This window comes from Triticum urartu, chromosome 2 (assembly GCF_003073215.2).
Source record: "Triticum urartu cultivar G1812 chromosome 2, Tu2.1, whole genome shotgun sequence".
Taxonomy (NCBI): domain Eukaryota; kingdom Viridiplantae; phylum Streptophyta; class Magnoliopsida; order Poales; family Poaceae; genus Triticum; species Triticum urartu.
Window position 1 is genome coordinate 73,387,707 of NC_053023.1, and position 72,089 is coordinate 73,459,795.

General features: G+C 47.9%; 1 protein-coding gene across 1 annotated transcript; it reads left to right on the plus strand.

Annotated features, from left to right (window-relative positions):
* The first annotated feature begins 51,177 nt into the window (after positions 1–51,177).
* On the plus strand, positions 51,178–57,279 carry LOC125535883 (ankyrin repeat domain-containing protein 2A). Its single transcript, XM_048698949.1, has 6 exons — positions 51,178–51,422; positions 51,563–51,650; positions 52,149–52,213; positions 56,435–56,503; positions 56,595–56,644; positions 56,774–57,279. The coding sequence occupies exons 1-6, from the start codon at positions 51,357–51,359 to the stop codon at positions 56,883–56,885; spliced, it is 450 nt and encodes a 149-aa protein (XP_048554906.1). The 5' UTR covers positions 51,178–51,356; the 3' UTR covers positions 56,886–57,279.
* Positions 57,280–72,089: the final 14,810 nt, after the last annotated feature.

The window sequence follows — 72,089 nt, forward strand, 5'->3', positions numbered from 1 at the left end:
GCTCCGTGTTTCCATTGACTGTTATGACACCGCGTGGTCCGGGCATCTTGGGCTTGAGATAAGCATAGTGCGACACCGCATTGGATCGGGCAAACGCGGTTCGTCCGAGCAGTGCGTGATAGCCGCTGCGGAAGGGGACGATATCGAAGATTAATTCTTTGCTTCGGAAGTTGTTCGGAGATCCGAAGACGACCTCCAATGTGATTGAGCCCGAGCAGCGTCCCTCTACACCTGGTATAACTCCTTTAAAGGTAGTTTTGGTGGGCTTGATCCTTGATGGATCGATGCCCATTTTGCGCACTGTATCCTGATAGAGCAGGTTAAGGCTGCTGCCACCGTCCATGAGGACTCGTGTGAGGTGGAATTCATCAATTATTGGGTCGAGGACCAGTGCAGCTGAACCGCCATGATGGATACTGGTCGGGTGGTCCCTGCGATCAAAAGTGATCGGGCATGACGACCATGGGTTGAATTTTGGGGCGACTGGCTCTATCGCATAGACGTCCCTGAGCGCGCGCTTGCGCTCCCTCTTGGGGATATGGGTAGCGTATATCATGTTCACCATTTTGATTTGAGGGGGAAACTTCTTCTGTCCCCCTGTGTTCGGTGGACGGGGCTTCTCGTCGTCATTCTCGCTTTGCGACCCCTTCTCCTTGTCTTCGGCATTTAACTCGCCGGCCTGTTTGAAAACCCAACAACTCCGGTGAGTATGATTGGCTGATTTATCAGGGGTGCCATGGATCTGACATGGACGATCGAGTATGCGGTCTAGGCTGGAAGGGCCCTGATTATTTCTTTTATATGGCGTCTTCAGCTGACCGGACTTGGAGCCACTGAATCCGGCGTTGACCGCCGTGTCATTGGTATTGTCACCATTGTTTTGATGCTTGTGCCTCTTGCGTCGGGGCTTGCCGTTGCTATTTCTGGCTTCCAAAGTGTCAGGTTTGCTTGCAGGGGCGGAGCCAGGATTTGAAAATGAGAGGGGCGAAAAGCCAATGCTCATAAAAGTCATGGAACAATACAATATATTTAGTCTCATGATGGCGCTGATGAGAAATCTTAAAATTTATGTTTGAAACTACAAAAGAATGTTACATTTCTATAAACTTAGCTCTACGACAGCCACCAGCGTTGAACCAGTTGATAATGTGAATTGGCTATTTTCCTTATTATCAATATACTCCCTCCGTCTCAAAATAAGTGTCTCAACTTTCCTGGATATAGGGTGTATAGTTTTTGGCACGGAAATTAAAGAACACACGTGGAGGGAAAAATTCATAAGTTTTGGATAAGATTACACCTGACTAATTGGCACGAGAAAATAGAGGAGCTTGCCTAATATAAGAAAATGTAATCAAATCCCTAAAAAGCTATCCAAACAAGTGGTGCAACACAATACACCTTATATTTTGGTTTTTTTTTTCAAAAACCTATACACCTTATATCAAGGAACGGAGGGTAAAGTTGTACTAAGCTTGAAATGGCGAAGTCGATACTCTAATTGAACCCTTTCTTAACTAGAAAAGACTACATGATAATAAAAATCCACCACTGTGCATATGGTAGACACGTTAAACAACTCATATCATGGATCCAATAATGCCCAAAATGTCAAAAGCTCTATTTTAAATACAATGCTAATAAATTAGACTAAGATCATAATTCATGAAAAAATATACTAATAATTAATAGCTACTGGTGCGTCGTGGTACCTGCTGCCAATATATTCAATCTTGGTGACCTCGCTAGCGGCATCAAGCTGTATTTGTATGATCTGATCCACCTCCATCTATATGCGGACAGCGAACTGTAGTGTAGAATGGTGGATGGAATTGTCATCGAGGCGACCAGTGGATGGCCGCCGCGGCAATGATAAACGCCCAAGCAGGACACCCGCGGCGGCGGGTGGCACTAGGGGCGGCCGGCGACAGCGGCAAACGCCCTAGGTCGTCCAGAGAATACGCGTATAAACCAATCGATCAGATCGATCACATTATCCATGCACTAGAGGAAAATAGTAGCCAGCCACGACGGCCGTATGCCTACATATGTATGGGCTATTGGGCTTTGGTCTTATATATTCGGTGTAGCTGGTTTAATGAATATAATTTTTATATGGGCTAATGATGCAATTAGCTGCGGTCATTAGCGATGTACAGTACACAACCTGCTAAAAACCATTGAGGGGGGCGAGCGATTGGCAGGGGTCTAGCCCCTGCTCGCCCCCCTTGTCTCCGCCCCTGTTCGCTTGCATTATTATTGCTACGGGCTAGTCAACTATCTTCGCCCGTGCAAAAGCAGGTCATGAGTGCCGTGAGGGCTGCCATGGACTTCGGCTTTTCTTGGCCGAGGTGTCGGGCGAGCCATTCGTCCCGGATGCTATGTTTAAAGGCCGCTAGGGCTTCGGCATCTGGACAGTCGACGATCTGATTCTTTTTGGTTAAGAACCTAGTCCAGAATTTCCTGGCCGACACTCCGGGCTGTTGAATTATGTGACTTAAGTCGTCGGCATCCGGAGGTCGAACATATGTACCTTGGAAGTTGTCAAGGAAGGCTTCTTCCAAGTCCTCCCAGCTGCCGATGGAGTTTTCAGGCAGGCTATTCAGCCAATGCCGGGCTGGCCCCTTGAGTTTTAGGAGGAGGTATTTGATGGCATGAAGATCATCGCCGCGGGCCATATGAATGTGGAGAATGAAGTCTTCAATCCATACCGCGGGATATGTGGTTCCATCATATGATTCGATATTCACGGGTTTGAACCCTTCTGGAAATTCATATTCAATTACTTCATCAGTGAAGCAGAGAGGGTGTGCGGCGCCTCTATATCGGGCCAGATCATGACGTAGTTCGGATGGAGTCCATCTGCGGCTTTCGGCTCGGACGTGATTGTGCTTGCTATGTTCGGCTTGATAGCCATCGTCGCGCGTCGGGGCACGCCCCTGTGATCCGTAGATCGATATGGCCGGACCTGCTTTATTCTTCAGGTCCTTCCGTAGGTCATACGTGTATCCCTGAGCAGTTTTGTCTTTGCCTTTACGGCGAGGTAGGACGGGCCGGTGTTCGTCTTGAGTTGCCGTTTTGTCCCGGCCACGTGGTGGTCGATCAGCCGCATTACGCGCTGATGGTACGGGCTCAAGTGCCTCGTCATCGAATTGAGGTAGCAGTTTACGCTTCGGGTAACTTTTGGTTGGCGCTCGAGGCCTTATTCTTCTGCTGCCAGGACATCAATCCATTTATCATTGAGCTGATCTTGATCAGCTTGAAGCTGCTGCTGCTTCTTTTTCAGACTCCTTGCAGTGGCTATTAGGTGTTGCTTAAAGCGCTCCTGCTCGAGAGGTTCCTCAAGCACGATAAAGTCTTCATCACCGAGGCTCACCTCATCATCGGAGGGTGGAAGATAACTACTGTTCCCCGAGTCTTCGTTTGCAGCCTATTCATTAGGGCTAACTCGCCCATCCTCCCGATTGTCTTGTTCAGAGTTTTGCTCGATGGGGTTTTCTTGGTCTTCGGCATCATCCGGGGTGTTGTTCTCTCTTGTGCTGGTATTGTTGTCTTTGCTGCGGCGTGATTTAGAGCGGCGGCGTCGGCGCTTTTGTTGTATTTCGGGAGGTTTATCCTCTACTGGATTTTTCTCTTTATCGCTATCACCCTCTTTGGGTGCATCCACCATGTACACGTCATATGAAGAGGTGGTCATCCAGCATCTGGTAAACGGTGGGTTTTCGGCTTGCTCCTCTCCGGCATCGTCGCCCATACTGTCGATGTCTTCGGAGCCGTAATCGAGCATGTCAGTTAAGTCCTCTACTATGGCGATGAAGTGGGTGGTGGCTGGGACGTAAAATTCCCCGCTCTCAGCCCCTAGTCCGGGCTGGGCGTAGTTCGGACGTTGCTCCTCCGTAATCACAAGGGATCGCATCAAGTCCAGGGCCTCACTTAAAGGTGAGGTTTGTTGAGGGAGAAAAGAATTCGTGGAGTATGGCAGGAAGGGAATTCCTTGGCCGAGCTCACACGATGCTGACTCCGAGAATTCGGAGCCGGCGTCCGAGGAAGAGTCCGGCTTGGTGATGGACGTCGATGACACTGCTTCCTCTGGCTCTCCCGTACTGGGCCTAGTGGCCACCGATAGTCCGGTGGGTTTAGAAATCCCGTCTTCGGTACTGGCGAGGCGCTCCGGCTCTAAGGCTAGAGCGGAGGTTGGGGTCGTGAATCCTTTGAAGATCAAGTCTCCTCGGATATCAGCGACATAATCCAGGTTTCCAAAACTAATCTGGTGACTTGGGGCGTAGCTGTCGATCTGTTCTAGACGGCCAAGCGAGTTGGCCCGCAATGTGAAGTCACCGAGTACGAAGATCTGGCCGGGGAGAAAAACCTCCCCTAGGGCAGCATCATTGCATATGATGGATGAAGCCATCGAACCTTCTGACGGTGACACAATGTAAATCTCAATGAAAGCACCAATGTCGGTGTCAAAACCGGCGGATCTTGGGTAGGGAGTCCCAAACTGTGCGTCTGAGGTTGATGGTAACAGGAGACAAGGGACATGAAGTTTTACCCAGGTTCGGGCCCTCTTGATGGAGGTAATACTCTACATCCTACTTGATTAATATTGATAAGTATGGGGGTTACAAGAGTTGATCTACCACGAGATCGTAATGGCTAAAACCCTAGAAGTCTAGCCTCTGATTATGATTGTCTCTACGGACTAAACCCTCCGGTTTATATAGACACCAGAGGAGACTAGGGTTGTACAAAGTCGGTTACAGAGAAAGGAATCTTCATATCCGAACGCCAAGCTTGCCATCCACGCCAAGGAGAGTCCTATCCGGACATGGGTGAGAATCTTCGGTCTTGTATCTTCATAGCCCATCAGTCCGGCCCATGTCCAACAGACCGGACACCCGAGGACCCCTTAGTCCAGGACTCCCTCAGCTGGAGCAGCAGTAAAATTTTAGTTCCGCACTCTTGTGCGGTACTACTGTTGAGTCTGAACCTCCCCTATAGTAACTACCCAATGTTATTTCTACTTGTTTCATTTGGTTTGTTGTGGTCTTTGCATTGAACCTTCTCGCTTTTATTGCGTGTCTTGTGTTGCGTGTCATAGGTGGTGGCTCCGGTTCCAATGTCCGTCGTTCGAACCCCGTTCGCGACACGGGCTCTAAGCATCTGCGCAACCAGGATGAAGCTCCAGAGGGCCCCAATGCCCCCCAACGCAGAACCAAGTCAACCACAACCAAGCATAAGGAGCCAACAATGATCATGGATGAGATGCCACTAGCTGAGTTTGTCAATCGAAGGAAGATCAACCCCTATGTGAATCCCTGTGCAAACTTCAGAGGGAATGAGTTGTTCTGGACCAAGCAGCAGTATCTTATCTATCTGGATGTGATCAAGGCCAGGTAGAACCTCTATGTGGACACGCACTAGATTAACATGCATCATATGAGGGAGGATAAGCACCACGCTTATTTTGGTGAGGCTTTGGACCTGATGGAGCAGTTTGGGATTGAGGACTTGATCACGTTCCACCTGGACTTTGACCCTAAGATTGTGGCTCAGTTCTTTGCCTCGGTCCACTTCCACTCTGATGAGGAACGGACTTTGACATGGATGACAAATGGACAACAGCTAATCGCCAAGTGGAAGGACTTCATGAAGCTGCTACATGTTCGTGATGAGGGGCTCGACAAGCCCGTTGGTGTTCGCCCTCATGACAACTTTGAGTCTGCTAACAAAAACAAGCTCCAGCAACACCCTCTTCCCACGTATTGGTGACAAGGATAAGGTACATGCCTATCTCGTGGATATGATGCTCATTTGTGAGGAGGCGCGTCGTGTTCAGACACAACCACTTGATGTCTCACATATCATGTGGCGTGAGCTTCGGTTTGCGGTGTTCAACCGTTAGGTACCCATCTATGGTCCTTACCTGTTTCACCTGATCTCGAAGACTTGGGAGAAGATCTATCCCAATGTTGAGTTTGAGGCCCCCGAGTGGACCCGTCACGAGGCCATCAAGCTCCGCGTCAAGCCTAAGTGGGCTAACACCACTACCCGTGCTGAGGCATCGGCTGCTCAGATGGTCGTCGATGAGGATGAGATTGAGGAGGAGGAAGCGGATGAGGACAGCTCTGCTGGGTATGCTCCTCCCTCTACTGAGCCCTCATGGGCTAAAAAGCTGAAGGCCAAGATGAAGACCGTGTTCTGCATGCAAGCCAAGGGACAGCATAGGACCCATGTTGCTTCTAAGGAGAGTCGCCGCCGTGACAAGAAGATCTTGAGGACGTTTGGCGAGGAGATATCTAGTGGGTCCGAGAAGCACATCACTCCAGAGGCAGAATGGATGGCAAAGCAGGGCTACCAATGGACTGAGTCTGAGGAGGAGACCATCCCCGCTGCCGAGACCAACGAGGACCGTGACGAGTGATTGCTCCAGCTTGAGCTACCACATGTGTTGTAGGCGTCCTCTCTGCCTTTTTGGTGTCTCGATGCCAAAGGGGAAGAGAGTGTAGGGATTTGCGAGTCTTGTGTTGTGTTTGTTGCTTGTGTCTTGTTTGCTCTCATTCTGTTGGACCTCGTTTGCTTTGGTTTGGTTTGTCTTGAGTCGTGTTCCCTTATCATATGGTGTAAGACATATGCACTTATGCTTATGCTATCTTGTGCTAGCTAATTTATGCTCTTATGTATTATCTTGCCTCTCTGTTAGTATTAGTTACTTCTTTGCAAGATTTGCCTCGTCTATAAAATATAGGGGGAGGTTGATCCTAGTATGTGTGTCATGCAGTCCAAAGCACATCTCCAGAGTGCATACATCTAGGGGGAGCCCGTTTATATTTTATATATGTTGGGTTTGCCTATGCTTTATGTATATTCCTATGTGCAAATCACATATTGTCATCATTCCACCAAAAAGGGGGAGATTGTAAGGGCATATTTATCCCTTAGTAGTTTCGGTGATTGATGACAATGCTTTTGCGGACTAATCGTGTGCATTGAGCATTTCAGATATATCATGTCTAGGCACAAGACGATTTGGTGCCCCTCGAAGACTATTAAAGACGACGTTTCTCTATGTTTCTTTTCGGTGGTTTGAGTCATAGGAAAGCCATACTATTAAGAGGGGGTCCGCGTTGGAAAGGTTTGGGTGGAATCAACATGTACACATCTCTTTCTTGTTGCACCACCTTTCTGTTGGCCCTTTGGGGCATCCTCCGTTTCTCCGTGCCTCTGCAAAATGAAGGATTCCTAGTGTTGCTGAATTGGGCATGCAGTAGTACTGTTCTCTGGAGCGGTAGTACCGCAGGCCCTTGCGGTAGTACCGGCCTCTGGCGCGGTAGTACCGCAGGTGCTCACGGTAGTACCGCTCCTTAGGAGCGGCAGTACCGTGGCCTTAGGACAGGCTCAGTGGCTCGAGCGGCTGTAGGGGCGGATGTAATTTTTTTACATCCGCACCCTACACGGTAGTACCGCGCCATGGGCGCGGTAGTACCGCGAGCTCTGGGCAGGCACAACAACATGAGCGGAAGTAGGAGCGGATATAATTTTTTATATCTACGCCCTACGCGGTAGTACCGCTCTGGGTTTGCAGTAGTACCGTGTCGGATTTTTGCATGGATCGAAACTCGGTGGAAGTAGTCACGAATGTATTTTTATATGTCCGTGCCTTCCCAGTCTAGACCAATCCTGCCTTGTGGTAGTACCGCAAGGGGGAGCAGTAGTACCGCGCCAGCGGTTCTATCGCCCTCGGCTTCCTTGCCTCAGGTCTGGCCAAGCTTGTGCCGCGGCAGCAGTAGTACCGCAGGGCCTTGCGGTAGTACCGTGGGCTCGTGCGGTAGTACCGCTTGTTGAGTGTGGTAGTACCGCTCGTCGCGGGCTGAGTAAGTGGATAACGGTTGGATTTGCTCTTTCACTATAAAAGGGGAGTCTTCTTCTCCGAGTCAACTACCTCTTCCACCCCCAAGCTCCATTGTTGCTCTAAGCTCCATTTTCGCCCGATATCTCTCCCTAGCTAATCAAACTTGTTGATCTCCTAGGGATTGGTTCAGAAGGCCTAGATCTACACATCCACCAAGAGATATTTGATTCCCCCCACTAATCCCTCGCGGATCTTGTTACTCTTGAGTGTTTGAGCACCCTAGACGGTTGAGGTAATCGCGGAGCCATACTCCATTGTGGTGAAGGTTTGTGGTGTTGTTGGGAGCCTCCAATTAAGTTGTGGAGATTGCCCCAACCTTGTTTATAAATGTTCGGTCACCGTCTTCAAGGGCACCAATAGTGGAATCAGGGCATCTCGCATTGTGTGAGGGCATGGGGAGAATACTGTGGCCCTAGTGGCTTCTTGGGGAGCATTGTGCCTCCACGCCGCTCCAACAGAGACGTACTTCCGCTCAAAGGGAAGGAACTTCGGTAACACATCTTCGTCATCACCGACTCCACTCTTGGTTATCTCATCCCTTTACTCGTGCAAGCTTATCTTGTGTTACATTCCTTGCTTGCTTGTTTACTTATCGTTGTTGCATCATATAGGTTCCTCACCTAGTTGCATATCTAGACAACCTACTTTGATGCGAAGTTTAAATTGGCAAAGAATAGCTAAAAACTGTTAGTTGCCTATTCACCCCCCCCCCCTCTAGTCAACTATATCGATCCTTTCACAACTGAAAACCAGCAGTTAGTAAACATTGAACAAACATAACTGATACGTCTCCTTTACTTTTACCCAATTGTGTCAATACTTCAGAGAGGAAGGGCCATTCAAGCCTATCGAGTTTGAAAGCATTAATGAAGTGAGCCTATTACATCAAGTTCTTTTTTGACCTTTTCCGTATGCTCTTTCCCGCTTTTGCTAAACTTCTCCTTCTTACTCCCTCCGTCCAGTGAAGAGTACACTGCTGAAACGAGATCATGTTCCACCTCGGATCCTTCTCCGAAGTGTGAATCCTTGCACTCAACTTCTCGTTGGGAGCGTAACTCAAATGGTGTGATTTCTTGTGATGGAACAACCATCTCACCCGGGTTCAAGTCATAGACTTTGACATGTGCGCTTAGATTTTTCTATATTTATTCCAGCCTTCCAGCGATGTTTGTTCAGTTGGGGACAATATTCTCATCAGCTACGAGATGCACATGGTGATTTTGTCAATAATAAGATTTGTCGGCTCAGTCTTTAGCTAGGTCACTTGCCTCGGATTTGGGTCACTTTTGCTCAAGTTGTATCATGGTGATGTACCTTCTAGTTCTGTACCTAAACCTTCTGGACTTTATATTTCTTTCGGTTTGGAAATAAAAGACCTCCCATCGGTGACGATACCGAAAATACATGGTAAACAAATGGAAAACACTCGACACAAATGCAGTCGTGCAAGAATGATTTCTTTGGTACTGCGATGCCCCTAGTTGAACGATTTAGCTCTATTCGATGCCATATACCTTTTTTTTTGCGGGTGATGCCACATACGGTGTGCAGCCCACACTACCAGCCACGTTGTAATCAGAGAAGTATAGTCCGAAAAAGAATGCCAAGTATCTTCGCTGGTTTACACTTATGTATATGGTCACCACTAAAAAAAAACTTATGTATATGGTCTCGTGGCAGCCTACTAATTAAGATTCCAGAGCACAGATTATCCTTCCAGAGTTCTGTATTCTTGAGCCACTTGTCATCGTTGACCGACTTGTTTATTCTCTTAAGCTCGTCCATCCATACGGGGTATCAACATTTCTCACGAGTTATGCCATTACCTTATCAGTTTCATTCAGGACACATTTTCATTGTTATCTAAATTTGGAAAAATGTACAAAAGGAAAATGTGTCCGGTGTCCAAAAGGAAAATGCGTCCGTGATTTTAAGGACACTGCCTTTTTCTCTCCACCGTCTAGTCTCTATACCCCACATCAACAAATATCCAACGTGACATGACCAAAAGAAGAATGCCTCACACTCTTTATTTTATTTCTCAAAATGGGGGCAAAAGATTTGCCTTATCTACTATTCCCTTTGTAAACTAATATAAAAATATTTAAATCACTACTTTAGTAATCTACACGCTCTTATATTAATTTACAGAGAAAGTAATTAAGAAGAAGAGAATTGTTCGGTTAATTAAGAAAACAGATCACACTCTTTATAATGTTATGTATATGACAATTCACAATTCCATAATCAGGGGTCTTGACAGCATGGAAGCACTGGATTAGTTTTTGTATGCCATCAAGTTTCTTTCCGACGACCACGCGGCAGGCGTGGTTAGCAATCTTTAAATCATTCACAAGAAAAAAAATCTTTCCGGCGAAGTGGAAGACGGGATTTCAGCTTGGTTTCCTTCGTCGCCGATTTACTAATACGATTTCAGACAATAACAGTACACTGTCCAAGAGTCTTTTCCGAATCATGACAAAAGTTCGTTGTCCAGAGAGGCCTGAGATGTCAATCAGTACAAGATAGCACTAACGGCAAGCAGCGTATCTGAATCGACCACCGAACGAAATCACGCGCCTTGAGATTCACGGTTAAATAAAACCAAACTTGTAGGAGTATCTGGAAAAAAAAATTGCTCACCAACCACGGCATCATCATGCTTACGCGGCCACAGCGATGTCAACAGCTTAATATAATCCGGCTATCAAGTTAACGGAAACAATGCACTTGGCTCGGGACAAATCACAGCTCAAGCTTTTCGGCCACTTGTGCCACATAGCGCAAGATGGCGATATTAATAATACAGAGCCAGAAAAAGTGTCCGCGCAGCTCTTCAGATAAAAAACAAGTGTTTTTTTTCTGGTGGTAAGCAACTTGACTTCCCTCTGATAATAACACTTCCAAATATACTAGTCCCGTTTCATAATATAAAAGCATTTTTTTACAGTAGTATATAATAAAAAACACTCTTATGTTATAAGACGGAGAGACTATGAGTTAAAGAAAACAAATACTCTAGTACTTCCTCCGCAAAGAAATATATTTAGATCACTAGTTTAGTAATCTAAATGCTTTTATATTTTTTTACATAGGGAGTACTTTTTATCAGCCTTTTATCAACGTGATTTCTCATTTCTTTCAGGGGTCCCTGTCAGTACAATTCCTAAATACTCCATGAGCTCACCTATCTCTTAAGAGATACGGCGAGTTGTTTATCACGCTATCTTTGTGGAATGGAATTAATTAAAGAGGAGAGGAGAAGGCTGCCTCGCCTTTCCTTGCAAATATTCTGGCCCTGCTCGGCACTTCGGCTGTTCGGCGGGCTCACATGAATTCACGCAAGAATCCGGAGATTCTCGGACGCTTTACAACCAGCAATAAAATACACACGTACGTATACTCCTACGTCACACAGGTACACAACAAAATTTGTTGCCACTTGCAACTTGCAACAAGTTGCCATTACTTCCTCGGCTGTGAAGAGTCTTCCTGCCTCTTCTGGAAAGGGCTCAGATCGCTTTGACGAAAATATGTCTGGATTATCCCCCTACATCCATATCTCTTGCTTTCTTGTGGTCTACGATTTCAAGTCGGTATGCTGTGATCTTTCTTAAAACTAACGGGGAAAGGGAGATCTTCGGGGTTGGGGGGTATGGGCTGTAGGTCGTCTTGTTCGTCTCGATCGGGCCGACTCAGCTGATGTGTGATGTGCTAGGACACAAGCACGACGACTCCAGAACGGGCAGGACTACACATCATCCTCATCACCCTCGACGTGGCGATCGACACGCCATCTTGTTGGCTTGTTGTGTAGTGTTCCGGTCACTGAGATTACTTAACGCAGGGAGCTGGCTCCTTTGCCTAGGAAACAAAAGGGAACTTGCCGCGTAGTTTACCTGTAATGAACAAGACAAGTGCATGCGAGGTCCGCAGGAGGAGAAACCCAGGGAAACCCTTTCTGCTCTTCTGGCCGACAAAAAGTTGCCGCGCGAGATAGTTGGTGCTGGCACCGGCCGCACGGCCGTGCTTAGCTCGAGACCGTGACAGTGCGATGTGTCCAAGCCGGAAGCGTGTTGCCATCTCAAGGTTTCCGATGTCGCCCAGCTGCATGGCATATTGCAACAAATCAACATTAAGCTCGTCTAAATTATATCCAAAGTACATCGTGCAAACATAACAACAATGTCATCAATCCACAACAATAAATTATTACATATTTCATCAATCCATCACGTCAAAATTGAACAAAAATTATTCATCAAACATTACAATTATACGACAGAGTTCATCACTCATGACATGAAACCTAGAGATAAAACTAAGCATCTTGTTGTCCATGTCATGCCCACCACTCTTTCACGAGATCTTTTCCAAGATCTCCATGCATGTCGGGATCTCTAATGTCATGATATGCCTCAAGAAAGGGTCAGATTCGGCCTTTCCTTCTACACGATCGAACTGGTTTTCCCATGAGATTATAAAAGATGTAACCAAATCTTTTATCATGTTGTGCATGATCACACAAGTTGTGATGATGCATGAAAGGGTCTCTTGATCCCAAACCTTGTTGGTCCTTGCACAATAGTAAATTGGGCTGCAAAATCCCAAAAAGCCCTCCCATATTTTTCCTAGTGGCCACTTGAGTATTATGGAAGTAGAGTTCTTTTTTACCTCAGGGGCTTCAGATTGGCTTCATGAAAGTATCCCACTTCAGATATATCCCATCCGCAAGGTAGTAACCCATGTTGTATGTGCGACAATTTGCTTGGAACTTTGCCGGTGGTAATTCCACATTGACTAGCTTTGCAAAGAGAGGTGTCCATTGGTGCACATTGATGTCATTGTAAGATTTAGGCATTCAAAATATGCATGCCCTACCACGGCTTCAAAAATGATGGCGACATCCTTCTTGTGTCATTTAAACTGTCCATGCCATGTCGCATGGCAGTTCTTCCAACTCCAATGTTGTAATCAATGGAGCCAAGTATACCTGAAAACCCACAAGCTTTGCTTATCTCCAAAAGTCTCACCATGTCCTGAGCACTACGTGCTTTCAAATACTCTGGCCTCGAACAATTCAACCACCACCTCTGCAAATCATTTCACGTAAAAGATTGAAGTGCTCTCCCCTATTGCCAAAATTGAAGTGCTCTACTCCACGGCCAAAATTGAAGTGCCCTCTCCCATTACCAAATTATCATCAATGAAATTTGACAGGGCACCATAGGCCGTCATGCGCAATGTGGCAATCACCTTTCGCTCAGTGCTGTGCCCAAGCCTTCTGGTGCAATTCCTCCTCTGCTCAAAAGAACGATCATGTTGCTTCACACAATTGGCAGTGTGAAGAAAGAAATCCGTAGACATCCTAAACCGGCGTCGAAAGTATCTCTCCGGATACACCGAAGTTGCACCAAAATAGTTGTGCATCAATCTATTGCGAGCCTCTTGCTAGTCCCTCCGCAAGTAATCACAGCCAAAAACAAAACCGCCATGCTTCTGCCTGTTGTTTCTCATGCATCATCAAGATCAACACAATGTCCTCCTCTCCGGTCATGTCAAATTCCCTGCCGGACAAGGAATCGTCTCACAGAGAGGATGAATCAATTGAACTCATCTACAATACCAAAATGTTCATCACAAGCTACTCATTTGTGCACAATTAAAAAAAATGAGAGAAGAAATTATTATTTTATCTTCAGACTGGTCGAACACCTACACTTTGAGTGGAAGACGACCGACTGGCTACTCGATCGGGCGGAGGTGGTCGCCGCGCCGGATAAAAATGGCTACGAAGGGCCTCGACGCTGGGAGGTCAACTTTGTAGCCAAAAAAGGCGACGATGCATCGTTGCCGCCATCGGAAGCAACACCGGTTGCACTCAGTCGCGGTGGTCGCATGGCCAGCACCGGAGCTTCGGCAACCGCTAGTAAACGGCTACATCCCGCAAATGAGCAGCGACGACCATTACGGGTGATGGAGGGTCACCGACCAACCGGAATCATACGACAGAGGGCGCGGCGCTGGATCCCGTTTCGGCCACGCAATTGGGCTTCCGGAGTGACAATGTAGATGGTGGGCGAAATCGCGGCGGCGGTCGACGGTATAGCAGGCGTGGTGTGGGATGGGTTTCCGTACGGCAGTTGGCATTTACATGCATCCATTATCGTTTGCGATAGCAGCCCACGTGCCGCAAATATGCAAGCTACCCTGCCATTTTTAGTCTGGCACAGACAAATCTGTTTTTTTTTCAGCAAGAGTTGTGCAGCTATTGAAGACGATTTTGTGGGTCCAAAAACCCTATAGAAGTGGTTTACCCTAAAAAATAGGGTTTTTGTCTGAGATGATCACAGGAATTGGATTATGAAAAGTGTGATGGAAATCATCTTCTCTTTCCAGGGTGATGGAAGGCGAATCCTATTCGCCGCTCATTACGCCAAACTGCGGCCGAAACACACGCGAGCGTGGGAAGCGCTCTGGATGGGCCGGCCCATTCAGCATAGCTTAGTTTAGCCCTAAAAAAGACCTCTATCAGTTTTGGGAACCTTTTACTCCCTCCGTTCCTAAATATAAGTTTTTTTAGAGATTCATTATAGACTACATACGGAGTAAAATAAATGAATCCACACTCTAAACTATGTCTATATACATCCGTATGTAGTTTGTAGTGAAATATCTAAAAAGACTTATATTTAGGAACGAAGGGAGTAGAAGGTTTCTAAGCTGATTTCCTTTTTTCTGTAAATTTTTCTTTAACGTGTTTTTGGTTTTCTCTCTGTTTTTCTTTGTTTTGTGGCTTTTTATAGAAATAAGAAATTCGAGTTTCCAATAAAAAACTAAAAAAACATTTTGTTTTGTAAAACTGTTTGAATTTTCTAAAAAACATTCACATTTTAAAAGTATTTCCTTTTTAAACTATGTTGGAACTTTATTTTTTTCAAAATTTGTGTATATTTTCAAATTTGTTTTTCTTTTCCAAAAAATGTTCAGAATTTAAAAGGTTGTGTTTTCAACAAAAAATCATAAATTAAAAATATTCATGTTTTCAAAAATTGTTCGGTACAGTACACCTTTTTGCTACATTAGCCTTATTCGCTACAGTAAGTACATGAGGGGGGTCGCCGGATCCCGCATGTGCGGAGCAGGTAGCTTTAGGTTTTAGGTTCCTAGTGGTTTAGGTTTTGGGTCGTTAGATGTCTTGGCTTGGCGGCGGCCCTCAATAAAGAAGCTCCAATTCCTACCCCCACAAGGCGATCAGATCCATGGTCGGTGATGGATTTGGGAACTAGCCTATCCAAGCAAGGATGTCTTGGTGGCGGTAGCGTCGTTGTGACAGACTTGTATCCTCGGGCTCCGCCGTTGCGACAGTGTCTGCTCCAGCGCCGACGCAGAGCTTGGAAGGTAGTCAAGGAGCGGATGCAGATAATGTTCTGCATCGACGACATCTGGAAGACGGATCGTGTGCTGGGTTTATGGTTGGCAGATATGGTTTCCTTCTTCGGCGTCTCAGCCATGCCGGGGTGCCAGATCTGGAGTTCGATTGTGTGTCCGGGGGGTTGCCTCGGTCTGATTCGTTCAATGGCAATGGCTTCGCCATTGGTGAGCCATCTTGAAGGTCTGCAAAGCTGCATATAGCGATGGAGCCGCATCGAGCTTGGATAAGAAGGTGATTCGTCATCTTTTTTCTGGGGTGGCTGCTGTGGTGGTGCCAGAGGCAGGTGACGGGCATTGATGTTAAGCTCAGAGATTTTTCGGTCTTAATTGTAATTTTCTTTCTTGGTTGATGTTCCTTTGTGCGAAGGCTAGCGATCTGTTGTCTTTTCAGCATTGTCAGGTCGGTATCTACGTGACTTGTATTATAATTTTCATAATACAAACGGGACACGTATTACCAGGAAAAAACATCAAGAAAAAACGCTTGCTTCAGTTTTCATTTTCTTTTTAGGCAAACCGCTCGCTTCAGCTTTTTTTTTAAGAAGAACCGCTCGCTTCATTTTTTTTGAGACAAACCGCTCGCTTCAGCTTTTTTTTTGAGACACGGCACCCTTTTATTAATTGCAAATGTTCATAGGAATACAAATAATCTCGGGCAAATCTAAGAGCCAAACATGGCGCCCGGTAGAGAGAGAGGATGCCGCTTTGGCGAGGTTATGGGCCTCAACATTAAACTGGCGATACTCATGGATAAATTTAACGTCTCGGAACAAACTCCGTTGAAAGTTGATCTCTCGTAAGATAGTCGCGTACCGGCAGGTGGTCTCAGATGTGATATTGGCCACCATTTCTAAGCAATCTGAAGCAATACACAACGAGTCGAGATAATACAGAACCGCTCGCTTCAGCTTGATACAGGATAATACGAGTGGGCCAAAAAACTGGTGTTGGAAGAAAGCAGCCCAGCCCAAAAACTGCCAAGCGTGTCCACCCAAACGAGAGCTGGACCGAAGCTCACGTCGCCTCTAGCGTCGTTATCTTTCTCTCCCACGGATTGAGTTGGGTTCGCCGTCGCAGCGTTTTTATAAAAAAGTCCCTATGCCTTTTAATAATTGAACTCGCACTCCTTTTTAAGTGGAACTAGGAACAACGCTTCATTGTTGTAAAAAAGTCCCCGACCTCTTTAAGAATTAACCCGAAGTCCCCAATAGCCCGAGCGCCTCTCCTTCTCACGAGCGGATCTGCCGCTACCCTCGCCCCATCGTTGCCCCACCACCGCTCGCCGCTGCGGATCCGCCGACTCCGCCGCCGTTCCTCTCTAGCCTCCGCCGCCGCCGGCCCTCTCCGCCCTCCCTCGGTCTTCTCCGCCCTCCGTCGCCTTGTTCTTCTTCCCCTCCCCATCCTCTCGTAATCTTCTCTGGTGTTCTTAGTGTCAGGACTTAGTCGTGAGGCCAACGCATCTATGTGGCAGCTTGAGAGGGGTTGAGCGGGACGAGAGACACGATGTTTTACCCAGGTTCGGCCCCTCACGGTGGAGGTAAAAGCCTACATCCTGCTTCATTGATATTGATGATGATGATCACGGTTACAAGAGTGCTCTATCTCGAGAGCTATTGTCTAAACCTAACTTGTCCAACTTGTGAAACTTGTCAATCTTTTCCTCTTTTGGGGAGCCCTACCCCTCCTTATATATGTTAAAGGGGCAGGTTACATGTAGAGTCCTATTAGGATTAGGACTAGTCTATCTCTAATACAAACCAGATATAAGTCCAGGTCTTAACTCCTTGTAGGACAAATATTCCCCATGCCTTTCCTCTTAAACCGGCCCACCGTTAACGTGAACCGGCCTTCTGGGCCTTGGGCCTTATCATCCGTCTGTCCCGCACGCCGGATCACCAGTGAGTCATAATGACCAGGTGGGTTTCTTGTAAACCGCCAGGTCAGGGCGGGTCGCCAGTAACTCGCCAAGTGTCAGCGGGGTCTTCAGATAAACCGCCAGGTCAGGGCGGGTCGCCAGTAACTCGCCAAGTGTCAGCGGGGTCTTCAGATAAACCGCCAAGTCCGGCCGGGTTAACTTCCAGTCGGTTTACACCGCGGGGTATATCCCCGACATTAGCCCCCAAGTTTAGCTTGGATTTATTCATGGTAAACTTATGCTGCAAAATAAACACAAGAACAAATTTGACAGGTTATGCTCCGGGTTAAGAATTTTTGTAAACCGGTACCTGATCATCCTTAACTCCTTGTTATTTCCTCCTTTTGGGAAATCCGGGTCAACAAACCAGCTTCATAATCAATTTGCCGACATTGGCTTGTCACCGAGAAATATTGTGAAGAATGACTCCTTTGATTCAGCTCCGCCGGTTTAAGAAATATGGGTCTGAAAATACTTATCTAATATTCAGCCGGTTTGAAGATGTAAAACTTGCCGGTTTAATATTACCAAAATGGCCGGTTTATAAATATTGATGGCACCGGGTCATAATTGTTGTCAACACCGGGTTATGTAACTGATCTTCCTAATTTGCTCAAAACTGATAAAATAAAGATATTCCTCCTTTATATGCATAATACATGTAGCCTCCAAGTCTTAAGAGGAGAACATAGTGATAACTTAAGACTTGCTCCAATAAATGTTTCAACTTTGAAGAAATCCGGTTTGTTCATCTCAATCATATAAACTGAATACTCCATATATGTAGCCCCCAAGTGTCGGGTTGTCATGCTTGCAGCAACCTGGAACTTGCAATTGCTTATAAAAACTTCAATCAGTGTAGCCCCCAAGGGCCGGGTCATTATGCAATAATGAGCAGGGACTTTGTAAGTATAATCTTGTAAACTTTGAACAGCAATGTGTAGCCCCCAAGGGCCGGCTTAGTAAGATAATACTGAACCGGGACTTAATATATATACTTTAATGAAAATAACATATTATAATGTAGCTTTCATCGTAGGGCTTGAACCCACGTCCACAAGGTTAAGAGCTTTGTGCTTTACCAACTGAGCAATGGATTCTTCAATATTATGGACGAAAACTTGTGTACCTTGAATTGTTGACAGGAGCAATTGGTAGTCCCCAAGGGCCGGCTCATTATAATATGATGAGTCGGGTCTTCAATAAGACTAGTAAAAATGACTTTGCATTAGCCCCCAAGTGTCATGGTGCATGCTTGCAGCGACATAAGACTTGCATGTAATCTCAATTTGAATAATGTAGCCCCCAAGTGCCGGGTTGTAAGCCTGCAGCGACTCGGGACTATTCCTTCCATTGTAGAATAAATCATATCCTTTGATAAAAGAGTAGACATTGCGCTATAGCGACTTTGAAAACCTTAAAAAATCCAGCCATGTTGGCTATTCAAGATAATATAATCCGATATAAAAACCTTATTCATTCAATATCATAATGAAATTTCAGCCAAGTTTGGCTATTTGAATAATATAACCCAATGATTTATAAGCGCATGATTCCAATGGCGCAATCCAAATATATACTGGCGACTTATAGTCCAAAGCCAGGCCGGTTTAATAAACACCGAATCATACTACCGGTTTAATAAACACCAGTGATTTATAATCATGCTTTATTCAACCTGTTTCTGCATACAACAAGTTTAAAGTGTCCTGGCGGTTTACCAACGGACGAGTCATAATGCCCAACATATAACCTGAGTTTATAACCAAGGCTGCATTTAGAATAATCAAATATGAAATATATCATACCTGTGACATTGACTCACATCGTTGGTTTACCAACTTCTTTTTTAGTAAGGGTGATAACCCAAATCTCGAGTACTGATAACTCCTTCCATATTGTGCCGGTTTATGATAAACCGTGCCGGGTTGTGATAAACACCGTGTTACTCCATAAGAGGATGTTAACAACAAGGATCAAACCGGGCAAATAGTCTCTGGATAGACGTGAACTGTGTTCCGTCAATTGATTGGTTAAAAAACTTTGTCGGTTTAAAAAACACAATGAAAAGCAAAAAACCCCCCTTCAAAGTAAAGTGTGAAGCAAAAGCAACGACAAAAACGTTTGCCAAAAAAGGTTTTATTAAGCTGATCAAATGGTGTTACCATGGCCAAACATGACCAAGCTCCCGTTAGGTGTAACTATGGTTCTAGTCAGCCAGGTCCCCAAGTGATTCTGTGGCATTTATGCTGACCAAATGGCATGGTCATGGTTCGGGTTCGACCAAGCCCCCAAGTGATTCTGTGGCCTTAGGCCGATCAAGAGGCATGACTGGTTCAGACATGACCAAGTCCCCAAGTGATCTGGTGGCTCTCGCCTATCAAGAGGCATGGTATTGGTTCGGACACGACCAATCTTCCAAGTGATATAACATGATGCTTTTAGCAAAGCGAACTCAAGGGGTAAACCGGAGGCTGCTTTAGAGCAACTCCGTGTAACCTTACATGATGTAAAAGACCAGAGACCCCGCTTTATGAAGCAGAAGCCCCCATGTGATCAATAATATGTCAGGCCAGTAAGGCGGAATATCCATGTTTGAACCGCGCATCGTGGCAGCAGGTCCTCTTTGGCAATTTTTAACTTTTTGCAAGAGATAAATTCTTCTTTGAACCGGGATCTTGAACCGGATATGGAGACCTTCAAAGCTTTGTGGGGTACATCTTTCCCTTGAACCGGATTTTAAACCGGAATCTTCATTTTTAGCCGGAAATTTTCTGACGGCCTTTAAACTCGAACTTGCGAGAAGTTAATTCCTTTTTGAACCGGGAATTCTTAAACCGGATTTGAGAGCTTCAGAGCTTTATTGGAGAACAAATTTCCCTTGTACCGGATTATAAACCGGAATCCTTTTCTGATGACCCGAAACTTCTTCATTGAGCCGGGATTTTGTAATTGTCATATACTTTCTAATCCGGAAACCTTCTGACAGCACGATGTGAATCCGGGACCGGGTTATCTCTCCCTCCAACGTATTGGGGTTCTTGACTTCACTGAAAACCAGCAACGTTTGCTAAGTCATATCATTGTAGCCCCCAAGTCTCAAGGTGACTCGAGGAGTTGGCTTGAGATTCTCCATATTTGATCATGATATAAACCGGCATAACTTGTATATCATTGGTGTTGACAGCACGATGTGAATCCACAGAAGGTTGAGGTGACTTCGGTGGGTTATAAATGATCCCGTATGAGCCGTGTCAGCAACTCGGCTAATGGTTCCTTCCAACTGGCTCCTTGAAGTTTAACCAAACTATAGTAGCGGCGACTTGTGTGCATGTCCATTAACCATTCAGTGCAGACGACGGTTGATGATAATTTGCCTCCAATTTGCGGAAAGAAAAGGCGGGCTACCCATGTTCATACTCGAGAAACAGCTCATGCAGACAGGTGCGACCCGGTATGTTGATGTAGACCAGACCGCGAGAGACGGACGACCGCAACATCAGAGGCAGCTCGGACAGATGAGTCGGCCGCGGTATTATAAGCTGGTGCAGACGGGGAAGATCGGCACCGGTGTCATAAACCGGCTCGGACGGGCGAGCTAATCGCGGGCGCGGTCCCGGCAAGCTGATGTAAACCGAGCCACAGGGACGACGACCTTCTCACGTTCATTCACCGGGTGATAGGACACGGACGAAACGCCAGTGCAGAACGTTGCTAGCGCGTGCTCCGTGCCCGTAACATAGCGCCTCATTTGTAATGAACAATTGTCCTGCATAAACAGTATTACAGACCAAGGCGAAGATAAACTGCTCTTTGATAAAAATAATATGTACTAAGAAAATATATTTCATATGGGTATCGCCTAATGTGTTTAGGCCGGAAATAGCCCACCATGAAGTTGATGATAACTGTATGAAGCTGAAATTAATCACGGGTGAACCGGCCGCAGTGTGGTAAACCGGTGCGGACGGGTGAGTCGGTCGTGATGTTTATAAACCGGCGCGGACAATGAGTCGGCCGCATGTGTGGACGGATGTAAACCGAACAGCGGGGGCGGCGATTTGCATGCGTATCCGTCGAGCAACATGGCCCAGAAGAACGCCATTGCAAAACTATACTGGCACGCGCTCCATATCCGCGGTATAACAATACATTTGTCATAATTATCATGTATAAAAATATTGCAGCAAAGATAGATTTTTTTTTGACAAAAAACAATATGTGTTTAAAAGTGGACTCGGATGAATATCACTTGATTTATCCGGATGACAATTATGAGAGCGGTTTAATGGAAGTGCACCAAACCGAGGCAAAAGCTTTAGCCGTGGCCACGCGCGGACGCCTCGACCGCAGCGGAGACCACTCGACGGCCGGGGTGACTCACAGGCTCAGAGCAGATGTGGCAGTGGCCACTCAAGGGCAAGGTGTAGGGCCGGCGACTCGGAGCGGCGGTTCAATGCGAGGTTCTTGCGGGGCGCCTCACAGGCGAGGCAGTCCGCAGGTACGATGGCTGTATTTCCTTGGATCTTTTCTAGCAAGAAGTGTTTAGTTGAGGGCTTTTCACGTGGAGGAGGCATTGGAATCCATCAGGTTTTGACCTTTTGTACGAGTTGAATCGGCAGAAATAACTAATCGGTCTCGGCGACTTGTACGCGTACAGAACCTGTGTCGATCTCGGCCTCTTGCACGTGGCGTCCCAAACCTTGATCTGGCTTTCGAATTGCTGTACATTGAAGGAAAAAACACCAGCAGCTACGAGTTGATTTCCCGAGACTTGTGATGTGTCCGATCAGATTCCAACAGAAGTTGACGGTCTTAGCGATGTAGTGATTTGACAGTTTGATTGCTAGATGTACGCACAACCCGTCAAGAGAAGTCGTATGTGGATAACTTTCCTGTTGGTTTTGACAGATCGTCGAACAAGGACGGTAGACAAGTTGTAACCCTATTTTTTCTTGAACCTTAAATCTCATAGATCTTCAGTCTGGACTGATGAGCTTGAAGTTGATGCACCCTTCAAAACCGGCTCATCCGGAAAATTGCAAACTTCTTGATCCTTGGGAAAGATCCCTCCAAGAACTCAACACCACCGTGCGCTGGCCCCATGGTGGGCGCCATCTGCCGTGACAATTCCACGACATCCGGCGAGGAAGTTCCACGCGAGATCCGACGAGGAAGTGTGAGATCCCGGAGAAAGCACTCCTCCGACTAGGCCGACCACAAAATCCGGCGAGAAAGCGCTGGCGACGGCCTCCGCCGGGGAAGCTGCTGCCTTCCACCGGCAAAGAAGAGGCTGGTCATGCCGTGGAAGAGGAGGCCCTTTCTCGTGAGATCTAAAGCACTCCCCCAACTTCCGTCCCCACGAGATCCGGAGAGGAAGTGCTGGCCTCCGGCCTCCGGCGGGGAAGCTGCTGTCTTCCATGGCAAAAAAATACAATTCCTCACCGACCTCCAAAGTCAAGGCCGCCTTCGCGCTCAACCCCACCTCTGCGTCCTGCATCCTCGCCTTCCTCTCCCTAAACACAGACCAAGCATTCCCCTAAACCCAATCTCGTGGTACTATTGCATCTTGGTTTTCTGAATGCTATTACATCATGAAAAGAAGGGGGACTGATTATTGGTTCAAAATAATTGGGGGACATAGAGATGTGAGAGATTGAGGGGTTCGGTTGGGGAATTTTATACAGAGAGATGGAGGGGTTCGGTTGGGGATTTGTACCATATCCTGTGCTGTGTATTCCATTCTTTTATTCTTTGCTCTGCTTGGGGCAATTTTGTTGTACAGGGAGCTATGGTTTGGATCAATTATATACTTATATGTGATGTTCTTTCATGCTTTTGGTGCTCCTGCTGAAGTGATATTTTTTAGCTATTTGTACTGATTATTGCTACTGGTGTTGATTGCATTTATTGTTGCTATCACATGCAGATTGCCGTGATTGTATGAGAGATTAATACCATTATCTCATGTGTGCTAGCTTTAAACGGATGGGTGATGCTTGGTGTATTCTTTTGTGTCAACCGGAACAAACATGGAGGGAGGGTCAGGCTCCAGTTCATTGTGACTCCATTAACAGAGTTCGACCACTTTGAAAAAGGTGATGCTCTGTAGTAAGTTCATTTATGGTTGTGTGTGTTTCTATTGATGTGTTTGCCCTGTCTGTTCATTGCATATTCGGTTGTTCGAAAAAGAGGTGTCATTTATGCCAAGTTAATCAACTAGGGAAAGTAACACTTAATCACAGGGTAATAAAGTTAGTAGGTGTATGTAAATTTATGTAGCTTCGTCAAACATATGTGACGTTTTAGTTGTTGGTCAGTTATGTAGCTGCTCTCCAATGACCTTTTGAATTCAACATGTCATCAGTCAAATATACAAGGACTCGGAAAAAAAGTAGCAAGTTGTTTAATCTGATTTGTTGCTTTCGTTTTGTGGAACCCTATAGCTTGTGAAATATTCATGTGTTCTATCTTGCACGCATCTTGTGATTTTACCAATGGAGTTGGCTCTAGCTCTTGAAAAGATGGTGAATGAGAAGCTTCCCAACTTGCCAACTGTAAGTTTCTCCTTCCTGCCTATTTACAAGGAAAATTACTTTAAAGATATTTGTGTGTGTGTGTGTGTTTGGCCCACTGAATTCTTAATTATTTATCCGAACCAGTACATGCAAATGCCACGCCATATCTGAAACATTCATCCCAATTTAACAGGTAGCAACAAGGTGAAAAGATCCTCAGCTGAGCATCTTCGTTGAGCAACAGACACGAGGTAATGAGAGAAGAAATTTGGAAGGAAAAAGATCTAAAACTGGGGCTACAAAAACGTATTAGCACAACCTGTCAACAGACGCGCTGTCTAGATGTATGTTATTTCTCTCTAAGTTAGTCAACGCTCGTCCATAGGCGTGAGGGGTGTTCAGAGGAAATAGACTCTCTGGAGCTTTCTTACAGTGAGTACAGGATCCCCTCTTGCCCAAGGTTAAATTCCTCAACTATCTAGCCCCGTGATGCCAATGGTTCCCTTGCAGTCTTCTCTTCAAAACCTGTCAGCAACAAGCTCTGTCTAAATTATGGTACTTCTCTGAGGAGATGTCACAGTATTTTTAATTTAAATACCTGTTATAGGTCCCTTGAGTGCTTAACTGAAATTTGCTGGTTTACTAGCTCTCTGAAAGGGTCAAATCACTAGAGACCAATTATAGCATGTAATTACTATAATTGTATACATAGTTTGTATTAAGATTGGTCATCAAGATGTTCTGCATCAAAGGTGTTGGCAGTGCTACAGTTGAAAAAAATTGATTTTGTGGTGTTACTACTGACTGAGAAGTGGCAACCTCCCACAAAAGGCATGCCATTTTTTTTTTCTGTTTGTGCACTATGTTTTGGGGAGCTATGACAAAGTTGTTACTATGGCAGAAAAAGTAGTACACTAAAGCATGTACCGGATATACTGGGAGAAAATGCCACGTGATAAAAGAACGAGTTCAAATGAATGCATATGTCCTGAAATGAACTTTTTATCACGTTGTGATTGATTATTGAAACTACACTTAATTTGTTATCTGTTAGGCAGAATATATGATATTCACAGGATATTTTTTTTGAAGTGATAGGAAGGAGGTAAATTTCTTTTGTCATTTGTCATACAATATTCTAACCTCCCGCCTGGCAGTATCATCTATAATGATGTTTTCATTTAGCTTGATCCTCTGCATTGCATATACTTCCAGTTTTTATATGTATCTTGTGTATACTGATAGTTTCCCTCTATTGTGTATATGCTGAATTTTATAATTAATCCTATTTTGTGTCGCAATTCGGGGACTTAATGAAGATATCCTCCTATTGCCTACTATCAACACTAGAAGTAAAAACGAGTAGAAATGTGAGGGGTGGTGCAAGGAGTATCCCTTGCAGGGCTGCCCTCATGTCAAGTTCGATGAGGTTAGAATTTTAAAGTTTTAAACATTCCATTGCTCCGGCGTGGCTTTGTGACGTGTGTCGTGTGATGGCCGAGCTGCTCGCCTTGGATTGAGCAATGTTCACACCCATTGCGATTAGATGGACATGATGCCACCGTCAACAATGAGGACAAGAATGAATAATACTTTGATCCCGTTGCAACGCACGGGCCCTTTTGCTAGTCCCTAATAATAAAGCACGGATTGACTTTGCCAGGATCACCGTCACAATATGCTTCTTTCCGTGAATTTACACTTTCAATTTAAATTTAAAACATATTTGAGGTGATATTAAATTTTGTACCAACATTCTTTCTTGGTCGCTTAGCTGGGCTGCGATCCCGTTGGGCCTTGCCTTGTCCCTGCGTTTTGTAGTATTCAACCCGCGGCCACGTCCTACTCCAGAAACAACAGAATTTTCGCCCGTACTTCAACAGGCACGCACACAAACTCTGTCTGGTCGTGCGTTGATTACGTTCGAGATTTTGTCCCACCTCGCTCCCTTCAACTGATTATCATCAATTTATATACAATCGCAGATTATCCATAATATCAACCAGCCTTGTCCAAAACAATAGACAGAAAATGGACTCCCGATACATGGGAGAGATACTCGGCGAGGCAACGGAATTAACAAGGACTGAGAATCAGAGGCGAAGACGCGGTTCTTGCCGGGAGTCGGCGAGGAGGAGCTTTCCTGCAGGGTTGATGCGTCGGTCACCGGATCCGGCGGCAGCAGATCATAACTCGTAATGAAATTACCACAGCACCACAGGAGGAGGGTTCCTGCAGCGGTCTGGTTGATGCGTCTGTGGGTTCGGGAAGGGGATGGGATCTGGCGGCGGGGGCTCTCCACTGGAACCGGGGCGCGAGGGGGAGGGGACAGGATCTGGCGGCAGCGCACTGGAACAAGGGCGCGAGCGACTTCCTGCGGGCGGGCGTTGGCAAATCTCGATGGAGAGCCTGCTGGGTGTAGTATATTTGCTGGCCGCTCGACCACAACATTTGTACACGGGTATTTTTATCACTTTGTACACGGGTATTTTCTTGGGTTTGGGCCAAGAGCGGTGAAAACAAACATGGGAATGAAATATAATATTTCAAATAAAATAACATTCAATATAAAACTAAATAATCAAAATCATTAGAATTCAAATCTTTTGATAATTTTATAAAACACTTTACATGAATTATTAAACCATCGACGAGTATTTAAGGGCATCTTCAACGCCATCGCTCAAAACGTCTGCAATCGTCCAGATTGTGCGGTTCAGACCGGACGTGTTTTGCCATCGAGCGCGTGTCTGTATCGATCCGTCGACCGGTTCGGACCTAATTTTCACGCAATCCGAAAACAAACTGGAGGGACTTTGCGTGCATCCAGGCCGCTGTCACACTCAATTCTGATTGCCCGACCCACCAAAAAAAAACCTCGCTCGCATGCATCTCTTCCCGCTCGAAGCCGTCAACGCCGCTCCAGAGAACCAGTGCCACATTCATGCCAGCTCAGAGTGACGCGACCTCTCACTGGCACTCCGGCATTGAAGCAGCACCAACCGAGTTAAACAGAGATCGAATATACAATCCTTTTGGTTCAATAAAGATCAAATGTTTAGTTCTCGCTAACATACAGATCACATGTACATGGTTATTGACCTAAAACAAATTCATATTTAGTTCTTCTACATGAAGAAAGCACATGTTCAGATCAACACAAGACTGAGGACGAGGACGGTGTTGCCCACTCCGCCCCGCACGTGCCCCGTCACCACAACCACTAAGTCAGCACGTCCAAGGCCGCCTCCGGCAACGAGGAAGAGTAGAGCATGGAAGTTCACGCTCGGGGGTCCCAGGAAGGCCACCGCCCTTTCGTTGGGGCTGAAGCCAAGCTTGGCGGCTCAAAATCGTCGGTCGATTAGCCCCTTGCATGCTGTGGAGGCAGAGGCTATAGATGCCTAGCTGGAGGTTTAGTTCTTGGGGCTCATGGCCGGCTGAAAAATGGACGGGCGCCGGCGGTTATTTAGACTCGCTTTAGAGTATGATTTAGTTCAAATATGTCAAATTTATTTAGTTTGCTCCGGTCTAGATGAAAATTCGATTTAGTATGAATGAATATCATTTGGTTTGTTTAAATATCCATCAAATTTATTCACTTTCGTTAAATTTCTTTTGAAACGTAACCAAACATATTTGAATAGCTTTGAATGGTCGTCTTCCGCATCAGTGTCCGCGGACTGGTCCTGATCTACGAATGAAAGTAGTGTCTGTTCTACGGGTCGGCGATGGAGATACCTTGAGAATCATATTGTATGTTTCTCCCGCTAAAAGACTTAGATGAGGGCAACCTTGTTCGTTTGTTACATTTGAATATTAGTGAAGCGTAGTGGCACATGAAGCAGGTTTGGTCAATTTTTTTACCCGTTGCAACGCACGGGCATATATACTAGTTAATATAATGGGACAAGCCCAAAGCGACACACATCAGCCATTAAATTTGTGCATTCAGTATATTCGGTGTACATGGTTCAGTAAATATGATATGAAATCAGAATACGGCTTGATTTCAGTACATATCAAGTTATTTCGGTATGACCCTCAAAACAAAAGGTTGTTTCGGTATGGTTTCAGTATATAGCTTAGGGCCTCTTCTGAAGTCTTCCAGCTCCACACTTCACAAACTTCATAGATGAATTTGTACCGAACAGTTTTGCTACGAGAAGCTGGCTTCTCGAAGTTATGCCCGATGGCAGTGCAAAATCCTGGAGGAGCGTCGGCCTAGCTCCATCGATGCGAAAAGCTGAAGTTGGCTAGTATTACAACCGAAGTGCCACCGTCCAAGCCAGCAAACCGGTACGCTCGCAGGAAACATAACGCTCCTCTCGCTCTCCATCGAATCGATACAGGGGCAGCTTCCCTCGATGTCTAGCCTATACCGGGTTGTCTCCAACCGGCCCAAACTGGCGTCCAATAGGCCCATAACCTCCCAGCTGGGCTGCAACGATAGGAGAAGCTGCACACGACGCCGAACGTTCGAGAATCGCCAGATGGAGCGAGAAGCCGGCAAGGGAAGATGGATTTATGAAGTTTTATGAAGTTGGAGGAGATCAGAACAGACCCTAATAACCAATGTTGTCATGAATTTGAAAATGACATAATGATGTTTTATGAACAATATATAAGTATATATGCATGCATGATTCATGCCTTAATGGCTGGTCGTGCATGCAAATGTGTAATGTGTACTTCGCTTTGTTTATTATGAACATGCTTAGCATTTTTTGGGAGTAAAATGACCATGCTAGAAGAAAAATGGACGTGCTTAGCAGGGTATCTGACTCCTGAATAAGAAAAATGACTACTTTAGAAGCTCTTTTGGGCTTTTGTCTGCCCATTAACTTTTCCATGGGCCTTAGTAAGCCGACAACTACTCCTTTTAATGTTTAATGCAGTTCGGCCACCAGTCAGTCAGTGTATATGAACGATGGTAGCAACTTTAGTACCATCCTCCTTACTAACCTGGTGATGAGTAGATGTGAGGCCTATATAAGATTGTGCATGAGCGGGTGAATGTTGGACAACGCAAGTGAGAGAAGTCACATGCTCACACGACCGACTGCTTGTATGGTTATTCGCTCAAGAAATTTAAATATATTTTTTAGTAATATATTTTTTAGTTTGAATAATTTGGTTATCTGTTCGGTTTTTCTGTATATACCAAAGAAGCCAATATTCAAAACAATAACAGAGAAAACAAAAACAGTAAAAACTAAAAACAAGAAACAATAAAAACCAAAAATAGCGACCTGTTATGTTTATTTTTGGACCATTTTTTCGGTCATTTTTATTTTTTATTATATTTAAAAAAATGTAAACTTACATAATTTTTTCAAAAGATTATTGTGAACTAAAAGATGATCGTGCAATTTTTAAAAAATGTTCATATCATTTTAAAAATATCACATCTGAAAATGTTCAAGGATTTCAAAATATGTTTATTACGTTGTAAAAAGTAATTCAAACAATAAAAATGTTGTTCCATTCAACAAATGTTCATGATATTTTTTGAAATGTTCCTGAAAATTTAAAATTTTATTCATGTAGTTTGTAAAAATAAATTGTACCATTCAAAAATTAGTCATGGCATTTAAAAAATGTGTGCAGATTGAAATTATGATTAGAGAAATTTAAAAAATATATTCATAATATTTAAAAATATGTTCTCACAGTTTTGATAATGTTGAATGCATTTTGAAAGTTATTCACTCACTAATAAAAAAAATGCTCAACATGAATCTAGTAAATGATCAACCAGTATAACAAAATGTTCGACATGTATTATTGTGAAATTAAAAAAGAAGATATTTACATAAAAACATATTTATAAACTAAAAAAACCCTTATGAAAACTGATAAAGGAAGAAGACATTGCAAAAAAAAAACACGTGAAACCTTCTCAAAACCGATTTCATGTTCCACGAGCCGGTCTTGAAATCTCCCAAAACCACTCCCTGACACACTTATTAATTACTTTGGTTCACTTTATCGTTTCCTCTAAGACTACCCACAGTAAGAGTAATATAGGTGATAACATCATACATATCAAAATAAAATAGATGATGTGGCAAGCAATTAATGAAGAAAGAGAGGCATGTAGTAACATAGCTATTTATTAGTACTATGAGTAACATCACACATACCAAGGTAAGATGAGTCTATAATCTAATAAATAAAGTGTTGCATGACACCACACATATGTTATCCTCCATTATAGAGGTGGTAACATAGACTAATAAAATATGCATATTACTAGTTTAAGTTACTATCTATTGTGGCTAGTCTAAGATGAGACTGATGGATGTTTCACAATAAGCGAAGCATAGTTTCTTGCCCTGAGCCGTCAGGGGAACGAGAGCTCTTTTTTTGTTTTTTGGGGGGAAGGGAAACGAGAGGTCCTAAGTGGCGATTATATCGTCTGTTAGGTTGCTTTTTTTTAGACATGCCCGTTAGGCTGCTGGTGCTCACGCGCATGCCATATGGGCCGCAGCTCAAGAGAGCATTTGACCACATGTTTTTACCCCGCAAAAAAAAGACCACATGTTTTTAGATCGTCGCTTTTGACTTTGACTATTGACCATTAACCGCTGAATGTGTATTAAAAAAATGGTGAGCTTGAAAATATTTCATAAAAAGACAAAAGACAAAAAACAACGATTTTTCAAAAAAAACTACAGATTGAATAATGTTTGTGAATTTGAAAAAGGATCACAAATTTCAGAAAAGCTCACAATTATTTTAAAAAAATCCTGGATTTGGGAAAGTTCAAAATTAGATTTTTTTAACAAATTTTGGGAAAAAATCAGAAAATTTAGAAAATTTCTTTGATTTGAAAGGTTTTCTACTTTGAAAAAATGCATGCAATTGAGGAAAAAAAGGAAAATAAATGAAAACGAAAAAATGGACAAAAACTAGGAACGAAGAAAGAAAAAAAAACTGACCAGAAGCTCTTCACAGAAACGTGGCTATATGGGATCACCAAATCTAGTACTGTTTTGACTATGACCGGCGATAGGGATCTAAATGGTACGGATAATTTCTGTTCAGAATCCGCATCCATTTATAAGGATATGATATGCACTTGCACTAATCCATTAGATATGGATGTGGATATGGATTTTGGTCAACCGGATATCCGATGATATGGTAGCAGACATGGGATCGTAATATCCGGTGGATGTAGATTATCCATTTTTTTTGCGGATTATCCAAGGTTTCAAATAAGATTATCCGATAAATTAGTCCAATGGACAAGCCCAAAAATATCCAATTAGCCCACTAATTATAATCAACACATATAAATTATTGTCGTATTGGTGTGAGACTGTGAGTTATGACATTAAATGCTTTGTCACTCCCTAGTGTTATGCGATTGGATATAAATTTGTGTTCATATTGTTTGCATGGTAGAAAAAAAATCATGTCTCATTGTATATATATATTGATATTTTTTGTTGTTTTTGACTCAATTCCGCTCCATTTTTGCTCAGAATTCATACACTAGTAGAAAAAGGGTCTAATGTGAAGCTCATTAGTCCCGGTTTGTAATTGAACTGGCACTAATGTGATCATTAGTGTCGGTTCGAACGGCTAGGCAGACGACGCTCATTAGTATCGGTTCATGTCACGAGCCGGTACTAAAGAGGTGGTGGCCTTTAGTACGGGTTGGTGGCTTCAACCGGTACTAAAGGCGGTGCGCTGCCACCCGTAGTGCATAATGTTTAGTCCCACCTCGCTAGTTGTGAGGAGCTCGCATCGGTTTATAAGCCCCGCTACGGCTACCGTGTCGAGTTTCTCTCTAAGGAGGCCTTTGTAGGCCTATTGCAAGTCATCTACCCTGTGGGGTCTACTGGGCCGTATGGGCCTGCATCCTGGCCCAACTAGAGATTGGGTTTCTAGTCGTATGCAGGCTGTGCCTGTAACGCCCCGAGACCGATGTGCCAGGTGTCTTCCAGTTATTCGCTGTTGTTGCCTTGTCATTACTTGCGTGTCATGTTTTTCATATCATGTCATCATGTGTATTTCATTTGCATACATGTTCGTCTCATGCATTCAAACATTTTCCCCGTTGTCCGTTTTGCAATCCGGCGCTCCTATGTCACCCGGTGTCCCTTTCTACCTCTTTTCGTGTGCGAGTGTCAAACATTTCCGGATTGGACCGAGACTTGCCATGCGGCCTTGGTTTACTACCGGTAGGCCGCCTGTCAAGTTTCGTGCCATTTGGAGTTCGTTTGATACTCCAACGGTTAACCGAGGGACCGAAAAGGCCTCGAGTGTGTTGCAGCCCAACACCCCTCCAAAATGGCCCAAAACCCCCTCTATCATCTCGGTCGTTCGATCACAATCGCGTGGCCGAAAACCGCACCTCATTTGGACTCTCCTAACTCCCTCTACCTATATATATGTGGCTCTCCCCGAAAATTCCGCGCAAATCAAACCCTACCCTAACTTCCCTCCACGCCGCCGGACATGTCCGTCCGCGCCGGTCGCGTCCACCGACCACCTCACTCCGGCGAATCAGCTTCCGCCACGTCGCCCCGCCGCCGCTCTCCTCCAATCATCACGCGCCACCTCATCCCGCGCCTCCTCCTCTCTCTCCTCCCCGCCGCGGCGGCTCGCCGAGCCCAGGGCAGGCCCGCCCGGGCCCGAACCGCTCTGCCGCCTCCGCCCGAGTGCGCCCGCTTGCCGGCGTGCATCTCCGCCGCCGCCTGCTCCCACCTGCCTCGCCGCCGGCTTCCCCGCCGCCAGGCGCCCTCGCCGCCGCGGGCCACCATCGCCGGCGCAGCCGCAGCGCGCCACCCCCGCGCTCGCGCCGCCACTCGCCATCCGGCCACGCCGCCTTGCGCGCCCCGACCCGAGCTGGCCCCGCGCCACCCTTCGCCGGCGCGCCCGCCTTCGGCGACCGGCGCCGCGCCTCGGCGACCGCGCGCCGTCTCCGGCTACCCTCCGGCCATCTCCGTCGTCTCCAGCGAGGTCCGGTGGATCGAGACGAGATCCACCGGTCCCTTCATCCAAACGCGCCCACGCCCGACCCGGATCTCCTCGTCCCGCACGTCTTCGTCCCGGGTTGACTTTCCCCGAGAGGTCGAAATATCTCTAAGTCCTCAGATCTTAGTAATTTTATGCACTTTTCATCGCACCATAACTTCATCACAGTGGCTCCGATTCGTGCGTGTAGCATATCAAAATGTTCGTCTCGACGAGTACATCATTTCATCTCATTGCATCATTTTCATTTGAGCTCATCTTGATGCCCGAAATGCTGTTGGAAGAGGGCTATGTGATGATAGTTTTAGATTTGTTTCAGCAAATGCCCTTTTATCATTTTTGCCATGATTAATGTGTGCATGCTATGATCCTGAGCTCTACATGTGTTTTGTACAATGCCATGCCATCTTTACAGAGGTGTATGCCATGTATTTTTGTGATCTCTGTGGTGACTAGCACAAGCATGCAAAGTAGCTTACTCAATGATGCTGATTTCAGGGACTTAGAATTTCACTAAGTCCTTGCCCTGTCATTATTTTTATGCCATATGTTCATGTTGATTCCTAGTGATCCGTGCCTCTTTTGAGCATGATCAATAAGGATGTTTTGTAGGTAATGTTGTGCTCTATCCATCCATGTCTTTGTTTGCATTTATGGAGCACCCTAGCTTGAGTCAATCGAGCTCTACTTTTGCTATAAAATGTTCTTGGCAGATTGTTAACATGTTTAGCGATTTTGCCGAGCTTGTTGTAGTTGACCCGTGCATGTTATGATGTTGTTCTTGCCATGTCTAGCTTCTATGCTATGTCTATTTGCTGGGTGTATGCTTAGTTTGTCATGCAATACCTCGTAGTGAGTGCATCGAGCTCGTAAACATGCCTACTCGTTAACTGTTTTGCCATGCTCCAGTTTTTTACCAAGTCTGAATCTGTTTATATTTTTGCTATATTCACATACTTGCAATTATATTTTCTGATCCCTTTTGGCTCATGGTCATTAAGGGACTTTTGTTATATGTTTTGAGTAGCTTCACGCCATGCCTTCCCTTGCCGTGATATGTTCCTGTAGCATGTAGTTATCGTGCTCTAAATATTGCTTCCTGATGATAAATTCCTGACATGCTGTTAATTTCACTATGTCTGAAACCTGTTATCTTTTGCACTTTTGCCATGCTTGTTTGAACCTGTTATTGAGTGAACTAGCCGTAGCTCAGTTTTCATCTTTTGGCAAGCATCATGAGTGGATCCCTGCCATGTATTTTGTTGTCATGTTGGAGTGCTGAAGCATGTTGTTCTTGATGCATTTTGAAGGCTACGTGCTGTTAATCGCAGACCGGTGCCATATTTGTTTTGCTTGTCATTTCCAAACCGTGCATCCGATTCCGGTGATCTTTATATCGATTTCGACCGAAATCAACTCCTCTTTCTAGTGGGACTCTTGGATTTCCAAGTTGATTCCAGGTTCAATCTTTCTTTTCCAAATCTTGCATATGCATCGCATACCGCATCCCGCATACCATACCATGTTTGCATCATGTTGTTTGAGCATTGCCTGTGGTTGATTGTGTCTCCCTTTGCTTGTGTTCTTGCTTTGGGTAGAGCCGGGAGACGAGTTCGTGTTCGAGGAGCCCGTTGAGTACGTTTACGAGGATCAAGCTTTTCATCTTCTCGGAGAACTTTGCAGACAAGATGAGCATACCCTCGAAATCACTTCTATCTTTGCTTGCTAGATGCTCGCTCTTTTGCTATGCCTATGCTACGATACCTACCACTTGCTTATCATGCCTCCCATATTGCTAAGCCAAACCTCTAGCCCACCTTGTCCTAGCAAACCGTTGTTTGGCTATGTTACCGCTTTGCTCAGTCCCTCTTATAGCGTTGTTAGTTGCAGGTGAATATTGGAGCTTGTTCCATGTTTGGAATATGGTTATTTGGTTGGGATATCACAATATCTCTTATTTATATTAATGCATCTATATACTTGGTAAGGGTGGAAGGCTCGGCCTTATGCCTGGTGTTTTGTTCCACTCTTGCCGCCCTAGTTTCCGTCATATCGGTGTTATGTTTCCGAATTTTGTGTTCCTTACACGGTTGGGTTATAATAGGAACCCCTTGACAGTTCGCCTTGAATAAAACTCCTCCAGCAAGGCCCAACATTGGTTTTACCATTCGCCACCTAGCCTCTTTTTCCCTTGGGTTAGGCCAGCCCAAGGGTCATCTTTATTTTAACCCCCCCGAGCCAGTGCTTGTCTAAGTGTTGGTCCAAACTGAGCGATGTCCGGAGCTACCAGGGCAACTCTGGGCTGGCCCACCCGACGTCTGGCTCATCCGGTGTGCCCTGAGAACGAGATATGTGCAGCTCCTATTGGGATTTGTCGGCACATCTGGGTGGTTTTGCTGGTCTTGTTTTACCATTGTCGAAATGTCTTGTAACCGGGATTCCGAGCCTGATCGGGTCTTCCTGGGAGAATGAATATCCTTCGTTGACCGTGAGAGCTTGTGATGGGCTAAGTTGGGACACCCCTGCAGGGTTTTGAACTTTCGAGAGACATGCCCGCTGTTATGGGCAGATGGGAATTTGTTAATGTCCGGTTGTAGAAAACCTGAAGTTTATCTGAATTAAAATACACCAACCGCGTGTGTAACCGTGATGGTCTCTTCTCGGCGGAGTCCAGCAAGTGAACACGGTGTTGGAGTTGTGTTTGACGTAGGTTGTTCTAGGATCACTTCTTGATCATATTTGTTCAACCGTGCTTTTGCCTTCTCTTCTCGCTCTCATTTGCGTATGTTAGCCACCAAATATGCTAGTCGCTTGCTACAGCTCCACCTCATACCTTTTTACCCTACCTATAAGCTTAAATAGTCTTGATCGCGAGGGTGTGAGATTGCTGAGTCCCCGTGACTCACAGATACTTCCAAAACCAATTTGCAGGTGCCGATGATACCGTGCAGGTGACGCAACCGAGCTGAAGGAGGAGCTCGATGAAGTTTGTGTTTGCTATGTTGTTCCATTTCCAGTTGATCAGTAGTGGAGCCCAGTTGGGACGATCGGGGATCTGTGTAGCATTTGGGGTAGTCTTCTTCTATTTTGGGTTCCGTAGTCGGACCTTGTGTGTAACTGGTTGATGTAATGTTTTATTCATGTATTGTTGTGAAGTGGCGATTGTAAGCCAACTATGTATCTCTTTCCCTTATGTATTACATGGGTTGTGTGAAGATTACCTCACTTGCGACATTGCTTTCAATGCGGTTATGCCTCTAAGTCGTGCTTCGACACGTGGGAGATATAGCCGCATCGAGGGCGTTACAAGTTGGTAATCAGAGCCTTCCCCGACTTAGGAGCCTCCTGCTTGATCGAATCGATGGCGTTGTTGAGTCTAGAAAAATGTTTTTAGTCTTATAGGATTGTATATATCAGAGAGTAGGATTCTTTTTACTCCTCAGTCCCTTCGTCGCTCTGGTGAGGCATCCTGACGTAGAGTTTTGACTCTTCTTTTCTCAGATTTCACTAAAAAAATTTAGGATCACGCGGGTATCTTGGAATCGTTCCGATGGTTTTGTGACGAGAACATTGTTCTTGGTGCCTCCTGACATTTAGGGGTTGTGGCAGTGTCCCGGGGAGTTGAGATCCGAGGTGTTTTCGTCACAATTTTATCGTTGAGATTCTGGAATACCTGAGTTTCGCCGACATCGAAAATCTCTTTTATGCAGTTGTTGGTGAGATAACCTCGACGCCACCCATTACTGGGGTGGGAGTTCGGGAGTATTGCCATAACTTGTATAACGAATGCTTTTCGAAGGTTGAGGTAAGTGATTTCCGAAGGTTTCTTGGTTATGTGTTGAAGGATGGATACAACTGGATGTAGGATTTGTGTAGTTTTGGGTGAGATATTATGCTTCCCCTGTATCCCCAACACCTGATTGCATAACCGGGAAAATTTCGGGAGTTTATAAGTGGGAATTCAAGTAGCTCCTAGGATATCTTTCCGACAGATGTATGATATGAAATTGGGGTTCGACGTCTAGTGGTCCGCCTATTCACGGTTGGTTTTACAGTGGTTTCGTTGTGTCTTAAAGAGTCCTTGGCTATGCCGACTCGGGGACGCTCCGTATGTCATGTGCACTGCCTTGTACATGATGGTGATGTACGATCGAGCCCATGTAGGCCCAACCACGAAAACTTCGGACGAAATCTCTGTCATATGTTTGTTCCGGCTTATTCTGCAAGCCAATCCTTTGTTTTGTTTTGAGTTGTGGTATTCGAGTTGCTTCGAAGTCAAAGTTGGATTCCATCCCTTTTCTAAACGGTGTTCTCATATTCCGATGTGAATACCAATCCTTCATGATAATCGATATTGTCATGTCAATCCTCTTCTCAACGGGTGTGTTTCTCTTCAAGTGGATCCAATCATTTCAACATCCACAAGATCAAGTATCAGTTCTCCTCAACGGTGTTTGTTTGATCCGTATCCAAGTTGCCTTTGTTTTTCCCGCCCACCCACCCTTTTTCTTCAAGGATTCAGATTTCTTGATCAAGTGTCCATCTTATTCATGTGAAGTCTCTTCTTTCTTTTCTTTCAATGTTCTTACCCGGTGTTTCTCATGAAGATTCTAACGGAGCTTCAAGTTCACATTCTTCATTCCTTTTTCTCCTCCGGTGGATCGCTTTTCGTGTTTCTTTACCCTTTTCCTCGTTTCAAATACCTTCTCATGCCGGTGCACTTTATTACCATTCCACTTCTCGCTATTTATTGTTCTGGAGTGCTCAAGATATCTCGGAGATTTGTGTTTCCACTCTGCTTTCGTTCCACCTTTTGCGAGGATGTTACCTCATTCAAGCCTCAAGCGGCGCAATCTCTCTTTTAAATTGTTCAACGGTGTTTCTTTTGAGTGGGCCCTAACCCACATGTCTTTTTCCAGGATCTTACCTGACTCTTCTTATTTTCCCGGAGCTTCTCAATTTCTTTTCAAAGTTTGACGTAAGAATGAGTTCTCATCAGTCAAATGCTTTTCTCCAAGATCGGTTAAATTCTTTCATCGTTGGCTCAATCTCTTCGCTTTTGATTCTTCTGGAGCGTCTAAATAATTCTTGGTGGTGTTTCTCATCGTATTCTCAACATTTGAAGACCGAAGAAGGGTTTTACCTCCATATCTTATCCGTTCTCTCAGAGATTCGTGGTTCTAGTTCAAGGCCATCCTCTCATAATTGTTTTGATTGTGAGAATTCCTTTCACCTATCTGGAGTCCATCAATTCAGGTTTATTCATTCTCAGCTTTCAATTATCATTCTCCAACCTACCGGTGCATCGTTCAAGTGATCTCTAATCAGTTCGTGATCCCTTCGTTCTCATGTATCTAGATTGTCTCAAGTATCTTCGTTCATTTCACAATTCTTACCGGTGATTCATCCTTTTACTTCATTCGTTGTTCAATTCTTACGGTGGTTCTCCCAAGACTCTTCTTCCTTCGTTATCATATCAATTTATTCATTCATGCTTTCCAAATTCTACCGGTGGATCGTTGAAGACTTTCTCAAGTTTGCGCTATATCTCGCTTAATCCTTACTACGAGAATAAGTAGTGTGCCAAATCCATTGTTTTTCATCAATCTAATTGGTGAAGGATAAGCATAATGTAATTCTTATTCTTGTTCCATCCAAGTGATTAATTATTTATTCCGGAGGCTCATAAAATTCTCGGCTTCACTTGATTCATCTTTCTTTTCCCGGAGTTCCAAGTTCTCTCAATTATTTCATCGCGAAGATCCTTCTAATCATTGCAAGGATTCACCTTGGGTTTCCAACTTCTCTCTCCTTTCGTTGATCATTCTTTTATTACCGGTGTTCTTCATGGAGGTTCTACATGATGGTTCATCAAGGATTTAATTCCTTTTCGAAGTGTTCATCAACATTTTTTTCAGAGGAGCTCAAGTATTCTTCATCTTGCTATCCAGAGTGCAATTCTTTCTAACGTATCATTGGAGGTGGTATTATGTCATTCTTGATAATTTGAGTTCATGTTTCATGATTCGCATGTTGTTAAGAATGAGGTATTTTAAAATCCATCAATATCGTCATCGGAGTTATCTTGGGTTATATTTCACCTAAAGTCTTCCCTAAGGATTGTTGCTATTTATGGTGCTTATATATGACCCAATTTCTTCATTTATCCTTCCGGTGATATAAGCGTATCATCTCCTTGTTGATATCAATCCAATTTATCGTTTCCGTTAGTGACAGAATTTCACCTCATAATTTCGAGATGTTTTCCATAAGTCCACTACAACCTTGTTCTTTTCGTTGTTGGTTTTCCAACAACTCCATGCGACCCTTCTCTTTAAAATGCTTTTCAAGCTGAGGTAGAAGATGTTGTTTTCTTCTTCGTTCTTTTGTTCCGACGATCCAACTTCTATTCTTTCATTCCGGAGGCATTGTGATATTGCTTTCTTCAACCATCATCTCGTTTCATCTAAGATGTTCTTTCCTGTGCTTATCCATCTAACCAGAGTGTTGTGTCATCTCTTCTAGTTCTTTTCATCTTATAAAGTCTTGCATTTCTTTTCAACCGGAGTGCTGTCCGAATTTGTTCTTCCTTGTTCCTCTTTCCTAACGGAGTGTTTTCAACTTCGTTCATCTCCGTTGTATTCTTTTCTTGAAATGGCTTAACATTTTCAAGGTTCTTTGGTTTCACTCATTGGTCAAAGAAGCAACTTAGTTTTACCTCTTCTCTTTCCCTTCCGTTTTTTCCACCGGTGCCATTCTAGATCTCGGGACGAGATCCTCTCGTAGTGGTGGAGTGTTGTAACGCCCCGAGACCGATGTGCCAGGTGTCTCCCAGTTATTCGCTGTTGTTGCCTTGTCATTGCTTGTGTGTCATGCTTTTCATATCATGTCATCATGTGCATTTCATTTGCATACATGTTCGTCTCATGCATGCGAGCATTTTCCCCGTTGTCCGTTTTGCAATCCGGCGCTCCTATGTCACCCGGTGTCCCTTTCTACCTCTTTTCCGGTGCGAGTGTCAAACATTTCCGGATTGGACCGAGACTTGGCATGCGGCCTAGGTTTACTACCGGTAGACCGCCTGTCAAGTTTCGTGCCATTTGGACTTCGTTTGATACTCCAACGGTTAACCGAGGGACCGAAAAGGCCTCGAGTGTGTTGCATCCCAACACCCCTCCAAAGTGGCCCAAAACCCACCTAAACCCCCTCTATCATCTCGGTCGTTCGATCACGATCGCGTGGCCGAAAACCGCACCTCATTTGGCTCTCCTAGCTCCCTTTACCTATATATATATATGTGTGGCTCTTCCCGAAAATTCCGCGCAGATCAAACCCTACCCTAACTTCCCTCCGCGCCGCCGGATATGTCCGTCCGCGCCGGACGCGTCCACCGGCCACCTCACTCCGGCGAATCAGCTTCCGCCATGTCGCCCCGCCGCCGCTCTCCTCCAATCATCACACGCCACCTCATCCCGCGCTGCCTCCTCTCTCCCCTCCCCGCCGCCGCGGCCCGCCGAGCCCAGGGCAGGCCCGCCCGGGCCCGAACCGCTCCGCCGCCTCCGCCCGAGTGCGCTCGCCGGTGCGCATCTCCGCCGCCGCCTGCCTCGCCGCCGGATTCCCCGCCGGCATGCGCCCTTACCGCCGTGGGCCACCATCGCCGGCGTAGCCGCATGCCGCCGCAGCGCGCCACCGTCGCGCTCACGCCGCCACTCGCCATCCGGCCGCGCCGCCTTGCGCGCCCCGACCCGCGCCGGCCCCGCGCCACCCTTCGCCAGCGCGCCCGCCTCCGGCGACCGGCGCCGCGCCCCAGCGACCGCGCGCCGTCTCCGGCCACCCTCCGGCCATCTCCGTCATCTCCGGTGAGGTCCGGTGGATCGAGATGAGATCCACCAGTCCCTTCATCCAAACGCGCCCGCGCCCGACCCGGATCTCCTCGTCCCGCACGTCTTCGTCCCGGGTTGACTTTCCCCGAGAGGTCGAAATATCTCTAAGTCCCCAGATCTTAGTAATTTTATGCACTTTTCATCGAATCATAACTTCATCACCGTGGCTCCGATTCGTGCGTGTAGCATATCAAAATGTTTGTCTCGACGAGTACATCATTTCATCTCATTGCATCATTTTCATTTGAGCTCATCTTGATGCCCGAAATACTATTGGAAGAGGGCTATGTGATGATAGTTTCAGATCTGTTTTAGCAAATGCCCTTTTGTCATTTTTGCCATGATTAATGTGTGCATGCTATGATCCTGAGCTCTACATGTGTTTTGTAGAATGTCATGCCATATTTATAGAGGTGTATGCCTTGTATTTTTGTGATCTCTGTGGTGACTAGCACAAGCATGCAAAGTAGCTTACTCAATGATGCTGATTTCAGGGACTTAGAATTTCACTAAGTCCTTGCCCTGTCATTATTTTTATGTCATATGTTCATGTTGATTCCTAGTGATCCGTGCCTCTTTTGAGCATGATCAGTAAGGATGTTTTGTAGGTAATGTTGTGCTCTATCCATCCATGTCTTTGTTTGCATTTATGGAGCACCCTAGCTTGAGTCAATCAAGCTCTACTTTTGCTATAAAATGTTCCTGGCAGATTGTTAACATGTTTAGCGATTTTGCCGAGCTTGTTGTAGTTGACCCGTGCATGTTATGATGTTGTTCTTGCCATGTATAGCTTCTATGTTATGCCTATTTGCTGGGTGTATGCTTAGTTTGTCATGCAATTCCTCGTAGTGAGTGCATCCAGCTCGTAAACATGCCTACTCGTTAACTGTTTTGCCATGCTCCAGTTTTTCACTAAGTCTGAATCTGTTTATGTTTTTGCTATGTTCACATACTTGCAATTGTATTTTCTGATCCCTTTTGGCTCATGGTCACTAAGGTACTTTTGTTGTATGTTTTGAGTAGCTTCATGCCATGCCTTGCCTCGCCATGATATGTTCCTGTAGCATGTAGTTATCGTGCTCTAAACATTGTTTCCTGATGATAAATTCCTGACATGCTGTTAATTTCACTATGTCTGAAACCTGTTATCTTTTGCACTTTTGCCATGCTTGTTTGAACCTGTTATTGAGTGAACTAGCCATAGCTCAATGTTCATATTTTGGCAAGCATCATGTTGTTCTTGATGCATTTAGAAGGCTACATGCTGTTAATCGCAGACCAGTGCCATATTTGTTTTGCTTGTCATTTCCAAACCGTGCATCCGATTCCGGTGATCTTTATATCGATTTCGTCCGAAATCAACTTCTATTTCCAGTGGAACTCTTGGATTTCCAAGTTGATGCCAGGTTCAATCTTTGTTTTCCAAATCTTGCATATGCATCGCATACCGCATCCCGCATACCATACCATGTTTGCATCATGTTCTTTGAGCATTGCCCGTGGTTGATTGTGTCTCCCTTTGCTTGTGTTCTTGCTTTGGGTAGAGCCGGGAGACGAGTTCGTGTTCAAGGATCCCATTGAGTACGTTTACGAGGATCAAGCTTTTCGTCTTCTCGGAGAACTTTGGAGGCAAGATGACCATACCCTTGAAATCACTTCTATCTTTGCTTGCTAGATGCTCGCTCTTTTGCTATGCCTATGCTACGATACCTACCACTTGCTTATCATGCCTCCCATATTGCTAAGCCAAGCCTCTAACCCACCTTGTCCTAGCAAACCGTTGTTTGGCTATGTTACCGCTTTGCTCAGTCCCTCTTATAGCGTTGTTAGTTGCAGGTGAAGATTGGAGCTTGTTCCATGTTTGGAACATGGTTATTTGGTTGGGATATCACAATATCTCTTATTTATATTAATGCATCTATATACTTGGTAAAGGGTGGAAGGCTCGGCCTTATGCCTGGTGTTTTGTTCCACTCTTGCCGCCCTAGTTTCGTCATATCGGTGTTATGTTTCCGGATTTTGCGTTCCTTACACGGTTGGGTTATAATGGGAACCCCTTGACAGTTTGCCTTGAATAAAAATCCTCCAGCAAGGCCCAACATTGGTTTTACCATTCGCCACCTAGCCTCGTTTTCCCTTGGGTTAGGCCAGCCCAAGGGTCATCTTTATTTTAACCCCCCCTCGGGCCAGTGCTTGTCTAAGTGTTGGTCCAAACTGAGCGATGTCCCGAGCTACCTGGGGCAACTCTGGGCTGGCCCACCCGACGTCTGGCTCATCCGGTGTGCCCTGAGAACGAGATATGTGCAGCTCCTATCGGGATTTGTTGGCACATCTGGGTGGCTTTGCTGGTCTTGTTTTACCATTGTTAAAATGTCCTGTAACCGGGATTCCGAGCCTGATAGGGTCTTCCTGGGAGAAGGAATATTCTTCGTTGACCGTGAGAGCTTGTGATGGGCTCAGGGATGGCAATGGGTCGGGTTTGGGGCGGGTGGAGCTGGTCCAAATCCATCCCATGACCCATCTCCCTACCCTCTTCTCATCCACCAAATTATCCATGGGCATAACCTGTGCCCATGGCCAAACCCACTGGATACCCACATACCCATGGAGGTCCATGGGCATAAAAAAGTTAGCATGAAGCCTTCTCAAAGATCAAATTAACTCATCATCATTCACTCACAAATGACAACTTAAGCTACATGCATAAGTAGGCAACAAGTAATACGATGAGTCCTTATGTGTGACATACCAGAGGTTGATTCTGCAGCATATATCTTATGGCACCAGTTACATATTGCCTTCCATTTCCCGTTGATTCATTCTTTCTACTATCACTCGCATATGGTCGCACATGTCATACGGGTATCCAATGGATATCCATGGAGCACAAACTATAATCATGCCCAACCCGGCTGTTCGTGGGTATCCATATCCACGGACCCATGGGCAGAAATGTGCTCCATACCCTTGCCCAACCGGGTCGGGTATCCATGGATATCCAGATCCATGGATAAAATTGCCATCCCTAGATGGGCTAAGTTGGGACACCCCTGCAGGGTTTTGAACTTTCGAAAACCGTGCCCGCGGTTATGGGCAGATGGGAATTTGTTAATATCCGGTTGTAGAATACCTGAAGTTTATCTTAATTAAAATACACCAACCGCGTGTGTAACCGTGATGGTGTCTTTTCGGCGGAGTCCAGGAAGTGAACACGGTGTTGGAGTTATGTTTGACGTAGGTTGTTCTAGGATCACTTCTTGATCATAGTTGTTCGACCGTGCTTTTGCCTTCTCTTCTCGCTCTCATTTGCGTACGTTAACCACCAAATATGCTAGACGCTTGCGGCAGCTCCATCTCATACCTTTTGTAACGCCCCGGATGTAACTTTCCCAATTTGTACTCCAACTCTTGCCGTTTCCGGCGTTAAGTTATATTTATTTCCTCGGGTTCGGGTTTTGTCTCCGTGTGTTGTTTTTGTTTTTCATGCATCTCATATCATGTCATCATGTGCATTGCATTTGCATACGTGTTCATCTCATGCATTCGAGCATTTTCCCCGTTGTCCGTTTTGCATCCCGGCGCTTCGTTCTCCTCCGGTGGCCATTTCTAACTTTCTTTCGTGTGTGGGGGTTAAACATTTCCGGATTGGACCGAGACTTGTCATGCGGCCTTGGTTTACTACCGGTAGACTGCCTGTCAAGTTTCGTACCATTTGGACTTCGTTTGATACACCAACGGTTAACCGAGGGACCGAAAAGGCCTCGTGTGTGTTGCAGCCCAACACCCCTCAATTTGGCCCAAAACCCACCAAACTCTGCTCCATGTCCTAGAGCGTTCGATCACAATCGCGTGGCCGAAAACCGCACCTCATTTGGACTCTCCTAGCTCCACTTATGCCTATATATACCCCCTCCATTTTTGGATCTCGTCTTCCCCGTCCAAACCCTACACCAAAAAAAAGATACACCGCGCCGGCCAGACACGTCCGATCCGACCGGACGCAGCGCCGCAGCCAGCCAGGCGCCGCCACGTGGCGGGCGGACCACATCCCCGCGCCTCCCAGCCGCCGGCCCGTTCGGCCCGAGGCCGGCCCCCGCCTCCGCGTTCCGGGCCGAGCCGCCTCGCCACCCTCGCCGCCATCAACTCCCTCTCCGGCCGCCGGCGCCGCCCCGCTCCACCGCCCGGAGCCGGCCGGACCTCGCCGCCGAGCCGCCGCCGCCGTCCTCGACGTCCGGGCCCGGCCCTCCTCTCCGTCCCCGGCGAGCCCATCTCCTCCGGCCACCACGACCACCTCGCCGGCCATCCTCGGGAGACGCGCGCATGAACAGTGCCCCGGGCCGATCTGGATCTCAGATCTAAAAAAAACCCTAATCTCGGGTTGACTTTTCCCTCTCCTTTCAGATTTTTATGCCTACTTTGACCGCCCGTAACTTTGCATCCGTAGCTCTGTTTTGGGCATATTATATATCAGAGTGTTCGCCTCGACGAGTACATCATTTCATTCCATTGCATCATTTTCATTTGAGCTCATCTTGATGCCCAAAATGCTGTTAGAAGGAGGCTTCGTGAGTTAAATGTCAGATCTGGTAGTTCATCTTAGACTTTTGTCATTTTTGCCATGATTAATGTGTGCATGCTATGCCTGTGAGTCCTTCATATGTTTTGTTAAGCATTTTGTCTTCTTTCCAGAGGTGCAACCCATGCATTTTTAGGATGTGTGTGGTGACTTGTGCAAGCTCGCAAAGAGAGGCACCCGGGAAATCTGTTTTCAGAGACTTAGTTGTTTTCACTGTCTGGGATATTTTAGTTCATGATGGCATATGTTCAGCTTGTTTCCTAGTGATCCGTGCCTCTTTTGAGGATGATCAGTAAAGGAGTTTTGTTAATCATGTTATGATCTATCCATCCATGTCTTTGTTTGCAATTATGGAGCACCATAGTTTGAGTCAATCGAGCTCTATTTTTGCTTCATGGTGAATCTGGGCAGATCGTCAACTCGTTTACGATTTTGCCGGCGTTGTTGTAGTTGATCCGTACATGCTATGCCATTGTTCTTGCCATGTCTAGCTTGTATTTTGTGCCTTCTTAATGGATGTATGCTTGCCTTGCTGTGACTTGCACCATGGTGAGTGCATCGAGCTCGTTTACATGCCTTCGTGAGTTATATTTCAGCATGTCTCAGTTTTCACTGTCTGAAAACTGATTGTGTTTTAGCTATGTTCGTGTGCCCGTTAATATATTTTGTGAACCCCTTTGGCCCCAGGTCACTTTGGGACTTTTGTTAAGCTTGTTGAGTAGCTCCATGCCATGTTCTTACTTGTCTTAATCAGATCTTGTATCATGTTGTTTTGCTGCTCCGAAGAGGGCTTCGTGATCTGAAATTTCAGACAAGTGTTGATTTCACTAAGTCTGGAATCTGTTTTGCATTTGCGTTTTTACCATGCTTGTTTGAACCTCATAATGAATGAATTGGCCGTGGCTCAGTGCTAGTCTTTTGTTAAGCATCTTGTGTGCATCCTGCCATGTATTTTGTTGTCACGTTTGGTGGCTGTAGTACGTTCGTTGCATTGCGTTTAGATGCCTACTTGCTGTAAATCGCAGACCGATGTCATATCTTAAAACGCTTGTCATTTCCAAACCGTAACTCCGATTCCAATGATCTTTATATCGTTTTCAAGCGATTTCATCCCCTCTGTCCAGTGGCACCCTTGGAATTCCATGTTGAGGTCAGGTTCATGCATTTCCTGTCATATCTTGCATTTTGCATCCCGCATCGCATCCCGCATAGTATATCATCATTTCTTCATATTGCTTGGTCTTGCACGTGGTTGATTATATCCTTGTTGCTTGTTTGTCTTGTTGGGTAGAGCCGGGAGACGAGTTCGCTACCGAGGAGCCCGTTGAGTTTGCTTGTGAGGATCCAGTCAACTCTGACAACTGTGCAGGCAAGATGATCATACCGTCGAAATCACTACTATCTTTGCTATGCTAGTTTGCTCGCTCTTGCTATGCCAATGCTACGATGCCTACCTTTTGCTTGTCAGCCTCCCAATTGCCATGTCAAACCTCTAACCCACCTTGTCCTAGCAAACCGTTGATTGGCTATGTTACCGCTTTGCTCAGCCCCTCTTATAGCGTTGCTAGTTGCAGGTGAAGTTTGGAGCCGTTCCTTGTTGGGACATTTATTTACTTGTTGGGATATCATTATATTGCCATGTTATCTTAATGCATCTATATACTTGGTAAAGGGTGGAAGGCTCGGCCTCTCGCCTAGTGTTTTGTTCCACTCTTACCGCCCTAGTTTCCGTCATATCGGTGTTATGTTCCCGGATTTTGCGTTCCTTACGCGGTTGGGTTATAATGGGAACCCCTTGATATTTCGCCTCGATTAAAGCTTTTCCAGCAATGCCCAACATTGGTCTTACCATTTGCCACCTAGCCTTTTCTTTCCCTTGGGTTCTGCAGACTCAAGGGTCATCTTTATTTTAACCCCCCGGGCCAGTGCTCCTCTGAGTGTTGGTCCGAACTGAGCTGCCTGCGGGGCCACCTCGGGGAAACTTGAGGGTTGGTTTTACTCGTAGCTAGTCTCATCTGAGTGTGCCCTGAGAACGAGATATGTGCAGCTCCTATCGGGATTTGTCGGCACATTCGGGCGGTGTTGCTGGTCTTGTTTTAACCTGTCGAATTGTCTTGTTGTACCGGGTTGCCGAGTCTGATCGGTGTGTCTCGGGTGGAGGTCTATTCCTTCGTTGACCGTGAGAGCTTGTCATGGGCTAAGTTGGGACTCCCCTGCAGGGATTGAACTTTCGAAAGCCGTGCCCGCGGTTATGGGCAGATGGGAATTTGTTAATGTCCGGTTGTAGATAACTTGAACCTTAATTAATTAAAATGAATCAACTGAGTGTGTTACCGTGATGGCCTCTTCTCGGCGGAGTCCGGGAAGTGGACACGGTGTTGGAGTTATGCTTGCGCAGGTTGTTCTTCTAGATTCCCGCTCGCGCTTTGCCTCCTCTTCTCGCTCTCTTTTGCGTATAAGATAGCCACCACATATGCTAGTCGCTTGCTGCAGCTCCACTTATATTTGCCTTATCCATTCCTATAAGCTTAAATAGTCTTGATCGCGAGGGTGCGAGATTGCTGAGTCCCTGTGGCTCACAGATACTACAACTCCAGATGCAGGTCCAGGTGATTCCGCTCCAGGTGACGAGTACGAGCTCAAGTGGGAGTTCAACGAGGACTCTCAGCGTTATTATGTTTCCTTTCCCGATGATCAGTAGTGGTGCCTAGTTGGGGTTCGATTCAGGGCCTTGTCGCATGTTGGGTTCTTTTCTATTTTGGCGCCGTAGTCGGGCCATGAGTGATTGTTTGATGGATGTTATTTATGTACTCTGATGTGACGTGGCGAGTGTAAGCCAACTATGTATCTCCCCCTTTTATTACTTATTACATGGGATGTTGTAATGGTTGCCTGACTTGCGACATTGCTTTCAATGCGGTTATGTCTCTAAGTCGTGCCTCGACACATGGGAGCTATAGCCGCATCGAGGGCGTTACACCTTTTTACCCTACCTATAAGCTTAAATAGTCTTGATCGCGAGGGTGTGAGATTGCTGAGTCCCCGTGACTCACAGATACTTCCAAAACCAGTTTGCAGGTGCCGATGATATCGTGCAGGTGACGCAACCGAGATCAAGGAGGAGCTCGATGAAGTTTGTGTTCGCTATGTTGTTCCGTTTCCAGTTGATCAGTAGTGGAGCCCAGTTGGGACGATCGGGGATCTGTGTAGCACTTGGGGTAGTCTTCTTTTATTTTGGGTTCCGTAGTCGGACCTTGTGTGTAACTGGTTGATGTAATGCTTTATTCATTTATTGTTGTGAAGTGGCGATTGTAAGCCAACTATGTATCTCTTTCCCTTATGTATTACATGGGTTGTGTGAAGATTACCTCACTTGCGACATTGCTTTCAATGCGGTTATGCCTTTAAGTCGTGCTTCGACACGTGGGAGATATAGCCGCATCGAAGGCGTTACAGTGCCGACCCAGTAGGCGGGCTGTTTTTGCTTTATTTCAATTTTTTTTTAAATCCTTACGAACCGGGACTAAAGGTCCCCCAGACCACGGCGCGCCTCGTGCCACGTGGTGGGCCTTTGGTCCCAGTTCGTGTTGAACCGGGACTAAAGGGGGGGATCTTTAGTCCCCACCCTTTAATGCCGGTTCCAAAACCGATACTAAAGGTCCTTACAAACCGGTACTAAAAGTCGTTTTTCTACTAATGATAATCCGATAAAATCTTCAGCAGGCCGTTATCTTTGCCCCGAATCCAACAAAAAATATGATAAAGGATATGAGAAAAGCAATATCTGATCCGATACAAACAGTTTACATTCCAAATCGGCGCCATAGACGCCAAATACAAGTTGGCCAAGGAAACGGCCTGCTTGTTTTTAGTCTATAAACATACTTTATTTATTGATCAATGTCGAAAAACATAGGGATACAAGAGATATCAGAGGGTTTAGGAGCCACACATGGTGTCTGAGAGGTAATCCTAAAGCATGTCTAGTCAGAGGCGGAGCCAGGATTTCTTAAAGCCTAGGGCTAAAACTAACTGACTAAAAATAACGTCAAATAGCATGCACACCAACATGTGCTATAAGTATGCCACAAATTCACATTAAAGATGAAATGTTAATTCCTTATTACCATGAGAGAAAATTCGATAAAACAAATAATTTAACAAAGTGCATTTTACAAACATTGTTTGGTACCAAATTGATGAAGACTTGCTTAATTCTAGGCAATTGTTTCTTCACCAGCAATAGTAGAAAGACCTAGAGCTGCAAACATAAAATCGAGTATTTGAAATTAAGACACTGGACATATACTAAAATCAATTGTTCGTATGATATTTTGCAAAAAAAAAATACCATTGTCACGAAGTGCACGAGGTAGTAGCCCCTTTTGTTTCCTCATTTTTTGATAGCACTGTATATTCTTAATATCATCAATGCTTGCAAATACATCACGCTCAATATAGCACACCAAACGATGATTCATCCATTCATCATTCATCTTATTCCGCAACTCAGTTTTGACAATGCTCATAGCTGAGAAAGCTCTTTCTACGGTTGCTGTAGTGACAAGCAGAATCAAGGATTTTGAACAATATTTCCTCTTCAATTGTTCGAATCCTCTTCATCTTGGATTTTGAACAATATTTCCTGTTAACAAATAACAATGAAATAGAAGTGATTAAAGTAATACAATTGAATGTCACAAACTCATTGACTTGGGCAAATAGAAAGAAAACTAGGGAAAATTAGATGACAGATACAATAAACTGAAGATTACCTGTCCTGTCTTACTGTCTAGCCGATTCTGAAGATGAAAAGGAAGAAGGGCTGGAGCCCGGAGGGCACTGCTAGGAGTCGACGAGGCGATGATCCGTGCTCTGAGCGGCGAGCGGCAGCCGCCTGGGCGCAAGTATAGACGCGGGACGCCGATCTGTCCCGTGGGAAACGGCGGGCGGCTGAGGCGGCGCAGCTGTGAACGGAGACGTTTTTTTGATCAATTGGGCGAAAGATGTGGCGAAACACTGGACGATTGATTCCTTATTAGAAATCGCTACTAACCAAACCAACTGTGGTGGTCTCGAGTCGTGGCATAGGACATCTCCATTGGGCTGGGAAGTGGGAACTTACATGGGCTGAACATGGGGCTGTGCTTGCACGCCTGGGGCTGGGCCTTGTATGTATGTATATAAATATAAAAAAGAAACTAATGAATGTATGCCTACTAGATGGGCCAAGCCTGGGGCTATAGCCCCAGTTGCCCCAGACCCAATTCCGCCCCTGCTGTCTAGTGAAGCTATGAGCCTCTCTATTCGACTTACGTCATTCGAAGATGAAGGAGCAATGTTGCAATTGTAAAGACGTTGCATTAATCTCTTTGATTGTGCTTGCATACAGCCCACCAGAGCCTTCCTTTAAGTTATTGACAACTTAATGGCAGTTAGACGCTATTATTGCATGCGTGATATTGAGGTCCATGGACAAAGAAAGGCCTTCCCCACATGCCAGGGCCTCGAGTGCGGCTGGGTCCACTATACCGGAGCATTTTATTGCCGATGATCCCAAGTATTTGCCGCCCTCATCTCCGCATACTGCACTGTAAGAGCCCTCGACACTTGATCTGGCCAGAGCGCCATCAACCTTTAATTTGGCAAAATCCAGCCGGTGGTGGAGTCCACCTGCGTTGCCGTGAGGGTGTGATCACCACAGCTTTTGCAGGGGTCTTAGGCCTGCACATCTCGAGCTCTTTGATATACGTTTTTTTAGGAACTGATGGTATGAAGTGTTTTTTTTAGTGTAATGGTATGAAGTGGTGTTTCGAGTGAGGTGACTGAAAACTTGCTCATGGATCGCCTTCCTGCGGGCATGCCAAATGGCCCATAGTGTCGCTAGGAAACGGCCTGCTGGTGGTTTTGCCTGGCATTCCCAAGAAAAGTAATAGTACCTGGCAAATAAAGCCCATAAGCCGAGAAGAAGCCCACACAAGCCAACTTGGACTGAGGGGCTGCCAGGGCAACCCGCCGCCGCCGCCGCCGTACGCAGGGAAACCGCAGCAGCATCAAGTGCAGCCGGCGGCACCGCGACCCCAACCTCCCCTTTCCTCCCAGCTGACCTAGCTTTCTCGCGTGCTCAGCGATGGGCGTCGAATCGGCGCAGCCAACCCCCGCCGCCACCGCCGAGCAGGCCCAGGATCTCATCGACGTAAGCCCCAAACCTCCCCGCACCCCCGGGTGCCGGGTTCTACTTCCCTTGCTCGTATTCTCTGTTTTTTTTTATCGGGATGGACTGTTCATGCGATTAACCGACGGGAGTGGTGGATCTTGATTGTGCTGCTCTGCCAGGCCGCGAGGTACGACGAGCTGGAAGACGTCGTCGCCCTCTTCTCCGCCGGTGTCCCCCTCGACTCCGCAGATTCGCAAGGCCGGACGGGTTGGTTTGATTCCCCCTGTTCAAGTTCGACTGTCTCGGTTGCTCTTAGTTTTCTGTTCAGATACTTTTATTATGTTATTATGTCAGTGTGGTGTATGAAGCTGCCATGTATATATCAGTCTGCGTGCCATACGAAGTTCTGAACACAACAGTACACTATCTGGGTAGATTATGGTGTCCTTGGCTTGAATTAGAGTGGTTCAACAGAAGCCTGATGTATAATGAATAGATAGTCTTTTAATTTCTCTTGCAAGTTTCTTACAAATGGAGTACTGGGATATCTTTTCCATGTTGCTGTTCTTAGTAAGTCACCAAGTGCAAGGCACATACCATAAATTAACTATATAAACTCTCTGAAAACCATCACCTTTCAAATTCATTCGAAGTTCAGTGACAAACTTGATAATTCAACCAAACATTCTTCTAGAATGCTTTCATTTTAGATTGATCTCCTAGACTCATTAGTGAGATACCTAACCATTTCCTCATCACTGTCAGCTCTTCATATGGCTTCTGCCAATGGGCATCTTGCTGTGGTGGAGTACTTGATTCAAAATGGAGCGGTAAGAATGCTACTGTTCTTTTATGCCTGTTTACATTATTGAGTTGCAGAGTAGAATTCACCGTAGATTGTATTCCCAGCTCAGTGTTAAATAAATACACGCCGAAGCACACAATGGCAGCTAGATTGTTACAACAGAATCCGCTATACAGACGGGAGCGTGGGCTTTGTTGCGTGACACCGGAAGCGGTCACTCGGGTGGAGCTGTAGACGTGGCAGCCGACTTGCCCCCCCCCCCCCCCCCCCCCCCCCCCCCCAAGCAGTCAAAATGGGATACGTGAGGACGTAAGTCGTTCAAGACGATCCTCAGTAAGCCTTTCGTGAAGATGTCGGCGAGCTAGGAAGAAGTTGGTACGTGCTGGACCTTGACATCGGCAATGCTGACATGTTCATGAATGAAGCGCATGTCGATTTTGACATGCTTAGTGCGTTGGTGTTGAACTGGGTTGCTGGAGAGGTACATTGCGTTGACATTGTCGCAGAACACAACGGTGGCTCGACGGAGCTCAGTGAGACGCTGATGGGAGCTAGCAAGACTTGGCGACGACATTTGCCATGACGCAGTATTCTGCTTCTACGCTAGAACGAGACACTATGTTATGCCCTTACGGGACCAGGACACCATGTTTGGTCCGATGAACACACATAAGCTAGAGGTGGAGGGCCTCGTGTCCGAGCAATCGGCCCAGTCCGCATCATAGTAAGCCACCAGGTCATGGGATGGAGCAGCGCTGTGGATGCGAAGACCAAGATGAGCCGTACCTTGCACATAGCGTAGGATTCATTTGACAAGCTGGAGATGCGGCTCGCGGGGAGCATGCATGAAGAGGCAAGCTTGTTGGATGCGTGAGTGATATCGGGACGCGTGAAGATACTGTAATGCACCAACGAGGCTGCGGTAGCGGGAATGATCAGCGACAAGCTTGTCGTTGGTGGCAGAGAGTTTGGCGCTGGCGTCGAGAGGGGTGGACATGGGCCGACAGTTGAGCATGCCGACACGGTCCAATATCTCAAGCGGATACTAATGATGCGAGAAAAATAGGTCGACATCGGAGCGTTGGACGTTCACACCGAGCGTAGGTGGCTGAAATCAGTCATGGTGAACTCGGGATGGAGCGGGGTGATGTTGGAGCGCAGTAGGCTAGAGGAGCTCTCTGTCAGGATTATGCCATCCATGTATAGCAGCAGATAGGTAGTGGACGAGTCGTGATGGAGGATGAAGAGTGAGCTGTCGCTCCTCAAGGCGGTGAAGCCGAGCGTGAGGCTATGCGTGGTGAAGCGAGCAAACCAAGCCCGAGGCGCCTGCTTGAGGCCGTAGAGGGAGCGCTGGAGTTCACAGACTAGTGGTTCGTGTCGATGAAGCTGGCGGGTTGGGCGCTATAGATGATCTCATTGAGAACCCCGTGAAGAAGCGCATTCTTCACGTTGAGATGATGGATCGGCCATGAGCCGGTGACTACGAGGCTGAGGACGACCTTGCGTTGTGTGAAGCCTCGAAGAACCCAACACGCTTGCGTCTCCTGCTGGAGAAGGTCACCCTCGACGCTCGTGACCGCATCGAGGGCACCTCCGTGCTCGTCATTGGCATCCGCTGCAACGGCGAGAACTCCAACAGCGCCAGCTCCTCTAACAGTGCCTCTGCTGATCGGGGATCCCCCCGCCCCTTAGGGCGATCCTGGCCGGTCCAGCTGCTCCAGCAGCGGTGGTTCCAATGACCACGCCGTGGTTGCAGCAATGGCGGCCGTCCCCAGCTGCTGTTGCAAGGTGGTGAGACGCCTTGGATGGGGTACTTTGCTCCTCGTAGTGCTCCCTTCCCGCCAATTGGTCGCGCTCTCTGGTTCCCACCGAATGCCGCCGGCTTCCTTGGGTCACGCCCTGGCGCCCTTGCTTAAGCATACCCGGTCTTCTACCCGGGCCCCAGCCTACACCGTACGCGCCTACCCAGTCGTTGTCTACACCAAGCTAGCATGTTGAACGCCTCCATGAGCAACCTCTTGCTCTAGCATACCGACGCCGCTTGTTGGTGCCTCGACACCGGTGCCTTGTCTCACATCTCCAGGAACATAGGTAACCTCACCAAAATTTATGATGTTTCAGTGTAACATTTTCCTCACATCATGGTCGGCAACAGATCCTCTCTCCCTGTCTCTCATGTCGGCAACACCCATCTTCCAGCCACCCCTTCCACCTCATGTTTTAGTTTCTTCTAACATCATTAAGAATTTCATTTTCGTACACAGGTTTACTTATGATACTTCTTATGCCATTGAATTTGACCCCGCTGGTTTTTCTGTGAAGGACCTAGCCAGCTGGACGCTGCTCATGAGATCCAATATCTTTGGCAGCTATACCCGTTCTTCGGCTCCGGCGCCATCGCTCTCGCCACTTTTCCCATACGGCGGTGCCAGAGGTTGCCAATGGAAATACCAGTGAGAGGAGTGGCACCGGAGCCGAAGAACGGGTATAATGGGCTGTAGCTATTGGATCTCCCGAGCAGCGTCCGCGTGGCTAGGTCCTTCATAGAAAACCAGCGGGTTAAAATTCAATGGAACAAGAATTATCATAGTAGACTTGCTTATGGAAATTAAATTCTTAATGATGTTAGAAGAAACTAAAATATGATTAAGGTGGAAGGGTGGGGTGGAAGATGGGTGTAGCCGACAGGGAGAGAGGATACGTTGTTGACCACGTGTGAGGAAGATGCTCCACTGAAACATCATAAATTTTGTTGTGGTTACATGTGTTTCCCGAGATGTGCGAGGCGTCGATGTCGAGGTATCAATCGACAACGCCGGATTGCTGGAGCGAGAGGTTGTTGGCGTTCAGCATGCTAACTGGGCCAGAATAGAAGATGGACTGGGTACGCTTGAGCATGGGCGTTGCCTGAGGACGCAGGTGGCGTTCGGGGGGAACCATGTGGCGGGAAGGGAGCACTCCAGGGAGCAAAGTAGCCCATCCAGGGCGGCTAACCACCTTGCTGCTGCTGCTGGGGACGGCCCCCGTTGCCTCGGCCACGGTGCGGTCGCCGGAGCCGTCGTCGCTCAGAGGGGCAGGAGGAGCTCGATCAGCAGAGGCAGCGCCGGAGGCTCCGGATATGCCAATGATGAGCGCGGAGGTACCCTCGATGTGATCCAGCAGGAGACGCGAGCTCGCCTGGATGAAGGTGGAGAAGGGGGTCTGCATTGGCATGACGGAGGCCATAATTTGGAAGTGGCGTGAGAAGCCGCAGATCATCTGGAGAGTGAGCGAGTAATCGGTCACTGGCTCGTCGACTTTATCGAGGGCGTCGGCCAGGGCATTGACCCGGCGGTAGTATTCGCTGGTGCGCAGATCGCCTTGGGTGATGTTGCGGAGCTCGGCGCCATGATCATCACGCTGCCAGGTTGGTTGTCGTAGAAGGAGTTCAGCTGGCTCCGGGCGCGAAAGGCGGTGTTGTCCGGCCACTTGATGACATTGGAGATAGCTGTATATCCAGAGGGTGGTGGTGATGTTGGTCTGGCACCATGCGACATCCTGTTCCAAGGGCTCGGTGAACGTGGCCCTCAGCCTCATACATAGAGAGAACATACCTCATAATCTGCCGCCATTTGGAGAAATTGTTGGCGGCAAGATCTAGCTTGAATTTGAGGAAGTGCCTGATGTTCAGCTGGTGCATGGAGGGCAGGCTGGAGAATGAGGCGCTGGGTGATGACGTAGGAGGGAGCCATGGCTGGTGGGGCGGAGCCGACAGGGAGCTGGAGTCCGTTGGAGAGTGAAGCGGAAGGAGTCGGAGCACCTCTGAAGGACAGGAAACAGTGGTTAGCGGCGCGGAAGACATGATGTGGTTATGGGAGGAACTCGAGCTACCAAGTTGGAGAATATAATTCACCGTAGATTGTATTCACAGGTCAGTGTTACATATATACACGCTGAAGCACACAACAGCAAGCTAGGTTGTTACAACAGAATCCGCTATACAGATGGGAGCATGGGCTACGTGCGTTGTGACCGCGTGTGTGACGCAGGAAGCGGTCGATCGGGTGGAGGCGTGGAGCTGTAGACGTGGCTGACGACTTGTTCCAACATATTGTACCAGATAAAATATATTCCAGTACTTCTGTTTGAACTTTGTTCCTCTGAGCAGATGAAGTTATCTTATGGATTTGACTGAACTTGCGTATTCCATAAGAATTCCATGTCATAGTGATAATTGTTGTTTTATGACTGTGCAATTGGACTACAGAATGTTAACTCTACAAACTTGGAGAAGAACACGCCTCTCCACTGGGCATGCCTCAATGGACATACAGAGGTATTTCAGTTGCCTCGCTATTCTATTAGTGGTTTTCATGCACCGATCTAGACATATAATGACACAAATGCTTATAAAAACAATCTTCCAGGTAATCAAGGCTTTGATATGTGCTGGGGCTATCGTAAGTGTACTGAACAGGTATGTTAAAATGTAAATGACTGCACCAGAAGAAGTGGTGGTTTGATTGTGAAATACATGCTGCAGGATGTATTAGATATTTCTTACTTAGTGGTGTCTGTTATAAAGGCATGATTTGGTATTCTGCAGCCATGAGAAAACCCCTATGGATGAGGCACTGACTCTCGGAAAGATGGAAGTGGTCGATGCAATCGGTGCAGCAGTAGCTCAAGCAGAGCTCAATGGTGTTACTGTCTCCTAAGCAGAACTTGACATTCTCCTTGTGTGATGGATGACGATGATCTGCCACCCTGTTCTTATCTTCTTCGTCACCGTTTCTTCCGGTCTGTGTCACTTAAGATGCTGATATGCTAGTATGTGGGGCATTAGGATGTGTTGAGCTAAGAGTTAACTGTCATCTCTGTCTGCAATCACCTGTTAGTGTCAAATGTCCTGAAAGTCTGGCTGCTGACTATGTGTGCAGCAGTCAGATGTAGTATCTTGTTTTATAAGATTGCAAAGGCCATCGGACTTGTGCTGCTGAACTAATTCCTTTCTCCCACAATCTCCTACCTAGTCAGATCACTGGGTTTTATACTTTACAGTGAGCTGAGATATCAGATATGCACTTATGGTTTTTTGTGTTGTTGTTGATCCCTCTCTGCTTTCAAACTTACCAGTTATCCAATTATCCTTATATTTTTTTTTACGTTATTATGTATAATTCAGTTGCCTTGTAGTTGCGGCTGAAGCCATTAGCCATATATGCCACAATGCGTCCCAGTTATGATTTATGAGCCATATGTGCCACAATGTGTTCCAGTTGACTTTATTCAGCTGGCTTCCAACTGTACATCTGGGTCGTGTATCTGAGTCAGTTTGAGCCCACTGCCTAGAAAAGTCAAGGCAGAGCCCACCACCCAGAAACGGTCTGGACAGTCCACGAGGCAAAAAATACCAGTCATGGATGGTTGGCCCATTTCTTTGTCCAAATTCAATCTCCACAAAAGGTGCATAGATCCTTCAGACTTTGTCAAATTCAGGTCGCTGTGGCCTATATAGCCACACCCGTTCTCACTCCCACTTTGTCAAAATCCAGGAGGCACTTGCGGCAGGCGTGTTTTGCCAGAGACGACGCACCACTCGCCAACCGGGTCAAGTGTTCAGGTCGCTCTCTTGATCAGTTCGGCCAACCAAGGTCGGTGTCGCGGCTAGAAGAAGAAGACGATGAGGAGGAGGAAGGAAAGCTTCTGACGGAAGAAACTTATTAACGAGGGGCGACAGCCAACAGGCAGACCAAGACATGCCGTCGCCGTCGGCGTTGTGAATCCGCGCTCGTAATAAAGGTCACGGACGGGCTCACGGCAGGGAGCCCGGCGCCTTCCTCGCCGCCCCGGTTACTTCGGGACACGAACGCGACGGCGGCGACGGGGGTGATCACACAAATCAATGCCGCTGCCGCGGGTGGCCCGTGATGCGGCCGTCGGTCGGTCGAGCCACACCATGACCATGTCACGTAGGAACACGCCGCCGCCCCGGCGCCAGGCGCGTCGCCTGATCGGTCGGTTTTCGTTATAAATGCGCGATGCGGCACCGCGGTGGTCGACGCAGTCGGCGGCTCGACGTCCTCCGTTCGTTTCTCTCTACGTACGACTGTACTGTATGTATGTAGCAGCAGTACATGCACACGGAGGACGGCCGCAAATCAGTTACTCCTACTGACTACTCTGCTGATCTGCCACTGCTTTGACGTTTCTCTCCTCGGAGGATCGCTGCTGATCACCAGGCAATGGCAGGGCGCACGTTACGCACTTGGGCGCAGCGATATATGTGCCTGCCACCCCATGACGCACGCACGCACGTACGAGCCGATCCAAGGCACATGCAGCATGCTACGTGTCAGGCGACCCGATCCCGTGGCCGGTGCCGTGTTGACTTGGCGTCCACCCCGTCCGGCCATTGCGACTGTGGTGGTGCAAGCAAAGCGGCGACGCCATTTCGGCAAACGCACGCGCCGTGTCTCCGGTGTTTGTCTCCTCACGAGGGAGAAAGAGAGAGGGACCTAACTCACGTATGTTTCGCTGGTTATCTGGTGTCTGTTAATTGTCCTGCTACATTTTAGGAACCTAGGATTATTCCTCGTGCTTTACAGAGTTAGTGGCTATCTAAATCTAATTATGCTGTCACTGGCTACCACATGCACGCGCCTTCGTTCTGTACAGAGACGGGCTAGTCCGGCCAGAATTGATTACACTTGCCAGGTTAACTAGTGAGTACTCCTAACTAGCTGCCCCTGCACACGGCTCTAATTTGTAGGCTGCTCTTTTGGTGGCATTGTGCGTGCATGTGTCACACACAGTGTCAGTACTCGGTCGACAGAGCTTTGCCGGAGAAAACCAAGAGCATCTCCAGCCGTTGGCCATCTCAGGAGGCGCTAAAAATTGCCTCCGGGAGTGCACCAGCGCAAAACGCGCGCTGGGGCGTGATGCCACCCAGTCGCGGCGTCTATGGGATTTTTTTTGAACGGCGCAAACATGGCGAGTTCATGCATATTTCGGCGACTTCAAACCAAATTCGACCAAACACGGCACAAACACACCCACTCATATATATTTAAAATATTTTACAGAAAAAACGCACTAGTAGGCCCGTCCGCCGTCTCGCTCGCCTCGCCGCACCTCGCCAGCCGCCGCCCTTGCAGTTCTACATGCCGAGGAGGCTGTAGAACCGCGTGTAGTCGCTGTCGTCGTCGTCGTCGTCGCCGCCGCCGCCTCCATCGTGGCCGCCGTCCCTACTACAACCCTCCCACGATTGGTGCGGCGGGTTGGACGGTCCGGGCGTCCGGCGGCGTCCTCGTCGTCATCGCTGTCGAGAATCACGACGTCGTGCTCGTCCTCGCTCCCACGCTTGCGGGCGGCGATCTCCTCCAGGGCCCGGGTCTGCCGGGTCATCACCGTTTGGAGGTAGTCGTCGCGCGCCCACCGCAGGGCGTCCGCGTCGGAGAAGCCGCGCCGGGCTATATCCTCGTACTCCAGGGGGAGACTGGGCTCCGGCTTGGGCGCGACGAGGACGAGGCGCCCGGAAGCGGGGGTGGAGTCGGCGATGCGGATACCGGAGCTGCGGGTGCGCCGGCTGACAGGCGTGTCCTGGGGCTCCTGGGGCTCCGGCTTGACGGGGCGGAGGCTGGGAGAGCCGGTCGACCGACCGGACGAGGAGGAGGACGCCCCGGGGTCCATGCGCCTCGGCGTCCACGAGCTCCCACGGCGGCGAGAGAAGGACGGCGGGGAGGGGTACTCCAGCCTCAGCGTGTTGCCGCCCTCGATGTACTCGAGGACGGCCTCTAGCGTGCGGCCGGGCACGCCCCACCATCGGCGCCGCCCCTCAGAGTTGAGCCTGCCGGAGGGCACGACGCCGTTGGTGGCCTCGAGCTTCTCAGCGTGACGGCGGCGGAAGTAGGGCTCCTAGAGCGGGCTGTCGGGGACGTACCGTGGCCCCTCCCTCGCCGCCCGCGGCAGAGGCACGAATACGCGCGATCTCCGCACGACGCGCCGCCCCGGTGGGCGGTGGTGGCACCGGAACCCCGCCGGCGCTGATTCTCCACGCCCCGGGCACCCGCATGTCCGGCTGGACTGGGTACTCGGCCTCATAGAGGAGCCGAGCTTCGTTTTCGTGAAGGTGGTGGCGGCCGAAGCCGTTCGTCGCCGCGCCGTCGCTAGGGAATCGTTCGGCCATTTCTACGAACTGGGACAGCGAGGGGAGAGGGAGGAAGGGGAGATAGGGCACGTCGGCGGTCGAGACTCTGTGTGTGCCACCGGCGCGCTGGGGGTTGGCTTATATAGGCGGAGGCGGCGCGAGCACGCGTGGTGGCCTCGTCTACGCGTGGCATGCGCGGGGACGCGCGTCGTCACGCCTTCACTGCGCCGCCCGTGAGGCATCAATGGCGGAGGCTGACCGGCGCGGCAGCGCGCAGCAGCTTTGGCATTGATTCGCCGCGGGAAACGAGGCGATGAGGACGACGAAGCGGCGAGAAGCGAGACGAGTCGCTGGCAAGGAGGGTCCGCGGCTCTTTCGCGCCAAAAACGGTTCACCCGGCGCCCTCGAGCGCCCCAGCGCGCCGGGTTCGGGTTGGGTCCGCCGACGCCAATTTCGGTCTAACCTGACGAAAATTGGGTTTTGGGGACACGACTGGGCCCATTTTTTATGCCGGCGGCCGAAAAGTCGCTTTGTGGGCTTTGTTGGGGGCGCGGCTGGAGATGCTCTAAGCTCCTCCCCACCTTCAACAATTCCAAGAGTGCAACAACTTGGTGAGATGATCTAGCACAGCAAAACTCGCTGCATGTGAATACACGCTTTCATGGTGATCTACTACAAATCTAAGCACGTACTACGCCGCATGCATGCACGTACGTACCCTTCAAAACGTTCACGCGCAAGAAGAGGGCTGAGGCGCCGACGCGTGCTTAACTGGATCTGCGTGCAAGCCCGTGTCAGTGCACCGTGTGCGGTGAGACCGTGAGGCGACATAATCTGCATGTCGCGCTTCATTTCGCGCGTTATATCCTTGCTTAGACGACAGGACCACAGACACGAGCGGAGCAACGGCGTAACTCCCCGTCGCACGGTGCAGGCCGGCGGGCCCCGTCACGGGCAGCTCGCATAACTGCGTAGCAGCACCTCAACAATGCATGGAGAGTACGGAATATGAGTAACGTAGCAGTGGTAGCTGACATCGATCTCCTAGTGGCTATAGTCCCTCCCTACAAGATCCACGGGACAATCTTAATGGAGGCCTTCAAGGAAGGAAGGAATAGTGCAAGATCCAGAGATCCATCACCCGCATGGCCACGTACAGATACGCAGTACTCATACGGCTACTGCATGCATGCGTGTATACATGTGTATATATGGGCATGCATGTGCGTGTGCAGTGCACGGCAGATACCACGTAGGGTAGGAGAGCTCATTTTTAGTAAGAGAACCAATAGTGCAAGATCTTACGGATACGTACGCGCTCCGGTTACAAACGTAACGTAGGTCACTTGTAACCACCATAGCTAGCAAAATCACGTACACAAGCGTGTGTATTTTGTACCGTGGCATGCAAGTTGGAGAGCTAGCTGGGTCGCCGCGCCATCTGCAGTGAACAATTGACGAAAACTACGAAGGCATAGGCATTCAGTGCTGCGGCACGTACGTGCGTAGCAAATAGTGGTAGCTTAAGTGCACGCGCCGGCCTTCGCCTTTCATCATTTACACGTCCGTGCAGCCTCCGAGTTACCACAGCATTATTGCTCGCTTTCCCCTTTGCAGCGCCATCGCCATGCGCTGCAACACCACAGCCCCATCCCCATCACCCCAACAGTGAAGGGGGCATGGCGGCCATGCATTTCCAAAGCTCGATCTGCATAGGAGCACGTATTTTTTGCCCCATGCCCCGGAACAGGGCGCAGATTATATACTATGCCACGGAAGAGGAGACGGTTATTTTCAACGGGCTCGTCGCAAAGATGAAAAGTTTCAGTTCCAGCTCCCGAGAAGTTGTCACTCCCAAGAACTTGGCAAGATGCGGCGACAAACGACCAAGTTCACGAGCTGTTAAAAGGGAAAAGGACACGCCAAAGATTAGCTTGCGCAACAAGGTTGGCGAGCAACGACGTTCATGTCGGGCGTTTGTGTCGTTCGAGTTAGGAACCTTGCCGCCCTGTTGACTGCACGATGTACGTGGGATCCCTAATTAACAAGGCCTACCATACGTGCCTGTCAAAAGAGAATACAAAAAAACAATCGAGGTCACAGTTCAATGGCAGGACAAAAAATGATGTTCAGAGAAACAACAAAAGGCGGAGTCATTGTGTCTGCCTCCCTGTCATGTACTCCTCCCTACATTCTTTGCTTAATTATCGGGCTAATCTTGACACCACGGGGCCGGGGTCGCCGCTACACGATAGAACACACTGTCAATGTCACCCCCATGAAGTGCCATGGATTATATTATATGAAAGGAAAGAATCGAGTCGTAGAAGAAGTGCGTTCGTGCAATGAACACTAGAAAATCTAGAATGTGGTCATTGTCGTGTCCAGGAATCGGATGCAAGTCGGTTTCGTCATAAACATGCTTGCACGACTTGGGGAGGTGGCATGATCGTGCTGTTTTTCTAAGCAAAGTCAGCTTCTCCTCCAGATTCTTTTCATAGGCTGAAATAAAGTAATCCATGGATCGAGATTTTGCTAAGCAGAAGGAAGAAAAAAAGATCTTGCTCAGCAAAACAGTTCTCCCAAAAACCTATTGTCCTCGATATTGTCCTCTTGATTGGTAACCTTGACCCCCGTGTTGCCCCCCTCCGCCGCCCAAATACCTAGCTGCCGCCACCACGCACTCCCTCCTCCCCTCCCTCCGCCGCCGCCGGCCTAAGCCCGGAGGCCGTCGGCGGTGGCGGAGGACAACACCTCTCTCCTGGGGTTGTGCGAGGCCTCGAATCGTGTGGAGGCGCGCCCAATCCAATCGGCACGACGGCGATGGCTACGGTGCGGCGGCGCCGGAGGAGGCGCGAGCTGCGAGCGCGGTGGCCAGCCTTGTTCGGGAGGTGATGGCGCTGCGGTCAGCAGCGGCGGGGCGCGCCATCTACCTTTGGATCAACGGCGGCAGCGTCGTAGAGGGCCTGGTGGTCGCATCGGCGGCACCTCCGGTCAGATCTGTTCTGGCCGGTGCAGCCCGGGGTGGTGGTCATCTCTTCTATCAGAGGTGGTCGGTCTGCGGCTGGGTGGTCGGATCTTGTGATTCGTCATGTGGTCCCGGCTACGAGTCGGGGAAACATAGTTGCCGGTGAAAACCGAGCCATTGGCAGGCGATGGCGGCGTTTTGCGTCGTTACCTTGATGAAGGCAACGTCGTGTAACTGTTGTCGACCCACTCGTGCTGCTTCGGGGAAACCCTAGGATCTGGTCTTTCAGATCGGCCAATGGCGGTACTACGATGCCGTTTCTCTTTTGGAAGCATCATTTGTGGAGCAGCGCTGGAAGGCAGAGGCAGGAGGTGGAGCGGCTTTGTCTTGCACCGAGATTCGGTGGAGCTGTCAAGTCATGCCTGGGCGACAGGTGCTACTCTGAGTCATGCCTAGTTGGTAGGTGCTACTCACGACAGATCTTGAGAGTCTTCGCATCTAGACGGACCGAGCGCAGGGCGGTGGAGCCGTTGAGTGCCGTGGTGGCGTCGACGGTTGTCCAAACTGGCAAGGATGAAGCGAATCTCTCCTGAAGATGGCTCAGTGGTCCGATGATGATGGCATCTTTTAAAACATGTGCATGCGATATGCGCTTTAGGTAGGTTGCATCGGTTGTTGGCCCCGATACGTTATGTGGATTGATCGACGACGACACCGTTTTTAGATATGGAGAGTGAGAGCACTCCACATTATCGAGTTTGTAGATGTGAGTGGTGGCTTTGGGTGAATTAATGTATGTTATTGTCAGATCTATGTGAAATAATTAATAAAGATGGTTGCATGCATCGATTGATGCAGAGGCCAGGGTTTAACCACTTTTTCTATAAAAAAAACAGTTCTCTCAGTGGCAACGAGTAAATTCCAATTTTTCCCATAGTTGGGACATTGTGATAATGTTTATCTCTGGTTGTAACCTTGTGATGAATGCTACCCGTTTTATTTTTTTTCCCGAACTAGTAACATAGATAACGTGGCAGACAACTAGGCCACAACTTATACTCATCTTAACTAGTATTTGACACAAGAGCCGTGGGATGCAACCAGCCGTACCTATTCGGCAAAATTGACTTTTTATCTCTCCCAAATAACTTGACAAAAGTTGAGGGAAGCTGACATTACTTTTAGGTAAGATGAATATATCTGATAATGCCCGAGTGCCATACAAGTTGTTTACCGAGTTAGTACCTTTTGTTTCTAAATATAAGATGTTTTCACAGTTTAAATAAGAGCAGAAGGAGTAGGCCCTGTTTGGTTTTGCTTCCTGAGAAAGCTGCCTGACTCAGTAAAGAATCTTTTTTAAGGAGACAATTGCCTAGCTTTAAATTAATGACGCCCTTACAACGATTGATACAACACTACACCACTCAGGTAAGAATCTCAGGCGTTGGATTTCTCAAGCCTGAGGCTGAGATTCCTGCCTGGGCAAAGAGCTGCCTGTATGGTCTCCATCCAAACAGGTCCTAGCTAACTTCTGATCCTAACAAGTGGATATAATTTCTCAGTTTTAGAAATAATAGAATGGGCTAAAAGGTTGTCGACATGTCACAACTAAAGATAAAATGTGACATCTATTTTCAGATAAGACGAGGGTTATCACATTTTCACAATAATAAGTGCGCTTTTTTACTTGAAAATGTTGCTCCCTTGCTTTTTCTGTTTCGTGTCTGATTCAGTGTCTCGTTGGTTGCACTTTTTCCTCGGAGGAACGCATGCCATATGTTGGAAGCTACTCTCTCCGTTCCGAATTACTTGTTTTAGATTTGTCTAGATACGAAGGTTTCTAGCATTAAAATGAGTGTAGTTACATTTGTATCTAGACAAATCTAAGACAAGTAATTCGAAACGGAGGAAGTACCTAGGAGTAGCAGCCCTCATATCGTTTCTTTGGCCAAGTTGGCTACGATCGGCATGATGGTCGTTAGCCCGGCCACGTGGGTCCTCACCAGTCACCACGGTGCACAAACACGCCCACCTCCTCCTCCTCCCCTTCGTCTATATCACGCGCGCGTGATAAAACTAGGCTATAGTTAATTAGGCGATGGTGATGATGGTGGGAAGAAGTTAGTGTTAACCGATCCCCAAGTGGGGAGATTTCATCACCCCTGGAAAGGAGAAGCAAAAAAGTAAGTAATATACGTGGTGAAAACTGGGAGCATGATACATGATCTGATGGCGTTCCTTCGGGCAAAGGACCACCGTCTCGTCAAGCCAGGATTTCTCTCCACCCCACTAGGATAAGCGTTCGTTGGACTTGAGTGTGTTGGAAACGCTCTGGCCACTGGGGTTAGGTTGTGTGATGCCAATGTCAATCACATGTTGGAATGCTGCACAACCCACATGAACCCTACCTGGTGCCCCGGCGCACCGCGCAAATAGTTGTTCAAGTTGCGCACTAGTCCCGGCCAAAAGGTCCCTTAGATTTTGTTCGTGGACGTTAACGTACTCACCCACCTGATCGACGTAACAGTCGTGTGTAGCCAGCGAGCCGTAGTCGACAAGATCAGCATGCCGCCACTTGTCAACTCTTCACCGGGCAGACGAAGTATTTTCTTAGAAAAGAAGGATGACCCCGGCCTCTACATCTGGGAGATGCATGCGGTCATTTTATTGATTATTCTCGAGGATCTTACAAAGTAGAACAACAATATGCCTGAATCCACCATCTTGACAATATTTGTCGCTACTCCTATCCAAATGATGAAGGGATGCAAGCTGGGCCTCATACACAGACCTCTCACCTAAGTCTAAGATCTAAAATCGAAGGCCCCGACCGAGCCATCTGCCGGGTCCGGGGCTCAAAACGGTCCGACGCATTCACATGTGTCGTCGCCGCCATCTTCCACTGGTCCATCTTCAGAGCAGATAGATGTGACAACCTTGACAGGTTTTTCGCCATCGACGCCCAGTGGCGGAGCCAGGATTTCCGGCATGGGTATGTGCGGTAAAGATTTTTTTTTTGCTTCACAACAATGTAAGAAATAAAAAGATTCATAATAATAACAACGAAACTATAAATTATTCTTTGTAGCAATGGTGTCTTGAATATCTCGGTTGCATTGCAACAACGAGGAAAATCAGAAGTTAACTCTATGATCACCCTTTTGGAAGCAAGAAATAACAGCATTGTGGGCAATCTTACAAATTCAAATGTTCATAATTTAGAAATGTAGATGCATGATATTCACCTTGTTTTTCTTGCACTTCTTCCCGAAGAAATCAATTGACTCGATGCAGCCGGCGCAGCGCAGCGGCAGTTGAATCGCTGGAGGCTGGATGTCTCCTCTTGCCGCCAGCGTTAAGCCTCAAAGGATAAGGCCCACTAGCACTAACTAGCAACGTAGCAGCCCAACATTGGCCCAAGTGGCGCTGGGATCGTTTTCTTCTTCGTTTCTCTCGTATGTATGTACAACTAGACTGCCATACGGTATACAGAGGCATATAGGAGCTTATATACTGAAATTTTTGGGCAAAAATAATTGGGTATGCATTGCATACCCTTGCATACCACATGATAACCTTCACCTACGCGAGCCTTGACAGGTTCTCCGGCCGCGTGCGAAGGGAGTACTGCTAAGAGAGAATGCAATATAAGAGCAACACCAATGGGGCGATCCATTTCGTCCGTCCGCGTTTGTTTGGGTCGGCGCGGACAGAAATGGCGGCCCAACGAGCCGACCCCCGCGCCGACCCAAACGGACGCGCGTCCGTTTTTCGTCCGCGGGCGACCCATTCCAGGCCCAATTTTGAACCGGATTTGCGTCGGCGCGGACACGAGACGGACGCGCGCGAGCGCCTACTTCTTTCCCCGGGCCCGCCTGTCGGTGGCAGCCACCACCATTTTCCCTCATTTTCCCAAAAAACGCCCCCGCCCGCGCGCGCCCCCGCCCCCCAACCAGCCATGGAGGACACCATCGACCTCGACCTCGACACCGCCGGCGGCCTCGCCTCCCTCGCCTCGTCCGGCGCCGTCGCCCCCTCCGGGAAAGGCAAGCCTCGTGCCCCGCGCAAGACCGCCGCGGCGACCAAGCCGAAGAAGGCGCTAACGCCCGAACAACGGGCAAGGGAGTCGGCCTAGAGGAAGGGCCGGAGGCACGCCGCGGACGCGAGGGATGAGGCCGCTGCGCAGGCCGCCGACGCCGCCGTGCAGCAGGAGTTCACCAACGCCCGCGTCGCCGCGGCAACGAGGGATGCGCTCTACATGCTTGGGGTAAACCCTAGCCAGCACAACCTCGTCCAAGCCGCCGTCGCCGCGGCCAGCACCGGCTCGTCGCGTTTCCTCGGATGGTGATGCCCGACTCACCCCCGCGCATCGGCTTGCAACCCAGTCCCCGGCTTCCACGTCTACCCGTAGGCCTCCCGCCTCTCCGGGGAGTGCTCACCCGACATGAGCGTGGTCACGCCTTCCACGCCCGCGCCCACGCCCATCGACCTCAATGCCACCCCGGTGGTCGGTGGCTCGTCGTCTGGCGGCACGAGGAAACGCGCGCGACAGACGCCGGCCGGCGGTCTCCCGGACGCCCGTAACCTGTTCGAGGAAATGCCGTCCGCCGTCCATGAGGACTACATGCAACACCTCATCTTCGAGGGTGGTGCGCCGGGCGCTGGCTAAGATCCCAAGGAGACGCAAAGCCAGTACGGCCGTGGGGCGTTCACGCCGGCCGCTGGCTATGATCCCGATCAGGCGGCCTTCATGCGTGATCAGGTCGGCATCGACCTGGACGGCTTCCCCCTCGACCACGAGTTCCCGGACGACTATGGGCTAGAGGAAGAGGACGAGTGAGACATCGAAGTGGAGCCTTTGTTCGAGGATGAGCTCGCCAACCAAACCGCAGGTCCTAAGCCGAAGCGCAAGAGCAAGCGCACGAAGGCGTACACAATTGCCGAGGACAATCTTCTTTGCGAGTGTTGGCGAGACATTGGACAAGACCCAAAGACGGGCGCCGAGCAAAAGCATTCAACCTTTTGGACTCGTGTGCACCGCGAGTTTCATGAGCGCAAGAAGTTCCCACCCTATCAATTTGTGAGCACGCGCGGGTGGGTCTCCATTTCCAAGCGGTGGAGGGTGATCCAACAAGAGTGCAACAAGTTTTGCGCCCTTGAGAGCGTCAAGGCCCGCCCCGTGAGCGGCATCGGCGTGCAAGACATGGTATGATAGCAAGCAAGCCGCCCTCTTTTGTGCCATCAAGATCATCCTTTTACATCTTCATTTTGCTATCACTTGCCCATATGCTTGCATGGAAATATTTTATAGTCATTTCAAGCTTTGAAGGCATTCAAGGTTCAACACAATGGCAAGTGTTTCAACCTCTCCCATTGCTATCGGGTCATCAAGAACGAAGAGAAGTTCAAGGCACAATATGCCGCGCTCAAGGCACGTGGAGGAAAGGGCGCCGTGGAGAATGTTGGGGAGGGCGAGCCGGCACGGCCGCGGGAGAAGACCAACTCCAAGAAGGAGTACAAGCGAGATGCGGCCACCAACGCCTTGATCGCAAGCGTGGACGGGATGATGAATAAGGACTCAAGAGAGGAGGAGCGCCGGCGTTTCAAGGCGGAGTAAATGGATGCTTTCATGGAGATCCAGAGGAGGCTTGATCTTGACGCCGAGAAACAAGCCAAGATGTTCAAGCTCGAGGCGAAGAAGCAAGCCAAGATGCTAGAGATCGAAGCCGCCAACGCCAAGACAAAGGCGAAAGAAGTGGCTCTTGCAAGCATGATGACCGGGGTGGAAATCATGAAGGTGGATCTCAACGCCTTGTCGCCAAGGAAGAGGCCGTGGTTCGAGAAGATGCAGGCCGACATGCTCAAGTTCGACGACGAGTGATCTATGACGTCGAGGGGCCATCTTTTTTGTATGCCGGCAGGTGTACCGGCATGACCACGGGAGTCGCGATGGCATGGTCGAACTCAAGTTCCACCATTTTTTGTGTGTTGGCATGTGTGTCAGCAGGCTGGCAAGTGCGCCAGCATGAACTGTGGTGTTTTCTGAAGCCGGCATTCTATGCCGGCGCTGGCATGGTGCCGGCATGAGACATGGCCGCTGGCATGATCGGCCGCGGGCCTTTTTTATTTAAAAGTTAAACGCGGACATGAAATGGATCGACGTGTTGCACGCATTGCTGATCCAAATGCAAAACTGGACGGACGGCAGGCAGGTAACCGACCCAAACGAACAAAAAACAAATAAATGCGCCGTTCGTTTGGGTCGCCTCTTTGGAGTTGCTAATTATTCCAAACCCGGTCGCGTAAGAGACGCATGGAGAAGCTTGCAACCAACGTTGTGCACTTTGCGGCAGCAGGTGGTAGTAGCCTGGGCCTGGGAGGAGACGGTGCATCGGCGGCCGGACACGGCGTTGCGGTCCGGCGGTATGTGGCCTGGCCTGGAGGCAGAGTGGTGGCACCTAAATTTTATAGAAATAGAAAAATCATAGGAAGTGAAATGACATGCATTTTAATTCCTACAGAGAAAAAGATGTCATTTGATGCATAAAATAAAAAGTTTTTCATTGAGTCTAGGCTAATGTTTTTTCCTTTTAAAATGTGAAGGATTGATTTCTATCCTACATAGGAATAAGAATCCATCACTACAAACCAAAGGGCTTCAAAAAAAATTTCTTTCTAAATCCTATCCTATAGAATTTTTATAAAATTCCTATAAACCAAACCAAAAGAGGCGTAAGCGTGGCGTGGCGTCGGGCCAAAGGAAAAGGAGAGGGGAGGCAGGAGGGGGACAGGGGTGGAGCCCGCGATGTTGGGCATGGCGGCGGCAGGGGACGCTGCTAACAACGATCACCCGCGCGCCCATCATCCCGCCTCACCATCGCGTCCATTCGCCCGTGTACCCTGCCGGTAGGCGCACAGCGGCCGGGGCCCCGGCGAATTCAATACGCCCTGGCTGAACGAGAGCTGGTACGTGCTCCGGTGGGGGACGTCGATGGATCGCCGGCGTAGCGATGCGGGTGCAAATTTGGTTTGTACGTGTACATCCATACGTAGGACGACGTCGCTCGCAGCCGAACTCACCACGCACAGCTTTGAATTGCCTGTTTACAAATGGAAATATCTTAACTGCGCCGTCACGATGGCACACTCACCCATCATTCGTGCATCCAGGCTAGTTTTCGATTAGACAATTTGAGCCGAGAGTCCTACTACTCATTCTGACACGCCAAAGCTAGCTGATGCGGGAGCCTGTGGCAACACATGGTCTGTCTCGAAACTCGTCCTGGGAAAGCACTTCACTGTGATCGATCGTGTGCCGTTCTTGCTCGAGATTCATTCACGCTGGGTCATGACCAGATCTAGCAACTGCCAACAGCACGCAGCACGCTTTAGAGCCTCCCGCCATTGAAAGCTCTTCATGCTACTTCCAGTCCAGCGATAATGTGATATATGCTCCTCTACAGGCATTTCCAGCTGGCAATGCATAGCTAGGTAGTCGAACGATGTGGAATTATGACAGGCACGTACGCCTTCACTGTCATGATCACTGATCGATCGTGCTAGGATAATTAGCTGTTCACGTGCAAGCTCGTCATGGCTAATCGGCTATATCTACCTAGCTCTGGCTAACAACCATGCATGGTCCTGTCCCGGTGCCGACAGACACAAAGCTAAACTCTTGTAGAGCACAGTAGGCTGTCTACGCACGGTTGGACGCGCGCACGTACGTAAGCAGTGCATGCATGAGTACCTGCGATCGAGAAGACAATCTTCTGCCGTAGTGCTCACGCATTACACATGTACATGTACTACTCAGCTGCTGTTTCCCGAAACAAGTACATCAAAGAAATCCACGAATTAATAAACATGCATATATGCCACGCCGGTCCTTGGATTCGCATGCTAAATCGAACACGAGCCGAATATATGGCAGGAACCTGCGAGCGTGTCCCTCCCTTTTCCCATATTTCTTCCCACGTGGCGGCAGGGGTCGGCGAACGATCCACCAAACCAGAGCCTCTCCCGCCCCATCACCGCCAAAAGGCAGTGGGCCAGCGAACCCGAACCACCACCACACCGAGCGCTGCCACGCCGGTCGCGGCGGATCATTGGATCCGTCCCCCCGGTGTCGAACCTTCCCGATCTGCCGAGGTAGGCGGACCAGAGCACGCTCCCGGCCGAGCTTTGCTTCACGTACAGGATGTTACAGGGATGAGGGGTTTACAGGGCGTCATGGTGGTTTTTAATTGGTCATTAGTAAAGGCACGGGCCCACCCCCGTTGCAATCGGGGGGGTGTATTTAGAAAGTTTGGAAGGAACATGTAGAAACCTGTAAAAGCTTGTATGTCTAGCATTTTTGCTCCCGGCCCGGCGACGCCGCTCCTCTCCGGGCACTGGCGCAAGGAAAACGAGTCGCGTACACGCACGCTCTCTGGGTCCGCCGATCCGATCATCCACTACCTGGCGACGCACGGATGTACGTACGTGCCCCGCACGTCCGGTGCACGTGGCGCCTAGTTGCGCGTCGCGGCGCGTGCTGGCCGGGGCGGGGCGAGCAACTGAGCTAAAGTAAAGTTTGTTTTAAACCTTAAACTCGTAGAGCTGGTCAGAATCGGACCTTAACCTTTTAATCCTTAAAATCGGTATCCTCACATCTCTAATCCTGGTCAAAATCAACCCTACACCGATCTTAGACCTATTTGTCGCACTGGAAAACTGCAATCCCGGGCGGGATTACAGGTTCACTGCAAGCCATATCCATCTTCCCCTCGGCTGTCGCGCCGAGCGATGCTGCAACAACCAGCA

What these genes read in the sequence shown, in the direction of transcription:
- LOC125535883 (XM_048698949.1), top strand. Translation starts at nt 51,357, where the DNA reads ATGGGCGTCGAATCGGCGCAGCCAACCCCCGCCGCCACCGCCGAGCAG. An exon ending in AGATTCGCAAGGCCGGACGG is followed by an intron (nt 51,651 to 52,148) that starts GTTGGTTTGATT and finishes CATCACTGTCAG; the next exon opens with CTCTTCATATGGCTTCTGCC. An exon ending in ATCGTAAGTGTACTGAACAG is followed by an intron (nt 56,645 to 56,773) that starts GTATGTTAAAAT and finishes GGTATTCTGCAG; the next exon opens with CCATGAGAAAACCCCTATGG.